This window comes from Sorex araneus, chromosome 1 (genome assembly GCF_027595985.1).
Source record: "Sorex araneus isolate mSorAra2 chromosome 1, mSorAra2.pri, whole genome shotgun sequence".
Lineage (NCBI taxonomy): Eukaryota > Metazoa > Chordata > Mammalia > Eulipotyphla > Soricidae > Sorex > Sorex araneus.
The window spans coordinates 156,167,814-156,239,902 of NC_073302.1; the positions used below are offsets into that span (position 1 = coordinate 156,167,814).

Sequence of the window (72,089 nt, forward strand, 5' to 3'; positions counted from 1 at the left end):
AAGAATAAGGCTGTCAATTTGGCCTCAGTGGCAATATGATTCCAGAGCACCACCAGGAGTGATTCTTGAGTGCAGAGCCAAGGCACTGAGCACTGCAGAGTGCGTCCCCAAAACAACCAAACAGGGGCTGGAGTGATAGCACAGCAGGTAGCGTGTTTGCCTTGCATGCGGCCAACCCGGGTTCAATTCCCAGCATCCCATATGGTCCTCTGAGCACCGCCAGGGGTGATTCCTGAGTGCAGAGCCAGGAGTAACCCCTGAGCATTGCCAGGTGTGACCCAAAAAGCAAAAAAAAAAAAAAAAAACCCAAACAATAACAATAAGAATACAGCATTCCGCTATACCCTGCCCCAAATATTTGCTTGCATTTGATAAATTGTGGGATACTTTCCTAATCTATAAATTAGGAAAATATTTCTTTAATCTATTAAGTGTTGGAATAGCATTTGCTCATTCAAAAGTTTATCCTTCATTGGCTTAACCCTAAATGATTGACAATACTTTGTTTCATGATGGTACAGAGAAAAATCTTCTTCTCTACATACTTATAGAGAATGTATGTCTATGTATGTATGCAATACATCTTCTGTAAAAGGGTACAAACCATTCAAAAAGAAACTTGGTCCTATGTATTGGGACTATATTAAACTAAGAAGCTTCTGCACTGCAAAAGATACAGTGACTGAACTACAAAGACAATCTGCAGGATGGAAAAGAATATTCAGCCAGTACCAATCTGATTAGGAGTTGATATCAAGGATATACAAGGCACTAGTTGGAATCTGCAAGAAGAAAACATCCAACCCCATCAAAAAATGGGGTAATGAAATGAACAGAAACTTTCTCAAAGAAGAAATACAAATGACAAAAAGGCACATGAAAAAAGGCTCTTCATCACTAATCATCAGAGAGATGCAGATCAAAACAACTATGAGATATCACCTCACACTACAAAGACTGGCACATATTCAAAAGAACAAAAGCAATCACTGTTGGCATGGATGTGAGGAGAAAGGGACTCTCCTACACTTCTGGTGGGAATGCCGACTGGTTCAGCCCTATTGGAAAACAGTATGGACGCGTCTCAAAAAATTAGAAATTGAGCTCCCATTTGACCCAGCAATACCATTCCTGGGAATATATCCTGGAGTGACAAAAAAGTATAGTCAAAATGACATCTGCACTCATTGCAGCACTGTTTGTTGCAGCACTGTTTACAATAGCCAGAATCTGGAAGAAAACCCAAGTGCCCGAGAACAGATGACTCGTTAAAGAAACTTTGGTACATCTACACAGTAGAATACTATTCAGCTGTTAGAAAAGGTGAAGTCATGACCTTTGCATATAAGTGGATCAACATGGAAGGCATCATGCTAAGTGAAATGAGTCAAAAAGAGAGAGACAGACAGAAAGATTGTACTCATCTATGGAATATAAAGCAACAGAATGGGAGACTAGCACCCAAGAATAGTAGATATAAGTATCAGGAGGTTGGCTCCACGGCTTGGAAGCTGACCTCACATGATGGATGAAAAGGCAGCTCAGATAGAAAAGGGAACACCAGGTAAAGTGTGGTTCGAGGACCCTCTGGGGATGGGAGATGCGCGCTGAGAGTAGACTATAGATCAAACATGATGGCCACTCAATGCCTCTATTGCAAACCACAACACCCAGAAGGAGAGAGAGAACAAAAGGGAATGCCCTGCCACAGAAGTGGGGTGGGGTGGGGGGGATGAAGTAGAGGGGGAGGGATACTGGGATCATCAGTGGTGAAGAATGGGCACTGGTGGAGGGATGGGTACTCGGGCATTGTATGACTAAAACAAGCACAAAAGGCTATAAGTCTGTAACTGTACGTCACGGTGATTCACTAATAAATCACGAAATCACAAAACCCTGTTGATCATCCAATTTCTCGAGCGGTCTCAGTAACCTCTCCATTCATCCTAGCCCTGAGATTTTAGAAGCTTCTCTCTACCCAACATTGGAGGCTCTTTCAGGGTCAGGGGAATGAGACCCAGCTTGTTACTGGCTTTAGCATATGAATACACCATGGGAAGCTTGCGAGGCTGTCCCATGTGGTCAGGAATCTCTCAGTAGCTTGCTAGTTTCTCCCAGAGAGAAAAGTAGGTTATAAGATATCTTCTGGGAGCTTGCTTTTAAGTCTCTGGATGTTGGCTGTTGATGGGATTACACACACCTGGGTTCCTCTGCCCATACCTTCATGTGTGAGGCTTGTCCGAGCATGTAGAGAGAGGCCTTGAGCATGGCTGTGGCTAGGTTCCGGAGGTCTTCGGCCACCGGGAACTCTGCTCAGGGCAGGGAGGGAAGCTGGAGCCCATCCCCTCCGAAGGGCCCCGGGGAAGACAGCCAAGTGTGCAGGCAAGAAACTCTGCCGATTAACTAATAAAAAATTAAAAAATAAAATAAAATACAGAACATTAAAAAACAAAATTTGGTCCTATTTATTAAAATGTAGAATTAATGTATCCTTGAATTTGCAGTTATTTCTAGGGATTTAACCTAATATTTTTCATACATAAAAAATATGTGGAAACCACCAAAATATATATCAGTATGAATCAAATGCAACATAGTAAATTATGAAAAACCCTATAAGTTAATGAATTAGGATAATCATTCGAAAAAAAATCAAATCTAATCTACTACTAGTCTAGTACTGATCTAATATAGTACTGAATAAATTAATCTAACCTAGTACTGAGGTAGGAGAATCTCCTACACGTATTATCCAAAAGCATGATCCCAGCAGTATTCTCTTCCTGCACAAGAAAAACTAGAGATTGGAAAGATGAGGTAGGAAGACCTCTTTTCCTATGACAAAAGTGTAGGATCCGTACATCCTTGAAGTATTTGTATGGGAGTTGTTACTTTTTTTAATGAAGTACATTATTTTTTAACTTATGTAAATCTCTCTGATATAATTCACATAAATATCTATATAAATATTTCTGCTCTGAGTAGATGTCCTAAGTCTCTTGTTGAAACGCAGGATAAGAAACACATCACTAAAGATGGATGCTAGCCTAAGTGAAATAGAGTCTAATGAAGCCTTTCTATGTAACTTACAATTTAAGGGAAATGAAAGTGATAGAGAAACAAAGTAAAGACCCCAGAGAGGAAACAACCGGGTGATCAAATGTCCTGCAGCACAGTTGATCTGAGACTTCCATGGAACCTTGAAACTGCTCGTCTCGTGCAGCCAAACAGATGCTATTCACAAACCACTATTGTCCATACTTTAAATAAACCAGCTATAAATGATCTTTTGAAAACAAGCCAGGGACGTTTTAATGTGACCTGAATAGAGAATTAAGGGATCACAACCAAGCTTACATAGAAAAATGTTCATTTTTAGAAATGCATGCAATTTTTTAATGCACACTAAAATGTTGTCACCAGGTGTCATTGACTTCAACTATTTTCATCTGTAAATATGAGGGCTGTTGTTTAAAAAAGCAAACTATCTACAAGTTCTGATTTAGTGCAGGGAAAGTTAATCAATAGTATGTGTAAAAGGTTAAGCAACAGCAATGAAAGGAAGGAAAACTGGCTGGAACCAGCTCTGGGCAGCCTCTCTGCCGCTGTTTGCTGTGCTAGGGAGTTATCAGAGGAGATGGCCCTGTGATAAACCCTCTCTGCAGCGTGTAAAGCAGCAACTCAGACCAGCCAATAGCTGGCAGAAAACCCACCCGAAGAGATCGAAGAGATGTGCTGAAACTCAGGAGCGAAGGGCAGCTAGAAAAAACAATTCCCACTTCGCAATGGTCCCAGTCATGATCTGATACCCTAATGCAAAATCGTAAGCAAAGTTAAGCAACTCATTTTGGCTGTACAGATGCTGCGTTGAAGACAGGCACATATTTTGTTTAATCGATAGTAAAAGTGCTGAGAAATGTTTCCGGGAGTGCAATTTTGCCTGACACTAGTGTTATTTTATTGCAGAGTCTTGAGCCAAGTAGCTGGCCCTTGGCTGACTGAGACACCTCTGACACCCTAGCAGTCATGTTTCACTGTATCCCATCCTCTGGCCAGAATAGAAAGGAAGGAGGGTGTGATAAGGGAGAAATAAAGGTTGTATTTTTTACGCTATAGGCCCATATAAGCCTCTTCAAGATAGTTAAATTAGAGAAGTATCTTTCAGGGCCAAAGCAATAGTTCAACAGATAGAGTGCTTGCCTTGCACACAGCCTACTGGGTTCTACCTCTGGCACCCCATATGGTTCCCTCAAACCTTGCCAGGAGTGATCCCTGAGCACAGAGTCAGGAATCAATCCTGACCACTGCTGGGTGTGGTCCCAAAGAGAGAGTGAGAAGCATCTTTTTATTCAATGAAGACAGCTTGAAGGTTTTGTGCTGTCATACCAATTAGCTGCACTTATTCATTCCTTTCTTTAACTCTCTTATCCACTTGTTATTCAAACAGCATTCACTTACTGCTCACTTAACCAAGCATTGCTACCATAGCCCACATATGTGCTTCCATAGAATCCAATTTTTATCATGAATAAATTTAATAATTTAAATTGTAATAGTCCCTTAGTCATTCCTAATGATTTCCTTGTCCTCTGATTGAGAGGGCAGAGAGAGATTCTGTTTGTTATTATGTTCCCAGTACCTAGCACATCTTAGAACTGAAAAAAAAAATGTGTGGAATAAATGAGTGAGTGTGTAACATGAATGCACAAACTCCTCTAGGGGCAAGGGGTACTAACATATTATGCTGCCTTGTTGAATTCTTTTGTCAAAAATATTTTTTGAGGAACTGGTGCATAACATATGGCAGAACAGTTTGGACTGTGCTGGTTCTAAGAAACTGAAGTTGGGGAGATCGGTGGGAGCCAATAGGAAGCAGAATGGCAGGCTGTGTTGGCCAAGTGGCTCAGGGAGTGCCCCCCAAAAAAACCAAGGTTGGAGTTGATGGAGAAGCATCAGGATTAGAGGAGATATTGTGGACTTGGAATCATTAGCAATAAGGAAAGGACACAATTAAGGGTGTATCATAGTAATCATAGTACGGGAATAACAAATTGCCAAAGGCAATAGAACCTGCAAGTTGTTCCTACAGAATAGTTGATCTACTGAATCTGATCTTACTGTAGGGGAAAGGAATGGAGTGGGCATAGGGGGGGGTGGAAATGACTCTGGTGGTGGGTGGGGTATTGGAGCATTATAAGCATGAACCTCTATCACAGTATTATAAATTACTCAGTACTGAAATTGTTCAGTATTGTAGCACTGTAACACTGTTGTTCCATTGCTCATTGATTTGCTCGAGCGGGCACCAGTAATGTCTCCATTGTGAGGCTTGTTACTGTTTTTGGCATATAGAATATGCCATGGGTAGCTTGCCAGGCTCTGCCGTGTGGGCAGGATACTCCCAGTAGCTTGCTGGGCTTTCCGAGAGGGATGGAGGAATAAAACCCAGGTTGGCCGAGTGCAAGGCAAACGCCCTACCTGCTATGCTATCGCTCCAGTCTTACTCAGTATTACTCAATAAAAATGGAAATAAATTAAAATGTGTGTCATTGGGCCCAGAGAGATAGTACAGGGCACAGGACACTTGCCTTGCATGTGGCTGACCCTATTCTATCCCCAGCTTTACATATAGGTCCTCCACTCAACACAAGAATGACCCAACCAACACCCAGTGTGTCCCCAACTCCCCTCAAAAGTATATCACTGTCACTTAAATATGGAAACTATATTACTAAGTATATGAATTAGAGAAGCATGTCCATTTTACCTGCATATTTAAAAGATGAGATATGAGACACACTATCCCAAACCACTTTCAGTAACAACGAATTGATAAATTATAATTTTCTGGTTAGGACACTAAGAAATAATTGTTCCTTTTTGTTTGCTTGTTTTTTTGTTTTGAGGCACACTGGGCAATGCTCAGGGGTTGCCCCTGGCTCTACACTCAGGAATTACTCCTGGCAATGCTTGAGGGACAATATGGGGTGCTGGGGATCTAACCCAGGTGAGCTGTGTGCAAGACAAGTGCCCTACCTGCTGTACTAATGCTCTGGCTCTAGAAATAATGAAAATTCAGCTTTTTTAAATGTAGAAAATGCTTTCCTAATTGCTAAAATTAACATGTATAATATTCCCCAACATGCTGGTAATGGAGTGGGAAGTAATAAATTCCTTTTATATTCCCTCTGAGAGTACTTTTTACTTTTACCTACTTGTTTATTTTGCCCATTCTTCTATTCAACTAATATTTATTAAGTCTGTTATGTGTTGGACAATGTTAATGGTGGAAGAAAGGACCAACTATCCTGGCTTGCCCAAGACAACCCAGTTTTACCAGTGCAAGCTCCACGTCCCAGGAAATCAGTCCTGTCCTGGGTCAAACTGGTCCCCAGGAATTCTAGCAAAGAGGGCAAGGGACATTTTGGACAGTAGATAGAGGGCCCCAGCAGCTCTCACTAAAAAGGGTTTTTCCAAGAGAATACCTAGAGTTAGATAAGGTCAAGAGAGGAAGAGAAGCTGAGAAAACCCAAAGCTTAGGGCTGATAGCTGGCCCCATGTGTTCTGAAGCAGCCAAGAAGCTGGGGTGTTGGAGACACAATGAGAGCATGAACAACAGGGGCTGGGGGGTCAAGAAATCAGTACAATTATGTGGGAACTTGCAAGTCTTAACAAAGATTTGGGCTTTTACTCTGAATGACAGGAATGGATACTGGAGGGCTTTAAAAGGCAAGGGATTGGTCACTTTGGCTATTGTGTTACAAGTCACGAGGTGAGCAAGAATATGGCTTAGAAGGTAGAGCACTTACTGATGTGTGTGAGGTCCTAGGTTTGATTTCCAGCATTATCAAAAAAACGTAAGTCACAGGAGCCAGACTGCTAGTGCAGAGGGAAGGGGACTTGCCTTGCATGATGCTACCTCAGGTTCAATAACTGGCATAGAATATGGTCCCCTGAGCACAAAAGAAATCCCAGAGCACAGAGCCAGGAGTAAGCTCAGACAGTGTTGGAGGGACTTTGGCACTTGGGTGCTAGTAGAGGTGCAGTAACTTTGCACTAATATTAAAGTGCTAATACCAACACTATTATAACCATGTTGCCTCAATAACAAACTTAAAAAAAAAGTAGGTCAGAGAATGCTGAGAGCAGGAACAGACTTAGCATTTAAGATGCCTTTTTGAAAGTGCTAACCCCTCTCAGCCTCCCAAAGAAACTGAGGGAGAGGTTGGGATCCATTTTAGGGCTCATTTTTATCTCTAAAGAAAATAAGGGAGTAGTCTTTTCTCTTTTCTCATTCAATTGTGACTGCTACTTTCCATTTTATTATAAGAGAGAAGCAGTTTTAAACATGAAGAATATAAGTAGGGGCACAAAAGTCGAAATTCTCACAGATAGCTCCTGCCATAAAAGGGGATTAAGGAATGAGAACTCTCTTAAACCTCACCTGTAACTTCACTTGGTCAGGTTCTTTACTCTCCTCATCTGTAGGACTAGGAGCACTTTCTGTCTTTGCATATTGGGCCTGTTCCATGAATTAACACATGTGCGGGAGAGTAAGCACTGGTGAATGTTTCATGTTGTTAAAGCTTTAAATCGCCTACTAATAAAAAAAATAGATGTTTCTCTTTAGCAAAAGAGAAAAACACCCACAAACTTTAGAAACAGGGTTGTGCCTTACCAATCCCCAGATTTGTCAAATGAAAAGATCATCTGGAGAATGAAAAGATCATTGTTATAAGCACATCTTAAAGACTAAAAGAAAAAGTTGAATTTGAAAATATTTAGCTGAGATTGTTATTTTTTGTCTTGAAAAAATAAATAATTGGGATGATGGAGACTGAACATGGACAAAACAAATTCAACTATCAAAATAATACAAGCTGGAGCCTGGAGCCGGAGCAATAGTAGAGCGGGTAGGATGTTTGCCTTGCATGCAGCTGACCCGGGTTTGATCCCTGGCATCTCATATGGTCCCCTGAGCACAGTCAGGAGTGATTCCTAAGCGCAAAACCATGAGTAACCCCTGAGCATCGCCAGGTATGACCCAAAAATAAAAAAAAATGACACCAGCCACCTGTGATATTTCTCTCTTTGTAACTTAAAAGAAATATTTTCTATTTCTTTATTTTCCATATGTACAAATATGTATGTATGAGTAAATGTGACAGATACAAGTACACATTCATCTAATAACACCATTAAATGTGATCCTAGATTATATGTAAAAACTATGCACAAAATTTTAAATAGAGTAATGCTATTAGCATAGTGAAAAAAAAGAAGTAATTGCCATGTTGATCTGTAGGTCCCATACTTTATTGAGTCACTTATTTATTCTAGATTATTTTGTCTATTTGTTAGTTCTTAAGTACAGAATTATTTATGAATGGTGACAGTTTTAATTATACTTTGGTGCCTTTTTTCTTTTGCTGTTTTAATATTATTTTTATGATACAAGCTGATATTTGTAAATGCTATCAGATTAAAAATGACTAATTCTTGAATTGCTAATTTTGCATTTTAAGTAGACAATGTTTTTGTTGAAGATTCTTTTTTTTTCAGTTGAATTACCATGAGATACTTGGTTGCAAAGTTGTTCATGACTGGGTTTTAGTCATATAATGTTCCAATACCCATCCCTTCATCAGTATACATTTCCCACCACCAATGTCCCCAGATCTCTCTAGCCACTTCTCCCCAGCCTGCCTCTAAAAGTGCACACTTTTATTTTCTATTTCCCCCCTCTCTCCCTCTCCCTCCCTCCCTATCTGTCTCTCTGTCTCTGTCTCTGTCTCACTCTCTGTCTCTCTGTCTGTCTGTCTGTCTGTCTCTCTCTCTCTCTTTCTCTCTCTCCCCTTTTGGGCATTATCATTTGCAATACCAGTACTGAAAGGTTACTCCTTTCAGCACTCAGTTTTTGCCCAGAGTGATCATTTTTAACTATCATTGTCATAATTAACTACCCTCCCCCACGCCCGCCCCCATCATGTGTGTCAAACTTCCAACCATGGAGCAGTTCTCCTGGCTTCCGTTTCTACTGTCTTTGTATATTAGTCACATGCTATGCTTTTTTTATATCCTGTGAGCAAATGCAATTATTCTATGTCTATCTCTCTCCCTCTGATTTGTTTCACTCACCATAAAACTCTCCATGTCCATCCAGTTATAGGCAAATTTCATGACTTCATATTTTCTAGAGCTGTGTAATATTCCATTGTGTAGATGTACTATAGTTTCTTTATCCAGTCATCTCTTCTTGGTATTTGAGTTGTTTCCAGATTCTGGCTATTGTGAATAATGTTACAATGAACATAGAAGTGTAGATGGCTCTTCTATGTTGTGTTTTCGGGGCCTCTAGGGCATATTCCCAGGAGTGATGTTGCTGGGTCTTATGGAAGCTGAATTTCTAGTTTATTGAGGAAAGCCCGTATTGTTTTCCAAAAAGGCTGGACCAGTCAGCATTCCCATCAACAAGTAAATCAGAGTCCCTTTCTCCCCACATCCGTGTCAGCACTGGTTGTTCTTGTTCTTTTTGATGTGTGCCAGTTTCTGTGGCATGAGATGATATCTCATTGTTGCTTTGATTTGCATCTCCCTGATGATTAGTGAAGTGGAACATTTTTTTTCATGTGTCATTTGGCTATTTGCATTTCATTGAAGATTCCTTTCATATGTAATGTGGCAAATATAGAATTCTATCAGTGATGAACTATATGGCCAGATACTTCACATTGCTATGATAAGAATCACTTTGTATTAATTTTATAGGATGGGTTTGACACGTAAGTTCAAAAGCAACAGGTTGTAATTTTCTTTCTTAGTATTTTATTTGTGATTTCTAAATGTATTGCTCCTATATTTTCATATTGGTATCAAAATGAGTTAAAATTATCAAAAATTAGAGAATACTTGGGACTCAAGTACATAAGAGGTTGTTTGGGAAATAAACTCTATCAGCAGCAAATTCCAATCTCTCAAATTTAAGCAGGAAAAAGCAAATAGAAGAGGCATTTTAGTAGTCCACACGAATCTCCAGGAGGGCCAGAATCAAGTTAAGCATAATGAACAAAATATGCATAAATCAATGGGTGACCTGGTCCTAACTCTAGATAGGGAACCCCAACTCACCCCGTCATGGGCCACAATTTATGCCGGTAGAGGGGCAATCCTCCACACAGCCTGTATGTCCCACAGGCACTCAGATTTCTGAATCTGACTCTAGGACATAAGTCACAGGCTGGCTCTATCTTAGCTGCCAGGAAAACTGGGAAAGTAAGATTGGAGGCATCTAGCTCGGGAAGGCAAAACTTTGAAATGAGAATTTTCCCAAAGCAAGGGAGGATGCCCAAAAGTTGGTAGGCAGTCAAACAACATGACCATATTAACAAATAGAAATCAATTATTCAATTGATTAGTAAAACCTTAATAATGTAATCACATGTATGATATATGCTGTATTAAATACAATGCTGAGGTCATAAACCGAGGTTGCACTTAGAAATTCTGATTGAAATGAAAACTGAAAAACAAGGGGAAAGTTATGAAAGCTTCCAGAAACTTTAAAGACCTTAAATATCTGGCTTAAAATCCAATACTGACATTTTGTTCTCAACCTGTTCAGTTTATTTTTTCAGACTGTCTTTCAAAATGAAGAGCAAAATAAAAACATTGAAATTTAGAACCTCAAAAGAAATGTTATTTTTATTGTGATGAAAGAAAAGAGAGGCTCAGGAAAGTTGAGTTATTTACTAGAGGCTCAGTGTTGAACGAAATCAGATTGGAAAGGTCAAATTGTTCCATTGTGTTTTCAGGAATCCTTTGAGAACCTCCCACGACGTTCAGGGGGAGCAGGTTTTGGCCAAAAGGGCCTGAATCTTTGCCGTGTGTGTGGGAGGCTCTGGGCTCCATCCAGCCCCAAGTGGCCCCCAGCACCCCGGCAGCAACATCAACCAAGAGCCCAAGTCTTGGCTCCCATCAGCTTTCAGGCAGAAAGGCAACTTCGCTTTGCTGTGTTCTTCCAGAAAGACTTATTCCTGCCTCCTCTGGGGTATGCGATCTCTCAAAGCTTCAGGCATGAAGAATGAGACTAATAAAACTGATTTCCACCGAGGCCATAAAGAAGAAAATACTGCAGCATCCTCCCTGCTAGATCAAAGAACGAAGGGAGACTGTTTTCTCTGCAAATCCTCTCCCTCCATTTGGCATAGTGTCTTTCCTTTGACAAATATTGATTGGAGGCCTGTTTTAGGTCAGGCACTCAACTCAGCCGCGGTTTGCATTTATTTGCACAGTGCTTCAGAGTATTTGTAGAGCATGGAAGCTTGCACCATCTAATGAAAGTATCTAACTTAAATAAAATGTGGTAGAAAAACCCATTCGCCATCACCATGAAGCAGTGAACAGTTGTTAAAATAAATAAATGGCATTTGGGAAACATGCTCTGATTCTTAAAAGCATTTAAAAGAACAAAGCAAAATGTTTTGGACTGAGGGCATTGCGGGTCAGTGGTAGAGCACTTGCCTTGCATGTGCGGGGGTGGGGGGGCGCGTCTGGGTTGGATTCCCGCCACCACTTGGACCCTTGAACACCAAGAGGAATGATTCCTGAGGGGCCAGAGTGATACAATAGGAAGAGTACTTGCCTTGCACATGGTTGACCCACATTCCATCCCTGGCACTACATTGTGGTTCCCCGAGCCCACCAGGAGTGATCTCTGAGCACCAACAAGAAGAAGCCGCTGAGAACCACTGGGAATTACCCCCAAATAAAGAAAATAAAATGACTCGGGGGGTGGGCAGATGCTGGAGCCACACCTCACAGTGTTCAGGGATTACTCCTGGATCTGTCATTTCTGGTGGTGTTCAGGGAACTGTCTTTAGTGCTGGTGATCTAACTAGGGTCAACAACATGCAAGTAAGTATCTTACCTCTGCATTATCTCTCTGGTCCTGGAATAAAATAATTTAAGGAGGATATGATGGAGAACAAATTACTTAATTTGTTAATGAATTAATGTAGGTAAAGGCACCCAGATAAACTCAGTATATAGATGCATCCCCACACAAAGAACAGCTGAGGAACTTAGTAAGGATAGTAGCAGGAAACTGGATCATGCACAGAATCAGTTAAAGTTTCTTTGTGTAGTTTTTTACCTGTATAGGATCTGTTGTTATAGAGCTAACTCCTTTTCCCCTCCTTTGGTTTTGGGGCCACATGCAGCAGTTCTTGAGGGAAACTCCTGGCTCTAAGCTCAGGGGTTGCTCCTGGTGGTTTTTGGTGCCAGGGATCAAAGAGAAAGCTCTTCAGATCTCAAAAGCACTGGTGGAAGGATTTGTTGCAGTAGCTCTGCAACTGCAAAATAACAATTTCAATCACTGTCATCCCGTTGCTCATCAATTTGTTCAAGCGGGCACCAGTAACGTCTCTCATCGAGTAACTTATTGTTACTGTTTTTGGCATATCCAATACGCACGGGTAGCTTTCCAGGCTCTGCCTCGAGGGCTTGATACTCTCGGTAGCTTTCCAAGCTCTCCGACAAGAGAGCGGTGGAGGAATCGAACACTGGTCGGCCGAGTGAAAGGCAACGCCCAATCACTGTGCTATCACTCCAGCCCCAACAATTTCAATGGTGTTGTAAACTATGATACCTCAAAATAAATTATTTTTTAAAGACTGAAAATAAACAAATAGCAACGACAGAAAAACAGGCATATACAAAGCATGTGCTACTCAGTCCAATGGACTATTTCCTGACCCAGGACAAACTACTTTTTCTTTTCTTTTGTATGTTTGTTTGGGGACCACATCCAGTGGTGCTTAGGGCTTATTCCTGTCTCTGTGCTTAGGGAACACTCCTAGCAAGGTTCAAGGGACCATATGTTGCCAGGGATCAATCCTGGCTTGGCCATGTACAAAGCCAGTGTCTTACCCACTCTATTATCTCTCCAGTCCTGACAAATTATATTTATATAGAATGATAGGAAGTTAAACAAGCTACTTAAAAGGTAAATTAGATAAAGACTAAGAGTTATAAGGGAAATTAGGTAAAGAGTATGAGACTCATGTTCAATTCCCAGAACTCCAACAAAGGTATTTGTGATCTTAACCAGTCACTAAACCCTTTAAGTCTCAACATTCAAGAAAAAAACAAACCAAAATAGCATATGAAGAATAGTAAAGAAATATTAGTAAATAACATATCTAATTAGGAGCTAGTGGCCAAAAAATATAAAGAGCTTGTATAACTAGATTTTTTAAGTCCAAATTAAAAATATTTTTTGAGACACAAGGTTGGTACGTAGAGGCAGACCTCGGTGGTGCATAGGGGACTATGTAGTGCCAGGGCTCAGATCTGGGGCTCCACAAAAGCATGTACACCTGCCCTTAGAATTCACTTACCAGGTCCAAAATCCAACTAAAATGTGGGTATGAATAAATATTTCCCCAGTGAAGATATTTGACAATGGTCAACAGGAACATGAAAAGATGTTCAACTATTTCAAAACAAAGATGCTATCTTAAAAAAACAAACAAAACGGAAACTTAGTAATAGGAAAAAATACTTCAATGGCCCCCAGTGCATGCAGGACAAATGTCAAATTCTTAGGGTGAACCTTTCCTGGAAGACCTACCAACCTACTTTGTTCTACTTTTCTCTGAAGTATTTACTGCTTCCTAAACACATATAATTTACTTTTTTTATTTTGTATATTGGTGGTCTCTTCATTCCATCACCTCCAAAACACTCCAGAAAGTAAATACCAAAATAGCAAAAATTTTTATCCCTTTTGTTCGCTAGGGAAAATAGTGTTTGAGATAAATAAAAGCGTTCAAGAAGTTATTTGTGAAAGGAATAAACAAATGCATAGACCAATTACTTTTACCAGACATATATATGACTTCTAACTCTGAAGCTTACATTTTGTTGTTTTAAGTTCAAAATTAAAATGAACAAGTGGAGAAAGAATGAGTGTCTGATAAACAAAGTTAGATTGCTTTTCATATTTAGCAGGCAGTTATTTGTTCAATATGTGTGCAGAAAGTTATCCATTCTGGCTTTATTAGAAGTGGTAAAGCCTGGAAATAATGTTACTGTCCATCAGGAAGCACAGATTAAATAAATCCTAGTATATTACACCATTAAATATTATCAAATTCTTGAAGCTCTCTATGTATTAAAGCCAATTTATTGCAAAGACATATTGTAAAGTAGCACTGTAGCACTGTCGTCCCGTTGTTCATCGATTTGCTTGAGCAGGCACCAGTAACGTCTCCATTGTGAGAATTGTTGTTACTGTTTTTGACCTATTGAATACGCCACAGGGAGCTTGCCAGGCTCTGCTGTGCATATTGTTAAGTATAAAAACAAAAAAAAAAAGATGGAAACTGTGCCTATGGTACATTACTGTTTGGTTAAACTGTGAGAAGAACATGTGTATGAATCCTACATGCTTAAATATTTCTGAATGGATATAACAGAATCGGGATGTTTATTAACTGGAGAAATTGGATGCCTGAAGAACAGGGTACTGTGCTTAACTTGAATTTTTAATCAAGTTTTCTTTCTTACCTATTTCAATTAATGAACTAAGTAATTTAAATAAAATTAATTACCTTTAAAAATGAATAATCTACACATTATGCAATGTAAGTGTAATAGAAATTTAAAAATAAAATGAAGCTGACATCCTGAAATAATGCTTTAATTTTTCCTTTTTTATTGTTTATGTAGATCATTATTGTATAGTCAATCTCATTAAAAATAAATGTCCTTTTAAATTTTTGGAACTTTGTGTATATTAAGTCCTGATTTTTTTCAACATAGATTACTTTTATGATACAGAAACTATTAGAGTTAACACTGACAACTAAATCATTCCTTACCACAAGTGAAATGACTGAATTTAAAATATATGCAGGATTATTTTAGTGCATTTAGTTTATTGGAACTTTCATGACATTCACAAAGGACCAAGAGGTTGTTTCATGTGCTTTTTATCTTTGCTTCTCTTTTTTTATTCATCATCATCATCATCATCATCATCATCATCATCATCATCATCACCATCATCATCATCATCCCATTGATTGTCAAATTTCTCCAGCGGTCTCAGTAACGTCTCCATTCATCCTAGCCCTGAGATTTTAGAAGCCTGTTTTTACTTGTCCTTCCCAATGGTGCTGAATTGTAGGCTCTTTCAGGGTCAAGGGAATGAGACCCATCATTGTTACTGGTTTTGGCATATGAATACGCCATGGGGAGTTTTTGAGGCTCTCCCATGGGGGCAGGAAAACTCTCAGTAGCAAGCTGGCAGGAAAAAACTCCTGAACAGGGGCCTTGAGCAAGGCTGTGGCTACGCTCCCGAGGTCTTCGGCCTCGGGAACTCTGCTGGGGTGGGGAGGGAAACTGGAGCCCAACCCCTCCGAGGGGCCCCCGGGGAAGACAGCCAGGTGCGGGACAAAAGACTCTCTTTTTTTTTTTTATTAAAATATAAAGTACAGGGGCTGGAGTGCCAGCACAGCGGGTAGGGTGTTTGCCTTGCACGCAGCCAACTCGGGTTCGATTCCCAGCATCCCATATAGTCCCCTCAAGCACCGCCAGGAGTAATTCCTAAATGCATGAGCCAGGAGTAACCTCTGTGCATTGCTGGGTATGACCCAAAAAGCAAAATAAAATAAAATAAATGAAATATAAAATACAAAACACGCTAAAATATAGATCTCAATGAATACTCATAATCTAAATTTATAGTAAAAAGATCAAAAAATAAAATAAGTGCAGAGCCGATGGTAGAGAGGTTAAAGTGCTTGTCTTTCACGTGGCTGATCCAGATTTAATCTCCAGCACCACACAGGTGACCCAAGCATCCCCAAGCATCTCCTTGAGTGATCCCTGAGCACAGAAGCAGGAGTAAGCCCTGTGCACAGTTGGATGTGGCCCAATTGCACCCCAAAATGCCTAGAACAGAAGCAGCCCATTCCTTTCTTGTCATCCCCCATTTCCTTTAAATAATAAATATTAATCTTTCTGAGAGCATAAATTCTAAAAAGATTTACTTCTTTTTATATGTTATACAAATACAATCTCAGAGTATTGCCCTTTTGGTTCTATCTTTTACTCAACACTCTGTTTTGTAAGACACAGCCATATGGTTGTATGGAGCTAAAAATCAATCCTTTTCACTGCTATTGCATTCTGTTGTGTAAATAAGTTCCAATCCATTTATCCTTGCTATTGTTACTAAGTATTTGAGTAGCTTCCAGTCTGGGTGGCTTGGGGGTGGAGCTTCTGTAAACGTTCTTTGTACATGTTTTCTGAGGAACATTCACACACATTTCCAACTAGGAATGAAGTTGCATTCTATCTACAAACACATGTCTATCAAACACCGTTATCCATGCACATATTCTCCATCATCCTTTTGATATGATCCTGGGCAGTGGCAACAGAAAATAACTGGTGTTAGTATCAATAGGACAGTATAAGGAACATGAAACTTTCCAAGCTATCTAGGAAAATCTGTACAAAAGACATCTCACATGTAATTGCTAACTCTAAATGCTCCTTCTGTATACAAAAGAAGTTAAAAACTCAAATGCTCCAAAATAAGGTGAAACGTATGAGCAGAATAGCAGAGGACAATGGGGTGTGCAGTTGAACGGCAAATGGGAAGAGAGGGTGTTTCACAGAGAGGAATTCACATTCAATGTTGTCAAAACAATGGCTTTGCCAAAGAAAACACAGAGGTTGGCTCTATTTCCATGTCTCCAGTTTGCAAACAACTGTTCTTCATGGTGTTAAAATATAAGACATTTTCAGTGGTTTAAAGGTTAAATGAAACATATTTAGACTAACAAGATCTATGAACAGCAACTTTCATTTTTAAAAAGACACCAATTGAATGGAAAATGAGAAGTATTGACATTTTCTTATCAATTCTTAGATAGGACATTATAGCTCTTAAATGACATAAAGCCCATATTCACCTGGTTGTGGGGGATGGGCGGTTTCTTTGTCTCCTGCAATAAGAATGTTGTTTGAGGGGCTGGAGTGATAGCACAGCGGGTAGGGCACTTGCCTTGCATGCGGCCGACCTGGGTTCGATTCCCAGCATCCCATATGGTCCCCTGAGCACCGCCAGGAGTAATTCCTGAGTGCAGAGCCAGGAGTAACCCCTGTGCATTGCTGGGTGTGACCCAAAAAAAATGGTATTTAAAACCCTGTGTCACTAGCATTTATTGTTTTTAGAGTGAATAAATGAGATTATCCATATAATAGTGCATAAGAAATGACATAATTATCTCTTTGAGATTATAAAACTTAAAGAGTGGATCTCCAGGTCTAATCTTCCTCTTCTCCTACTGGATTTATTTTTAACCCCAAACATTTTTGCAGGAGGCCAAAGACTGCAGTGTTATGACCTCCCTCCTCTTGTTGCTAGAGCAGAGAACAGAGAACACGGGCAGCCTCCCAAGAACAGGCCTGACAGAACGCACTTCCCAGGTGGAAGCCAAGCAGACTTTGTCCCTCAGAGATGAAGCAAAGGCAAGTCAGCATTCATGCTGGAAACTCTTCTCACTTCCTGGCTTCATGGTTGTTGAATACAAAGAGAGCAAGAGTTGTGAGGAACATACATGACTCTACGTAAAGGGCTTAATGTGATGTCTGGCACATAGGAAGCACTCAGTGAGTTACGGGTATTATCTAGGAGAAAACAGTAAGTGAATAAAAAATATTAATGGACCTGATGTAGGGGCTGAGGACAGGAAGGACAATTAACTTGAGCCAGTGAGGGAGGGAGAACCAAACTATGGCAATGGCTGCCTATAAATTAGTGAAAGGTAAAGACCTATTAAATACCAGCTTTTATATTTCATATTCAATATCCAGCTGAATATAGCTGGGTCTCATTCTCCTGACCCTGAAAGAGCCTCCAATGCAGCATCGTTGGGAAGGACGAGTAAAGAGAGGCTTCTAAACTCTCAGTGCTAGGACGAATGGAGACGTCACTGAGACCGCTTGAGAAATTTAATGATCAATGGGATGATGATGATGATGATGATTCAATACCAGTTCTACGTACAAAGGTACACACTTAGATGAGTATTGAGCTCCCCTGCAAGTCTAATTAGCAGCTAATCGAGCTTACTCCCAACATCCTGACCTGATGTTGGAACAGCAGCTGGGGGCAAGGCAATGGCTTTACATTTTTTTCTTTGTGTCTATAAAAATTAAAAAGAAAAGCCTGGAACAGGGGGTGGGAGAAGAGGTAGTATGATAGTACTGGATTTCTTTGCAGTACTTTTTGCAGCGCTGCATGGTCCCCCAAGCATTGCTGGCTGCAGCCCCAGAGGACCCTAGCATTGTCCGGATGCTCCTGGCATCCGCAGCACCTCAGGGGATCTACACCGATCTTTGAACTGCAGAGAATCACCATTTGGACCCTAGAATTCTCTCGAGAACCCCCCACACACACTTCTCCCGCTGCAAATTAAAGGCAGAGATAGAACTCAAGACCGCATTGCTCTCAAGCAAATTCCGGGTGTGCACCCACCCAATTAAAAATTGTCTATTGAAAGTCAAAAATTTATTTTTGAAATTAAATGCTGCTCATTTTTAATCTTCCTTCGTTTTGTGGACCTTGGAGCAACATGAAATTGAAATCCACTTACTGCTTTCAATGGTCGGGACCCAGATCGCGCCCTCTAGCCGCTGGTACGTGCACTGCAACTGCAACCAGCAGCCTGGCGGGACGCTGAGGACTTACTCTCCCCTGCACTCACACCAGGTTAATGTTCAGAGTAGGTAAAGCATTGCCCAACTAATCCGTTACCCATTTTGATACTGTGGTGCATGAGCTTAACTTTCATCATGTTTTGTTTGGTATGGGACCACACCCAGTGATGTACAGGGGCTACTCACGCCTCTCTGCTTGGGGGTTACTCCTGGCACTGATCAGAGGTCTGAGCCGTGCTGGGGATCAAACCCAGGCCTCATGCCACTTTCTTGTGGGCAAATGAAATCTGAAACTCTTTGGATGTGCGTCAATCCTTCCGTTTTTAAACCTGATACTTATCCAAAGCAAAAGAATCTTCCCACTTTCTCAATGGTATTCAAAGCACACGTCACTTTCTTACGTGAATTTATATGAACTCATCACTTGTCAGAGTAAATTCCTTCTTTGCTTATGTGGAAATGGAGGTTATTGTTCCACATGCACAATTTCCTGTGGACTTTGGAGGGGGGAATGATATGACTATGGCTTTAAAATGTTCCCTTGGTCTCTAGGCTTTTTCACATGATGTGCAGTCCTAAAGCAATGCTTTCATTATTTTAAAATCGAGGTGTTTTCTTACTAAAATACTTTTTTTTTAGAAAAAGACACTAGACAGTAGTGTCTAAAAGCAAAACTACAGTTCCACCATCAGCAGATGAGTACTGTTAACATTTCTAATTATTTCCTCCCAGTACTTTTTTGTTTGTTTTTTCTGGGCCACACCTGGCTGTATTCAGAGCTCACTCCTGGTGGACTTGGGGGACAATATGGGATGGGGGGTGGACATAGAACCCAGGTCAGCAATATATAAGGCAAACCTCTTCCTGTTCTTTTAATGCCTGTTTTTTTAAAGATATCGGGCTAAATTTTGAAGCTACTTTTTTGAAGCTACTACCTTTTAAGCCTCATATAAAAAAGTTAAAATTCCGAGTTTGTTAAATATTGTAAAACTCTCCTAAACAGAGTCTACTGTGTTAGGTGTTGCAAGTCATAATGGCAGAAAGATCTTTGAGCATACCCACTTATTTGGGGTTAGTGCCAGCTTCTGGAAATGCTTGTTTTCATTGACATATGTCACAAGGGATAACTACTTCTGAAGTCTGAAGTTCATATTGCCTCCTCGCTCAATAAGCTTATCGTTGACCCTTATCATTGACAAATATTTAGGCACCGAAAGGAAATTTTAGGGAACTCGTCCAGCGATGCAAGTCTGTTCATGGTGCTTGGTCCCAGGCAAGAACCAAACCAGTCCACCAGGGGCAAAGAAGGACGTTGCGCAGATGAAATGCTTGAAATCAAGTGACGACCAGTTCCCCCTCCTAACCCCTCCTTGTTTTACTTTTGGATGATTTCACCCATTTGGGAGAACACTCTCGGTCATCACCTTTGAATGGCAGGTTCCCAACGATCCGGTCCTCGGAAGAGCCCAGCGAAAGGTTGGTGGGCGTGTTCGGCGCCCGGGGCCCGCGTTGGACCGTGCAGAGGCTGGGGAAACCCACCCCGCGCCCAGAGGCGGGTATAAAGCGCCGAGGCCCGGCGGCTGGGCCAGCTCGGGCTTCGCAGGGAGGAGGAAGGCTCGCCTCGCCAGTCCGCGCCCGCGCTAAGTACCCGCCGCCGCACCCCGAAGATGGCACCCGTGGGGGGCAAGAAGGCCAAGAAGGTGAGTGTGAGGGGATCCCGAGGACGTTTTCTACCCCGGCCCCATCTCCCAGCCTCTGGGGAGAGCAGAGAGACCTTGGAGCTCGGCTGTAGCCAGACGGTGCCCCCGGAATTTCTGTTGCAGGACCCCCGGCGCCTCTGAGCCCCCAACCTTATCCATTCCCAGAGAGCACCCTAGATCTATGAGGGTTCCAAGTTGAGGGCGCGCGCTTCTAAGTCACTGAGAGTGGCGAGAACGCGGTTTTCCTCCCTCGGGCGGTGGGCCCCGAGAGTGTCTCGCGCGCTCCCAAGCGCCCCCAAGAATGTGCGCACCACGCGCGCGCTCTGCGCGCAAGGAGCCCCACGGCCTGCAGGGGGCGGCGTTGCGCAGAACCGGCCGGACCGTTTCTCCCCAAACCCGCGCGACGCTCCCGGTGTCTCCTCATGGGTTCGCGTTGTGCCGGTGTGCTCGCCCCGCTGGAGACCCCCGGGCCCAGGCGTTGGTTGGGCGATGGTAAGTTTCAGACACGGCTTGGTTTCAGCGATCACTGAAAACTCACCACGTGGGCGTTGATAGAAATCACGTAAGGAAATAACGGGCAGAGTGACTGACCACAAGGTACCGGGGACAGACGAAAGGTGTAAAAGAATGATGATGCTCCGGCACCTGTGAGCTAGCGCACCTCTCCTTTCGGGCCACCCTGTGGGTCCTTGGCTAGTTTGAGCGATGGATAGATGGGCTGATTGTGACGGGGTGGTTGGAGATAAGGACAAGGGAGGAGGAGGGACCAGTCCCAAGCCAGGAGGACTAAATTTTTTCCCAGGGAGAGGCAGGAGGCCAGGGAGTCAGATCACCATGTGCCCCCTTAGCTGAAAGGGTAGATCCAGCTCTCATCCTCCATGTAAAAACGAACTTGCCAAGTTTCTAAAGCGATGACCCCCATATTTAAATAGACCTATAGCACTGTAGCACTGCCATACCCTTGTTCATCAATTTTGCTAGAACGGGCACCAGTAACGTCTCCATCGTGAGACTTGTTGTTACTGGTTTGGCATATCGAATACGCCACGGGTAACTTGCCAGGCTCTGTCATGACGGCAGGATACTCTAGGTAGCTCGCTGGGCTCTCCAAAAAGGACAGAGCAATCCAACCCGCGTCAGCCGTGTGCAAGGCAAATGCCCTACCTGATGTGCTATGGCTCCAGTCCAAATCGACCTGTTCAAATGGAAAAACGTATCCTTAATTTTTTTTAATGAAGCAAACGCATTGATGCTTGCTGATGGCTTGAGTATGATATTGAGATAGCCAACAATTATAGGCTATTAACAACTGAAAGAATGAAAGTTTTTACCAGTCCTTAAATCTTCTAATGATCCTTCCAGGGAACAGGAAAAGATGATTTCTAGAGACATAAGCTCTCTTTCTGGTTTACCTTATTAGCAAAATCATGGATTCTAATCCGTTGTCTGACTTAAAAGCAGAAATGAAACACTTAGCAATACATAGACATAGAATGGGGAGGGGGATAAGTTTCTTGGCAGCTTTATTTCCGTGTGAATGTCACCATTGAAACATGGGTTATCCTGTGTCTGTACTTTTCAGTATAAAACTAGAATGTTGGGCCAGAGAGTTCAGGGGTGAAGGTGCTTGCCTTACATAGGCTGACCCAGGTTCCAGTGCAGCACCATATATGGTACCCCTTACCTCTGTGTGTGTGGTCCAGAGACAACAATAGTAATAATCAAAATTAGAATGCTATGAAGGAACACAAGCTCATTTTAAACAACTAGGAAAAGTCCTAGAACAGTGTGTGCTACATTTTGAATTTTTTAAGTTTCTTGTTGTGACAAATACGATTTTTCAAACAAAAAATAACTCATGCATTTTTGTATAGCACATTCCACTTTTTAAAAAGAGAAGTAAAGAGCTTGGGAACAGAAAAAGTTAAGGAATAGAAAAGTCTGAAGTCAGATTACTAAAAACTTCAGTAGAATCTGAGTATTTTCCCAGATATAATTGTAAAGCACATTAATGGGCTTAATTACTTCTAGTCACTCTGCTACCAAATAGCAGATTCTTAACTGAGCTGAGAATTAAAGTACATGAAAATGTGGTGATTATTTAAAAACATTCACAAAAGTTAAATGAGGGTTGTTGACTGAATAAAATATGAATTAGTTCATCTGATGACAACAGCAAGTCAACTCATTTACTGGGCTTGTTCACGTTTTAATGTAACTGCCTTAATAATGAATCATTCTGATTGAGTAATAATGAACAAAGTTGTACATTTAAATAGCATTATATAGATATTTGGATTTCATAAGCACATGTCATCAATTGTATATTTTTGTAGCTGTTTATTACCTTAAGGTCTTGTGATGTGGAAAATTTTCTAACCATACAGGACATCCAAGAACATAAGGCACAATTCTCCACTTCTCAAGCTCTAAATAAAGAAGTCTCTAGTTGGTCCCAAGCCATGCTTTGTTGGTAGAGATTTTGTATCATATATCATGTATCATATATCATGTACCATATATCATGTATCATGTATCATGGTGAGGCTCCTAGTTCAATCCCCAGCCCCTTATACCCTCCCTCACCCCAGCACATCAGGTATAGCCTCTAAAACAAACAAAAATTAATTTTAAATGCCAGGTGTTTTATTTCTCTACACATCAGATGACCAAAGGCTTAAGAAGCATTAGTGGAAGGGAAGAGGATTTATAAGGGAGGTTCCAAGAAGGTGTCAAGGATTTCAGATAAAAATCCTCTCTGAATGTCCTCTCACACTGATGATTCCTGTAACCCTTTGTAATCACAATCAGTGTCTGTTTGGTCAACCATTGTTGGTGATAAATTGAGCACAGTTATTAAATGTATTTCAAATTAGGTCTTTACATGGTCTTGTCAAGGCTTCCCCATCACCCTCCAACCCTACTTAAGATCAACTCTGAGTGCCATGTAAAATAAAAGAATAATAAGATCCGACAGGGGCTAGAGAAATAGTACAGCGGGTAGGGTGTTTGCATTGCATGCGGCTGACCCAGGTTTGATTCCCAGCATCCTATATGGTCCCCCAAGCACTGCCAGGAGTAATTCCTGAGTGCAAAGCCAGGAGTGACCCCTGTGAATCTCTGGGTATGACCCAAAAAGAAAAAAAGAAAACGAAGACCCTGCATTCCCTCACACAAAGCACTCTAACTCTGGGCCTTAATTCTTCATTTGTAGAATCAGAGAGTGTGACCCAAATTGAATGGAAGATACTTTTTTAAATTGCTATAATTCTCTAAGCAAAAAAGAAAAAAACTATAAAATTACTTTCTGATTTCACAAAGCTATCTTGAAGTGTGAAATTCAAGCATTTCCTTAATGTGGTTTACAACGTGGTTTAAAGTTATGCTCTAGGATTACAATGTTGTTGTATTGCACTCATCACTAAGGTGCTAGTGTCCCTAGGTTCCTTCTTGTCCACTCCATCCTACTTGGTAAACTCAGTTTTTTTGGCCAAGTCTGAGTTTGCTTATATTGGCCGTAGTCTATTTCCTTGCTCTGTTTCTTTATATTTCATATATGAGTGCACTATATAATATTTGTCTTTCTCCTTCAGACTTCACTTCACTTGAAATACTCTAGTTTCATCCAAGTTATAGCAAAAAAGACTTGTTTTCTCCCCATAACTGAGTAGTATTCCTTTGTGTGTGTATATACCACTGTTTCTTTTTTAATTTTCTTTTGTTTTTTCCTTTATCCTTTTTTGGGTCAGGTGTTACTCCTGACTCTGTACTCAGGCATTAATCCTGGTTGGTGCTCAGGGGACCATATGGGAGCTTGGGATTAAACCCAGGTCAGCTGTGTGCAAGGCAAATGCCCTACCCGCTGTCCTATCACTCCTGCCCCACTGTTCTTTATCCACTGCTCTGTTGTTTGCCTATTGGGTTGTTTCCAGATCTTGGCTATAGTGAGTAGCACTGTAGGGAACAGAGGTATGCATATGTATTTCATAAATTTAGACAATCTCTTGAAGATGATCACCAATATAATTACTGCACAAGACTATAAGTAGTGTTGGTATAAAGATTGGACTCGGAATCAGTTTGCAGATATTTTGTTTACTTGTCTCTTCTCCATTCCTTTCTTTTCAGTTTACATTTATAGAGAACAGAATATGCCTATGCAGATCATAACATACTTGTTGTTGTGAAAACTGAATTTGACACCAAAGATAGAAATCCTCAAGTGAGGCTACCATCTTTGGGGTAGTACTTGTCTCCCGTCCATCTTTATCATGTTGGCTGTGACTAGTCAGTGTTCACAGTGCCTGAACAGCGTTATTGGCCACCTGAACTCCTGCGACTGTAATCCTCTCCTTTCCACTGACCAAGAAGACAGGCTCATGTCTCTGCAAATGCCCCATCTCCCCACAATATTCCTCAAAGTCTCTTTGATAAACTTCTGTCAGCATGGCCCACCCCTGCTTATGTGTACATGGATTTTCACTGTGTGACCAGTCTGGTTGCTTGTCTTGGAGACTGTCACAAAAATACACTTGGAAGGGCAGGGAGAGAGCGCATAGGACTGGAGTACATGCCTTGCATGTTCAGTCCCGACACTGCATGGTCTCCTGAGCACTGTCTGATGTAGTTCTGGTGGTGCCTGGCATTGCTGGGCCTGAGCAGGCCTGAGCACTAAACTGGCAGGTATATATGTACAGCAGTGGAGTTTCACCTGGAGGGACCCACTGGCCTGCCTGGAAACTCCTCAAATAAAAAGATATATAGAATTATATATTTGTATGTATGACATATATACACATATGTTTATGTATTTTGAGAGTCTAATGAAGCCATACTTTGTTTCATTTTGATCTTTTTTACCGGGGAGGGGGGGAACACCTGTCAGTGCTCAGGGATCTGAGCTCCCAGCTCTGTGCTCAGGGATCACTCCTATGGGCTCAGGAGACCCTATATGGTGCTTGGGGATTGAAACAAGGTTGGTGGTATCCATGGTGCTGTCGTCCCTGCTCTGAAATATTTTTCAAGTTCAACTAACTTCCTTTTCTTCCCTCCTTTGTAACTTTAGGGCATCCTGGAACGCTTAAACGCAGGAGAGGTTGTGATTGGAGATGGAGGGTTTGTCTTTGCCCTGGAGAAGAGGGGCTATGTGAAAGCAGGACCCTGGACTCCGGAAGCATCTGTGGAACACCCCGAAGCAGGTGGGTGCAAAGCTGGGGTCCGCATGCTCTGGAAGGAGAACTAGGCCATGCAGAGGGCAGATTCTGCCATGAGCAGACACATCTCTCCCTGGCCCTCTTCGAACCTGTAACTTGGAATCTATAACTAGCAGAGTCACTGGGCCTCCTTGCTGTCTCCTGTGTCTGCCTCTTGGTCCCTGCCCCACATTCTGGGGGAGCCTGGCTAGATCAACAGCCTGCCTTTCTCTGCCCACCCTTCCTCAACCCTCCATTTCAGTTAATTCAAAGTTCTTCCTGTTAGTGTCTTCATCTCTAGGAAACTTGCCCTGCCCTGCACCTCCAGCTACCCACTCCTCAGACTTGCCATCAGCAGAGCTGTTACCTCTGAGCTCTCAGTCCTGGTAACCTACTGTCTCTTCTACTCACTCTGCATCTAGTGCTCCCCTGCCTCAACTCCATAAGACTGTGCGTCCTTTGTCCCTGGCCATTCTTTCCGTCCCCTCTAGCCTTCCCTCCTTGCCACTCAATGTGCCATTGCTGCCTACATAGAAGACTTCCTGCATATTGGCTAATTCTACACCCAGTTAAATTCATATTTGGGTTCCTGGGCTGGAGCATAAGCACAGCAGGTAGGGCATTTGCCTTGCACACAGCTGACCCGGGTTCGATTCCTCCGCCCCTCTTGGAGAGCCAGACAAGCTAATGAGAGTACCCTGCCCACATGGCAGAGCCTGGCAAGCTACCCGTGGAGTATTCGATATGCCAAAAACAGTAACAACAAGTCTAACAATGGAGACGTTACTGGTGCCTGCTTGAGCAAATCGATAAGCAAGAGGATGGACAGTGACAGTGACAGAGGGAGTCCGGGAATCGACATATTATTCATTGTTTCCAAGTGATTTCAAGGTCAACCCCACATTGAGAAACGTGGCCTAAAGGGCTTTAAGGAACACAGTGGAATGATTGTTATTCATTCTTTCTCATCCTAGAGTGAGGAATATTTCTATGGCTTATTTCATAAGGCTCACATGATGCATTAAATTCAGAATGAAATATTTGTTATTTGAGTGTTCAGGAGCTAATCCTGCCTACATGCTCAGAGGATCATTGGTGGGTCCAAAGAATAAACTGGGGTAACAGGATGCAAGGCAAATGCCTTAACTCCTGTATTATTTCTCCAGCCCGGAATAAAATATTGTTTAAATCACCTTTGAGGTCAGGAGATGGTGGGAGGGAAAGGGTTGGGCCACACTTGGTGCTCAGGGTTAGTTCTGACTCTGCTCTGTCATTCCTGGAAGTGCTTGGTAGCCATAGGTGATACCGGGCATAGAGCTAGGCCTCCTGCATATAAGACACAAGCCCGTCTGCTGACTAGCTCTCTGGATTGCAAAGAATTTTTGTAGGACTTGTTCCTAGACTGATGTTTCAGTGATGGAAACTGTGAGGGAAAAAAAAAAACTTCTGCTACAGTCTACAATGTCTCACGTTTTGTTTTTGTTTGGGGTTTTCCCCCAGCACTGCTCAGGTGTTACCTCGTCTCTGCACTCAGGAATTCCTCCTGATGATGCTCAGGGGACCATATGGGAGCCAGGGATTGGAACCAGGTTGGCTGTGTGCAAGGCAAATGCCTTACCCACTGTATTATCTCTCCAGTCCCACATCCACAATCTCTTATCCCAAGCTAGTTGGGGCCAAATGTGTCTTGGAATCCAGCATTTGGGGGAATTTTAGAAAGTTAATACAGTACATATGCTGTGTTTTATGTAACACCTCAGGGTCTAAAGCTCTCCCATATCCCTGTGCTAACGCTTTTATGCATAAAAATATATGGTGACCAGCAGTAACTGGGACACAGTTATAAATATCTTCATGTTTAGGTTAGGTCACTTTTAACCCTCAAATGATTTTCTATAAATTTATTATCCCACTGAAGAAAACCACAAAATTTCACTGACCTTTTACCGTTCACTGTGGAATTCCAAAGACTTGTGTGGCGCAAGGAAATTTACAGGGTACTGACTCACTATGCTCTGTGTATATATAACAGGGCAAAGATAGAAATTCTCTTAGGGCTGGAGTGATAGCACAGCGGGGAGGGCGTTTGCCTTGCACACGGCCAACCCGGGTTCAATTCCCAACATCCCACATGGTCCCCCGGGCACCACCAGGAGTTATTCCTGAGTGCAGAGCCAGGAGTTAACTCCTGTTCATCCCTGGGTATGACCCAAAAAGCAAAAAAAAAAAAAAGAATTCTCGTTGAAAATTTGAAATAAGAAATTATAAGCAATCTTATGTCCTCCCCTAAAATCTATTTTTTTTTGCTTTTTGGGTCACACCCGGTGATGCACAGGGGTCACTCCTGGCTCATGCACTCAGGAATCACCCCTGGCGGCGCTCAGGGGACCATATGGGATGCTGGGATTCGAACCCGGGTCGGCCGCGTGCAAGGCAAACGCCCTACCCGCTGTGCTATCGCTCCAGCCCCTAAAATCTATTTTTTCAAAAAAAGAAATTCAAAGGTCTATAAAAATCCAAAGGTCTGTGAGCAACTCCGTTAAAGGCAAGGAAATCACTAGGACATCAGAATTCCAAGCCCATCAGCAGCTCCAGCTCTACACAAGTCTGCCCTCCAGGTCACCCTGATCCATGGTGGAGCCCGAAGAACACTGGAAGCTGCTTTTCTTTCACAGTGAATATATGAGTATTGCATTTGAGAGACAGTACAGCGGGTAGGGTATTTACCCCACTAGGAGCAATCCCTGAATGCTGAGACAGGAGTTAAGACCTGAGTACTGTTGAGTGTGGCCCCCAAAACACAAACAAACAAACAAAACAATAAATATATACGCATATATATAAACAAGAATAATTTTGATAAGTTGTAACATTTGGCTTCTATGCTGTTAAAAGTAGTATCATTAAGAGTTTTTTAAGTCATAAGATAAATGTAATTAGAATAGCTTCTGTCAGTATAGTAGGAGCCTGCCCCACTCTCTTAGTGGAGAATTAGAACCCTAGGAGCATGAGACAGAAGAGAAGAGAAAACACACATATAAAGGAGAGCTAGGCGCTGCCAGACTAATGCTCCTGTCAAATCTGATGCGGGGCATTGTGATGCTGACACACAGTGGAACCAACATGCATTTGGCAATGACCTCGAGCCAGCAGCAGCTTGGGGAACCTGAAGGTACAATGATTGGCCCCTGGCAAGATTCACCAAATTGGGTCCCCCTCTGTACAGCAGGGCCTTTTAAAAGTCAGCTCTATTTAGAGCGAGGAGTTGTCTTCAACTTTTTTGGATCATAGTCCTCTGGGAAAATGCAAGAAAAAGTAATAATGCTCTGATCTATGAAGTGTGTATGTAGACAATTCATTTTCATGCCATTCTAAGGTGGTTACAGTCTCTGAAAATCCAACAAAGGACCAACTTTCTGATTATAAGTCATTTCCCCCTGGCACTCAGGAACCTGGTAGAGACCCAGCAGCTCTGCCCTTCCCTGACAGACAGCAGGGACCCCAGAGAAGGTATTTCCAACTGGCTCTAACTGTCACCAATTAACACAGGTTGGACACCATTTCATTTAGATATGTTTTTGTTTTGAAAACTACAGTTCCATAACTTTTTTTTTTTTGCGTTTTGGGTCACATCCAGCAATGCACAGGGGTTTCTCCTGGCTCTGCACTCAGGAATTACTTCTGGTGGTGTTCAGGGTACCATACGGGATGCTGGGAATTGAACCCGGGTCTGCCACGTGCAAGGCAAATGCCCTAATCGCTGTACAATTGCTCCAGCTCCTCCATGATTTTTTAAAGATTTGTCTTCAAGTTTAGAAAATTATTTTTTTCTAAACTGCAAATCTTTCCTTGCCTTTTTTAAAAAAAAGATGTTGTTGTTCATTTAAAAACACAAGTCTCGACAGCAGATCTAGCTAAACAGGTAAGGTCAGTCTTTACCCAGGCCCAAGTTTGATCCCTGACACTGCATATGGTCCTCTAAGCAGAGCCAAGAATAGTCCCCCACCATCCTCCCCCCACCCCACTGGCAGTGCTGGGTAGGGTCCATAATCTACAGAACTGAAAATAAATAATTTTTAAAATAAAATAGAAGCTGGACTGGAGAGATAGTAAAGTAGGCAGGGCACTTACCTTTCTTGTAGCTAACCTACATGCAATCCCTGACACTTCAGATGGGTCCCCTGAACATTGCCAGGAGTGATCCTTGAGCACAGAGCCAAAAGTAAGCCCTGAGTACCACCAGTTGTGGCCCCAAAACCAAAAACAAATGTTTTTAAGTAAAATAGAAGCATGAAACTGGTCTATGGAAATGACTCAAAGGACTGGAGCTAACACTTTAATGTACAAGCCCCTGCTTCCACCCTGGCACTGAGTCCTAAGAAATGGACGTTTTCTAAAAAGACAACAACAACAGGACACACACGAAACTCTATTTCCTGTGTTCTGGGCACTCCATTAGGCCTGGGCCAGCCTCTTTCTCTGTTACTCTGAGCCCTGGGAAAGCTCAAGAATCCCAGGGTCTTGATTTTCTCATTTATTGATATTGCTCTTCTCAAACCTAGGAGGCTATGGGCCTCTAATTTTTTTTTAACTTATAGGACTATTTATTCCTTTCTGCTCAGAAACCCTAGCTTAGGATTACTTATTTTGCCCCATTAAGTCCCCTGATAAAAGCAGACACCATCTAAGTCCCATTTTTACTTTCTAAAATGAGCATTTTTCAGGGACCAGAGAGATAGCACAATGAGTAAGGCACTTGTCTTGCATGGGCTGACTCTGCTTTGATCCCCGCACCCCATATGGTCCCCTGAGTACCATCAGGGCTTACTCCTGGCTCTGTGCTCAGGAGTGAATGCTGAGCTTAATGCCAAGAATAAACCCAAAGCGCTGCCAGGTATAGCCCCCAAAACAATAAATAAAATGGGTGGATTTATTTTTCTTCTCCCTTAGAATGGAGGTTCTCAACAAGGCTGAAAATAAGAAAATGATAGAGAAACTTAAAAATAGCAATGGTGGGTGGGGCAAAGAGATGGCAGGTGTGAAGGGCTGAACATATGTTTTGCATGCAGGAGGCCTGGTCTAAGTCCTTGGCACTGCATGGTCCCCTGATTAACACCAGGACCAGCCGTCAAGCATACAGTGGGAGAAGCTTCTAGGTTCTACAAAGTGTGGCCCCTAAGAACAAAACAAAAAATCCACAGGGCCAGAGACATAACTCAACAGGTTGACTACATGCGTTTTAGGAAGGATAAAGTTCAGTCCCCAAAGCCACAAGTTCCCCTAACCACCACTGGGAAGTGGTCAGGAGCACTAAACTAGGAGTAGCCCCTGATGACCACCAGGTGTGGCCCCCAAAATTAAAAAGAACAACAATGCCTATGTCTCCCACTTAAGCCAATTAAATTAGAGTGCCTGTGGACTCCATCCCAACATCCACAATTTCTCACTTAGCTTTTTTTTTTTTGCTTTTTGGGTCACACCCGGGGGTGCACAGGGGTCACTCCTGCCTCTGCACTCAGGAATTACCCCTGGCTGAGCTCAGGGGACCATATGGGATGCTGGGAATCGAACCCGGGTCGGCAGCTTGCAAGGCAGACGCCCTACCCGCTGAGCTATCACTCCTGCCCCTCACTTAGCTTTTAGAGTAATGTTCATGCAGGGTTTAGGAGTACAGCCGTACAGCAAAGAATATGTCTTCAATTCGAAGCATGTAACTATAGGGGGAACCTGATTTCCTCCAACCAGTGAAGACTTCATTGATTTCCTTATTGCTCTGAACCCGACTTTCCAAAAATACTGAGCTAGCCACAGCACTCAGCTGCTTACAAACTGTTGATGCTTCCCTGCTACTGTGGGGTGATGGGCTACTTCAGTTGTATTCTCTCTGCCAGCCCCACTTTACACCTCCCTCTTCTCACCTTCACCACTACACCCCAATTCTAGTCACTCAGACTCCTGGTAATCCCCACATGCTAAGCCAGCTCCCCAACTCTCTTTCCCTCTGTTCCGCTGGTCCTTCTAAATGGAATGAGCTTCCCCCTTCTCACTGCCTGGCAAAAATACTGAAATGATTCTTTGGAACCTCCTTCTGTTCTTCACCCTACTATCCCTGATAAAAAGAGTATCTCTTTCCCAGCAAAAGACCCCAGATGTTCTTCTCTTTGCCCCCCCCCCCCGATTGCCTGAATGCCGAGCAAACTAAAATTAAGCAGAGCTATTCATATGTGTTCATCCTTGACTAATCAATGGGTAGATAACCTTTCTACTCTCAACTCTCCCAGTTCGCCAGCTTCATCGTGAGTTCCTCCGAGCTGGAGCCAATGTCATGCAGACCTTCACTTTTTATGCCAGTGAAGACAAGCTGGAGAACAGAGGGAACTATGTTGCAGAAAAAATATCTGTGAGTAAAAAAAAAAAGTCTGTGAGTAAAGTTGTGCGTGGAGTTCTTAGCAGGGCAGAGTATTTATCATCACCAAAGTTCACAGAGAGAAGCACGAAGGGTCCCGTCAGAGTTTTGTACAGAAGTGATGTAGATGTGAGTAACAACTCAGGTTTTAGCTGGAGTTTCCGGAGGGTACAGGAAAGCCTTTTGGGAAGCAGATCAAATTCAAGGTGTTTAGTAATGAATGGGTTTCCCAGGCCCAAGCAGTTGACTACCCAACAGTCTCTCACAGCCTTGTGGACTTATTGTTGCTTTGTGTGGCACAGTGAAAGGAAAAGGTGGGGCAGAGGCTCAGCTGTCGTAAGCCAGGAGCTCATTCCCCTCTCCTACATTCAGCTGCATGGTCTGGGGCAGACCATTTCCCTTCCACCAAGGCAGCTTTTCTTCCTCTTCTAAATAGAGAAAGAGCTGTAAAGTTGTACAAGTCTATGTGGCCTGTGGTACTGAGGATTTGTTTGTAGGGGTCTTGTTTGTTTGAGCTTTTTTAGAACAAATGTCAGTTTGGAGGTTGAAGCAATAGTACAACGGGTTGGGTATTTGCCTTGCACATGGCTGACCTGGATTCAATCCCTGACATCCCAGCATGCAGAGCCAGGAGTAATTCCTGAGTGCAGAGCCATGAGTATCCCCTGAGCATCGCTGATATGACCCAAAAATAAACCATCAAAGGCAAATGTTACTTTTTAATAATTAAGAAGACCTTTGTCTAGAGAGAGAATTCAGGGGATAAAACACTGACCTTGCATGTGGAATAATTCCTATTTAACTCCTGGCATCACATATGGTATCTTGAGCACCACTAGGGATCATTCCCAAGCACAGAGCCAGGAATAGCATCTGAGCACAGAGGGATGAATAGTGTATCTTCAATCCCCTCACCAAACGTATAATAATGATAACGAAGAAGACCTAACTTGAGATACATTTACTTGTTAATAAAACTACATAACAAAAGCCGTGAGTTCTGTGATCATTTTCATTGAATTTTATTGTCATTAATCATGAAACCAAATCAACATCATTGTAATTATCATTATTTATTAGTTTTCCAAATCAATAAAGACCTTGGAAGATGTCAGATCCTTTTATGAGAAAATTTTTATCCTTTCACAGCTCTTTGGCTTAATATAGTATACTAGAGATCACCATTATATATATTTTTTTCTGCCATTATTTTTAGTGGTGGTGGTCTGCAAATTACTTAGGTTGGTAAGGCACTGGTGGACATATTTCTTCCCTCTCATTTTTCAGAACAGAATCAGTTTTAGAAACACACAACTGAGAAACAGACAACTGAGATAATAATGGGCATTTGGATGATAATTTTTGTTTCAGTTTCACATGACAATGTGAATGTTTCCTATCTGAACCTATTTAGGGGCAGAAAGTCAATGAAGCTGCTTGTGACATTGCCAGGCAAGTGGCTGACGAGGGTGACGCCTTGGTGGCAGGAGGTGTGAGTCAGACACCTTCATACCTTAGCTGCAAGAGTGAGACCGAGGTGAAGAAAGTCTTCCAGCAGCAATTGGAGGTCTTTATGAAGAAGAATGTGGACTTCCTGATTGCAGAGGTAATCATCGATGTGATCAGAAATAAGACAAATACCTTTAGTGCATCTCCCCTGCATTTGCCTCTCCTGGCGACTATGCAGATACAGGCACCAATCAAGAAGAGCAATGTTTAGTTTTGGAATCTTTTTCCAACCTAAACCTTCTACTAAATTCAATTTAGATATTCTTCAAACATCTTGATTGCAATTCCTACTGAGAAATCAAACGTCTCTTCTTTTCAGAAATGCTAGATTGAAAAAGGCTCATCCGCTGATTGTTCAGTGATTAAGAAACTGAGACTGCATTGATGACTTATTTAGGGAGAAACAAAATGAAAAGTGCCCTGAGCTGCTCTTTCTTTCCAGTACTTTGAGCATGTGGAAGAAGCCGTGTGGGCAGTGGAAGCCCTGAAAGCGTCTGGGAAGCCGGTGGCCGCCTCCATGTGCATCGGTCCGGAGGGGGATCTGCACGGCGTGTCGCCCGGAGAGTGTGCCGTGCGCCTGGTGAAAGCAGGTAATGAGGGGTTCTGCAAAGGCAATTAACTCGTGTTTAATTGGTTTGTTTATTTACTTACGCTTTGCCCTCCCCTGTTCCCCCACCTCCCCCTGCACCGAAGTATTTTCATATTTGCATTTGAACCCTAGTGATCAGGGGCTACTTCCACTCAGAGGCTTCTCCCTGGGGTGCTCTGGGGATCACGACATGCCTGGGATTGAACCCAGGCCTCCTGCATGCAAAGTGCATGCTCCAGCCCTTTGCACTGTCTCCTTGGCCCATGCTTAATTCATGTTTGAAAATAATCTACAAATGCTTAGCTATATATTTATTAGTAAGAAAGCCATCACTTAACTTTTTGGAGGGAAGGGTGGTATTTGTGGTGCACTCCCCAGTGCTGGGGTCTGCTCTTAGCTCCACATTAGAAACTGCTCTTCGTGGGGCACTGGGGACAGTGAATGCAGGGCTCCTACATGCAAAGCATGTGCTTCAGCCCTCTGGTCTTAATTGACTTCTAGAGAAATATTAATAATATCAATATTGAATCTCTAATACAAAATTTTTAAGAAATATATATATGTATTTATACAGGGGCCAAAGAGATAGTACAATGGGCAGGGCCCTTGGCTAGCACATTGTTGACCCAGGTTCCGTCCTCAGTATAACATATGAAACCATGAGCCCCACCAGGAGTGATCCCTGAGCACTGAACCAGGAGAAAGCCTTGAGCACCTCCAAGTGTGCCCTCAAAACAACAGAAAACAAACAAGAGAGAGAGAGAGTCTATCAAAAGAGGCAACTAGAGGATTAACTTTGGAAATGGAAAGATTTTAGTAGATAAAAAAAGCATTAAGAAAAAAGTTTTATTTTAAACTCTTCTCATGAAGAGGCCTTTAATCCTTAGTAACTTTTGAGTCAGGTTCGCCTCTTTGCCAAAGTTTCTCCACACTCATAAATTACAAGTATACTTTGCTTTTTTGTAATAGGTATAATAAATCAAAAAATCCTTTGATATGAAATTCTGACCACCTAATTTATCTTTTTATGTAATTCCTGTTCTCTCATTCTTTATAATGGGTTTCATTGCAATTAAAAAAAAACTTGTGGACTTTTTTCAAAGCTGCTTTGCTTTAAAACCAAATAATAACTGGGTTCAGAGCAGGATTCTGACTTGCTCTGTGAGCAGAGAAATTTTGACTATTTGTCTAATTTCTAACTTTTATTCAACTGTTGTTACGTGAAAAGTCACTTTGTGTTCATCATTAACAATAAGTAATAAATAGGTGGGGACTGTAGTGATAATCTAGGGGTTTAAGTCTCTTGTCTAACATGCAACTAACCCAGTTTGCATCCCAGAACTGCCTCGGGTCTGGATATGGATAAATAAAGAAATAGATAAATAAAGTGTGACCATCCATTTAAAGGAATGTAACTCAGCCTTAAAAAGGAATGAAGTTCTGATACATGCTCCAGACAGATGAACCTTGAAAATATTACACTAAATAAAATAACATCAGTCACACACAACATATATATATATATAGTATGATTTCATTTCTACAAAATATCTAGAATGGGCAAATCCACAGAAACCAAAACTAGAGTACAACAGTTCAGGGATAAGGGAATGGAGAGTCTCTATTTAAGAAATACAGAGTTTCTCTCTGGGATAAGAAAAAGTTCTGGAAAGACACAGTAAGTAATTGTCGAACAAAATCCAACTAAACAGTACACAAGTGGCTAATTTTGTGATATATTTTTTACCACAATATAAAAAGAAGAAAAGAAAGATCCAGGGCTGGAGTGATAGCACAGCGGGTAGGGCGTTTGCCTTGCACTCGGCCGACCCGGGTTCGAATCCCAGCATCCCATATGGTCCCCTGAGCACCGCCAGGAGTAATTCCTGAGTGCAGAGCCAGGAGTAACCCCTGTGCATCGCCAGGTGTGACCCAAAAAGCAAAAAAAAAAAAAAAAAAAAAAAGAAAAAGAAAAGAAAGATCCATCCTATTTGGGAACTCTTGTTTTGAGAGGATGGAGTAAAAGAATTTTAGTTCTTCTAAAGGAATTGCACTGTCAGGGCCAAAGTGAAATATAGGGGGGGGGGGGGTTTGCCTTGCATGGGACTGACCCAGGTATGATCCCCGGAATCCCATGTGATCCCCTGAGCATTGCCAGGAGTAATTCCTGAATGCAGAGCCAGGAGTAACCCCTGATCATCACCAGGTGTGACTCAAAAAGACAAAAAAAAAATTGTATTGTCTCCACAAGTCTTCCAGAGAAGGAAACATTCAAAATCAGTTCAGTGACTCCCATAATCAATCAAGTTTGGTCCAGATATAATGAGAAAAATAATGCATAATGACCCTGAAGAAAGTTCTGAAACGTATTCTTCTCACTAAATCAAATAAAAGCTTACAGGGAAACTTCCCAACAATCCTATAGAGTTGTATGAGGAATGTAAGTGTGTTATGTGTTGAAATGTAAATGTGAAGTCTGTCCAAGGAAGAATCAACTCTTGACTACTTTTAGTGGCCAAAGTGAAAGGACTTTGAAGATTGTTTTCCAATTACTAATCCTAGTCACAAAATTCCTCCAGAAAACATGCTTCAGAAATTTTTTTCCCTAAATTAGATTCTGCTGTCGTGCCTAAGAAAGTTAGAGTTATTAATAAATCGACCTGATGGAAAGGAACATTGATTTATTCCTCAAATGAATAGTCTCGTAACCACAGGTGCAATCTAGCAGCTGGGAGTGCTGAAAAATCACTGTGCTGCAATAGAATGTCACGGGTTGAAAAATTGACTACCAAAATTTGAAGTTTAAAAAAAAAAACTCTCTCATAATGATTTTTTTTAATAAAAAAGATGGACAACCAAGTGCGTATAAATGACACTTCAATTATAGCAGATGCTTCTAAGCACCTTTCACGGAAAACACGGGCTGCCTGTTAGTAATCATTCTCACCCACAGGTAAGGCGTGCTTGCAGGGGCCAAGGCCTTCACCCTCCGTTCACAGTTCCAAATAAAAACATCCTGACTGTCTAGAGAGATGGTACAGGGAAACGGCTCTTGCCTCGCATGGGGCCACCCCTGCTTTGATTCCCCAGCACCACAGGATTTCTGAGCAGCAGTACAACCACTCGAGCACAGAGCCAGGAATGGGCCCTGGGCAGTACCAAGTGTGGCACAGACCTCCAAAGACTTAAAAATAAATAAATAAGTAAAAATAAAAATAAAAAGCAAGCAGTCCACTGATTCAGAGAGGAGGAGAGCTCGGCCTCCTCACACCTGGTGTACCCCTGAGCTAACAGACTCTCTCCTGCAGGAGCCGCCATCGTGGGTGTGAATTGCCACTTCGACCCTGAAATCAGTTTGCAGACCGTGAAGCTCATGAAGGAAGGCCTGGAGGCTGCCCGCCTGAAAGCCCACCTGATGGCTCAGCCTCTGGCCTACCACACCCCGGACTGCGGCAAACAGGGCTTTATTGACCTCCCAGAATTCCCATTTGGTAAGACTGGAAATGGGCGCAGTGTCTCTGTCTGACAAATGTCCACAGGAGCAGGATACGATTGATCATAATAAGGAAAAGTAACTGCCTCTCTCTTGCCCCCAACTTCTCTCTGCCTGTATCCCCAACTTCCTTGATATTAGACAGTAGGAGAAAGAAAAGGTGGGATCCTCAACCAACCAAGAGCTCCGACTTAACGTAAAATCAAGACAATAGGCAGTTAATGGGGAAAAGGTACGGGGGGGGGGGGGGCTGAAGACATAGTACAGTAGGCCAGGCCCTCATCTTACACATGGCAGACCCTGATTCGGTCCTGCATCACACAGGGTCCTCCAGCACTGCCAGGGGCGACCCCTAAGCACTGCCAGATACAGTCTACACCTACCCTGCCAAAAATAAAATAAAATAAGGGATGCCCCTGAATCAAATGAGTGAAGAGTTTAATGATTCCAGTTCTATGGCTAAAACTGTGTTACATTAATGAAATAATTTAGTTAATTTAGATTTTAAAAATTCCCAAATTTATTTGGCTTTAGTTCCCCCCACCCTTTTTCAAAGGCCACACCTGGCAGTGCTCAGGGCTTATTCCTGACTCTGTGCTCAGGAGTAACTACTCTAAACTTCTGGCAGACTCAGGAGATCTTATATGAACTGCTGATCAATCTCGTGGGCCCTAATTCATTTCTTTGAAAATTATATACTTGAAATAATTTTCACTGTATCACTGTATCACTGTCATCCTGTTGCTCATCGATTTGCTCAAGCGGGCACTAGTAACGTCTCCATTGTGAGACTTCGGGTAGGGTGTTTGCCTTGCATGCAGCCAACCCAGGTTCAATTCCTCCATCCCTCTCAGAGAGCCCAGCAAGCTACCAAGAGTATCTCGCCCGCACAGCAGAGCCTGGCAAGCTACACGTGGCATATTCAATATGAAATAACTTTATTTTGAATATTTAAAAAAAAAGATAATTCTGTTATCATTTATTTTCCAGGCCTGGAGCCCAGAGTTGCCACCAGGTGGGATATTCAGAAATACGCCCGAGACGCCTACAACCTGGGGGTCCGGTTCATCGGCGGGTGCTGTGGCTTCGAGCCCTACCACATCAGGGCCATCGCAGAGGAGCTGGCCCCAGAAAGGGGCTTCTTGCCACCCGCTTCAGAAAAACACGGCAGCTGGGGAAGTGGTTTGAACATGCACACCAAGCCGTGGGTTAGAGCCAGGTAAGAACCCTTCAGACAGTATTTTCCAGATAAAACTCATTTAGATTATGAGTATGCCCAAGCAAGGTCATTGTAAAGAATATAGCTGATTGGCTCAGGGCTGATTTAAAAAAAATCAGTTATTCCTCTTAAATCTTCTCTTTAAGAAGATTCTTCTTCAGTCTTCACTTAGAATGTTTACCAGACAACCTCAGGCAGTCATTTCTGGAGAAAACTTTAAAAATACAGGATCGGTGCTGGAGCAATAGTACAACAAGTAGGGCATTTGCCTTGCACACAGCCAGCCTGGGGTTCAATCCCCAGCATCACATATGGTCCCCAAGCACCACCAAGAGTAATTTCTAAGTGCAGAGCTAGGAGTAACCCCTAAGCATTGCCAGGTATGATCAAAAAAGGGGGGGGGGGGAAGCATCCAGGATATAACTGGGCCAGAGTACAGCAGGTGACTTTGCATGCAGCAGACCCGAGTTCAGTCCCCAGCACCAAATATGGTCCTCAGAGCACTACCACATGTGATCCATGAGCCAGGAGTAAGCCCTGAGCTCAGCTCTGTGTCACCCAAAAGGAAGAGAAGAGCCATCATGATAGCACAGCAGGTAGGCCATTTGCCTTGCATGCGGCCAACCCAGGTTCTATCCCTGGCATCCCAGGCAATGCCAGGAGTAATTCCTAAGTGTAGAGTCAGGAGAAACCCTGGAACCCAAAAAGAAAAAAAACCAATAAATAAAGAAGGAGAGGAAAAAAAAAAAGATTGAGAATCACTGTTTAAATTGGCCTCCTAACATACTCTCCAGAGTCCAGCGAAGGCTCCCGAGAAGAATTCTAACTCAATGGCATAACAATATTGACACTCAGGAAAGAGTCTGACACTGTGTGGTTTGTTTACTCAGGGCCAGGAAAGAATACTGGCAGCATCTTCGGATAGCCTCAGGCAGGCCATACAACCCGTCCCTATCAAAGCCGGATGCCTGGGGAGTGACCAAAGGAACCACCGAGCTGATGCAGCAGAAAGAAGCCACAACCGATCAGCAGCTGAGACAGCTCTTTGAGAAACAGAAATTCAAATCTGGGCAGTAACCTCCGCGGCGCCCACTTCTAGCAGATCCTTCTATGTTTGGGCCACAGTTCCAGAAAGCAAGGAAAAAAATGGCTAAGAAGCAAATGCTCGGTTTAATGCCAGCCTACACATGAAATTGGTATCCACTGAAGGAAATAGAATCACAAATAGCACTTGACAATTTAAGGCGTATGTTTTAAAATTTACTTAGAAGCAAAATGAGAAGTCAATCTTAAAGCGCTTTACCCAGCACTCAACTCTGTAGAAGGTGATAAGGAAATCACTGTGCCCACAGAAAAGTAATTTCAACATTAATCCCACTGCAAGACATTTGCAGGCTAGTAAGGAGGTGAGATGTGAACTCCTAATGCCGCAGACAGATAAAATTCTCTAGGGAAACACCTTTCAAGCTCCTTTGAACATGATCCTTGGTGATAAACTCAAATTATATAATGACCAAATAAAGTCCAATCTCCCAACCACTGAAATAAATCACTCTCCTGGTATTTTTTTATTCCTGATATATTAATAAAACATGATGTTTGTGACCCTGCAAATGGATTTCTGAAATATTAATAAAACATGATGGTTGTGACCCTGCAAAAAGATTTTTTGCCCCATTTGTGAGCTTCTGCCCAAAGTTTCATAAACACCAGTAGGGTACATGTCACATATGGGGATTTCATTATTTAAGGTTTTTAGTTTAGAAAATCAGTCACATGGGACCTGGGAGAGAAGTCTCCAAAGGCCAGAATCCTGCTTTCAAATTTCCAGAGCTGCTATCTCTATTCTGCTCCCGTTTCTCCTGTGAAGAAACATATAAGTCAGTAGAGAGAACTGCTAGACCCTGTGCCTCCTGATCAAAATGGAATACACTTACATTCTTCCCGTTATTAGGCTGAGGAGCAATAAGCTTTGGTAGCTTGAAAAGGAAGGAGGCTGGGGACGTTGGCATAGGGGTTAAGCCAATAGCCTTACATCCTGCTGACCTGGCACCACATATGATTCCCCAAACACTACCAGGAGGCACTCCTGAGCACAGAGCCAGAAATCAACCCTGAGCTCTGACAGATTTCCCCTTCTCCAGCCAAAAAAAATATATATACATATGTGAAGAAATATATACTTCAAACTCTCTTCAGTTTTCCTAGTTTGAGAACTGTAATTTTTTTTAACTAGTCATATCAACTGTCCCATTAAACAGCTCCTGCCTGAAAAGATAAAAAATACAGTAAATAAGCTAATATTCATAGCATACTGGAAGAGAGAGTTCATCCTACATTCTAAACATCCTTGGGTTAGTTTAGCTCCTTTGAACTTTTCTTTTCTTCAGCTACTAAAGAATACCAAGGCTATCTTGGTTGTATTTTCTTCTGATTCTTATTCTATAATTTGCTAAGTACTAGATGAAATCTTTATACCTCAGTTTATCCATCTGTTTAAAACAATACACTCTGGCCAGAGAGATAATGCTATGTGTCTTGCATGTGCACACCCCAGGTTCAATCTCGGCACCACAAGTGACCCCTAAACACAAAGCCAGGAGTAAACTCTGAGCAATGCTAAGTGTGATCCAAAAACAACTAAAACAACAACAAAGACCCCTTTTGCATGCTTCAAAATTATGCTGTAGTTTTGAAAGTGAAGGTAGGAAGGGCTGGAGCGATAGCACAGCGGGTAGGGCGTTTGCCTTGCATGAGGCCAACCCAGGTTCAATCCCCGGCATCCCATATGGTCCCCCAAGCACCGCCAGGAGTAATTCCTGAGTGCAAAGCCAGGAGTAACCCCTGAGCATCGCTGGGTGTGACCCAAAAAGCAAAAAAAAATAGTGAAGGTAGGAGACAGACTATAGTTCCCAAGTAGAGATAAGTCCTTGAATTTGTGTGGATGAAGCTATGAATTCCATCTCTATCATCAATACATAACAAGATAGTGGTATTTAAAAAGAAAAAAATTCAGAATGAACTCTGCTCTTTTTTTAATGTTAACATTCAAATCAAGTTCAATATTTAATATTTTTCTCAGACGGTAGACATTTTATTGGCCTCACTGTTACATTACTGTATAAGATTCTCACACTAAATCATCTCTTCAGAAATTTATTATCACAAAAAACACATTATAACCTTTTATCATTCGTAAATCATTTGACTTAAAATATTTCACAAGGAAATACATTAGTTATTCTTGAATTAAACTACATCAACAGTGCCTTCTAGTGGCCAATGTCTTATTTGGAGGGGGAGGATTTAACTCATCTACCAAAAATATTTCCAGAAATAATCATCATTAAAATACACTTACTTAATACCTAAGAGTTTCTGTTAAATGGTTATTTTTTTATGGCAAGTGTATTTTATCTTTATTTCAGCACCTTAGAGATTCACTGGCAAGTGTATTTTTATCTTTATTTCATGCCTTAGAGATCAAGAGCTCCCTTTTGGGGTTAAGGTTATTAAAGCAGGAGGGCTGCTTGCTAATAATCTAAGCTTACCAAGGAAAGTCAGCTTTCAATTGTATTCTTGTAGGGGAGTGGAACCCAGACAGATGGTTCACAGAACGAAGGAGGTTACCCTCCGACCAGAAAGTAAAATAAATATCCTTGTGCTGCCTGAAGTTCAAACAAGCCTTTTGCAGTTTACTGGCTAACACTACAGTGCAGCAAAGTCCTTGTTAGCATGTCAAGGCCGGAACGGGACAACAATGGAGCAAAAGCGTCAGTTCCCAATAGCTCCAGCAGAGGGCAGCAGGCCACCAGCAGAGAATCTTGCTCTCAAGCTGTTTCATCAAGATAAACGTGTTTAAAATGACAGCAGTATCTGTAGCCCCCTTTTTGCTTTCGGCCCTTGTTTATTTTCCTAAGACATAGGACAACTCACCCAGCAGGAAAAACCTTACATCTCCACCTCCGTTTTCCTGATATCTTGGTTTTCCCCAGCTTTGGGCTCATTTGCCGGCATCACATGTACTGTTTTCCTAGCCACCCTCCCGGTTCGTCTTAACATCCTCTCAGCCTGTCTGGAACCTTCCATGTGTTATCTGCCAGGTAAATGTTATGGATTCTTCCAGAACAAAGAAGGAGTCCATTGGAAGAAAGAGAGGAGCCCATGAAATGCCTCGGGAATGGTAAGCCTGAAGAACAGTAAACAGAGTTGGAGATGGTACAAGGTAAGGCACTTGCCTTGCATAGGGCTGACCCTGGCTTCATCCATGTGGTCCCTCTGAACACCACAGGATGTTCAAGTGTTCAAGGGATGCTTCTGAGCACAGGGCCAGGAACAGCCCCTAAGGCCCACTGGGTATGACCCCAAACCCTCTTCCACTCAGAAATAAAAATATTAAGGCTGGAGTGATAGCTCGGTGGGTAAGGCATTTGCTTTGCACACAGCTTAATTAGGGTCTGATCTTAGGTATCCCATAAGTGCCCCTGAGCACTGCCAGGATACTCAGATCAATCTTGAGTACAGAACCAGGATAAAAACCTTGAGTATGCTGGATGTAGCCCCAAAGCAAAGCAAAGCAAACAAACAACAACAACAACAACAACAACAAAAAATCACAATTCACAATCAATAGATATTTATAAAAGAAATATCACGAAGCCAGAGAGATAGCACAGCAGGTAGGGCACTTGCCTTGCATGTGGTCAACCTGGGTTCAGTCTCCAGCACCCTAGTGGTGGGTTCCCTGAGTTCCAACAGGAGTGATCCCTGAGCACAGGGCAAGAAGTAAATCTGAGCACCGCTGGGTACAGCCTTAAACACCAACGCCCTCCCTGACACCTACCCTCCTTTAAAAAAATTTTTTTCCAGTAACAAACGAATGTTTAGCATTTGGATGGAAAAGTACTATGTTGAGGCATCGGAGTACAAAGACCTCTCACTGAGAGGCAGGGAAGGGCTGGGTCACTTGGTAAGAATTGGTGGGAGTGTGGCAAAGGAAGGGAAGAGCCCAAAAGTGCTTCCAGTTTTTCAAGCAGCTGGAGGCATTTTGTTGGCCTTGGATAAATGAAAAATTCAGGGGATAGGAAGTAAGAGACAGATGTCATCATCGGTGCTCTCATAAGTGATAGAAATAAAGCCACAGAACAGCAAGCAGGACCGTTCAAAGGCCCCGACATCGAACGCAAGAACTTAAGCTCAGGTACTGACATACCTGTCAAAAGTCTTGTGTGGATTCGTGCATGCGATGAGAGTTCAAGGGACACATCTCGCCTTTCGCCAAACCTTGATTTTCCCAAATGCTTAAGATTTTCAGCCGCCATTAACGCCAGGCAGACAGTTGCTGTGCCGTTTACAAATTATTGCTGTTTGTTCCTAAAAGCAGGTTTGCAGGGTTCTCTTTTTGGCCCGTGTTGTGGTTATTTGTTCCAACTTACTTCATGGCCTTGAGAGAAAAAAGCGTTATATCTATGAAAAGAGTTCAGACTTTCCCCGATCCAGGCTGGCCATTCTTCCTTTCTCATTTTGACTTAATGAGATTTTACTGTTCTTTGGAAAGGTTAATGCCTCAGCGTATGACTTGGCTTCATGGGAGTTAGCCATGTTTCCAAACCATGAGTGCGGCATTGTAGGAAAAGCAATAAATAAGTTTAGAATTTGGAGTTTGGGGCATAAAGCCTAGCTTTGCCCCTCACTCACTCAGCGAGGCCGCACAAGCCCTGCCTTCCTCTGCCTTGTCCCACCCACCGGTGAGATGACAAATCTTATGGCCTTGCTGAAAAAAAAAAAATCCACATTTTGCTTCTAATTTGACAGTGGAGACAAGCAAGAGTCTCATCATTGTCAACAAATATTTACCGAGTGCCACTTAGGGGTATGTTCTAGCAGACTTAATTGTGAGTGAACCATTCCCCTGGCTAAACAGACAGCAGACTGAGACAAATAACCTCTTCAGAGGGCAAGGAAATGTTATTAGCCTGGCACTGAGAAATGAAAATGTCATTCCCTCCCCCAGGTGCTGCTTCCTAGGGAGCTAGCTGCTGATCTGTGGATTTTCATATTATGAACAGTTTCCTTTTTTTTTTTCTTGGTGGGGGGGCACCTTTTGGAGGCTGCACCCAGTTGTGCTCTGGGGCTACTCGTGGCTCTGAGTTCAGGCATCGTTTTGAGGTCCCAGAGCTCAGGGACCATGTGGTACCTGGGATCAAACCCAACCTCCTGCCTGCAAAGCACATGACCCAGCCTCTGCGCCATTTCTCTGGCCCACTGCTGTTTTCCGGACATAGAAGTTATGGGTGATCTGGAAAGTGTCAGGGGTGCGATTCTCTTTTAGAATTCTCCCTCCTCCTAGGAAGAAGCACAGCAGACGATAATGTCTTTTATATATGATAATGAGCTGGTGGAGCTTGGCAGCTTTTCCTTTCAGAAAGCCATCCTCAGCAGCTGTGGCCCTGCCAGAGTCCCATCTCCAGCCTGGCTCCCTCCCAAAAACATGAACATGACCTTTAGATCCAAACAAGTCCCTGTTCCACATCTTTGGCCTCTGGCCCGATGCCCCTTCTTGACCCTTACCTCGTCCTGTTCTCATATGTGTTCCATTCACCAGACACCTTCCTCTCATTTTCCTTTCTTCCTAAAATTTTATTTATGTCTTTATTTTGGTTTGGAGGCCATCCCTGGTGATGCTCGGGGCTTATTCCAGGCTCTGCACTCAGGGATTACTCCTGGCGGGCTTGAGAGACCATATGGGATGTCAGGCATTGAACCCTCCCACCCACCCAGCCCTTACCCCTAGAGAAGAACAGAACTGTGCTGGGATGGAGAGACAGTAAGGCGCGTGCTCAAATCCCTGATACTTCATACAGTGCTCTGAGCGGTCACTCCTTAGTAAAGAGCCTGCAAAGTGTGCCCACCCCCTACTCCACTGAACAGTTAAAAAAACAAGAGAAAAGAAAGAAAACTTATGGGGCCAGAGAGATAGCACAGCAAGCATGTGAGATACTTGCTTTGCACACGTCTAACCCAGGTTCGGTCCCTGGAGGACTAGTACAGGACCTGCTGGAGAGCTGAGCCAGGTATGGCCCTTGTCTGGGAGATGGCATTTTCCTTTCTTCCCTCTGCCCGTGCTAGGGGCTACATCATACAAGAGGGTGGATTCTCTGCGGGGTAGGGGTCGGGGGTTGAGGGTGCAAGAGGGCAGGACAGAAGAGCCTTCCCAGCAGTGCTCAGGCGGCCTGGGGATTCCACGGGCAATTCGTGGTCCACTTGACCGGACGGTCAGTGCAAGGGACGGAGGGTGCAATGCTCAGTCCTTTAGTGCTGGGGATATCTGGGTCACCCCAAAGCCACTTGGAGGTGGGCTCAGTGGACATGTGGTACCTACAGAGGAACCCAAGTGAGGTGCTGCAAGTCGTGCACCCGCACCTTGGTGCCATCTCCCGGCCCCAGGCGGAATGTCCTTATGAGGACAGTGCACTGGACACCCCAGCTAATGCCTGCATCGCAAATGCAGAGGATCATGCACAACCGGGGTCTTTACCTCCTGTGTGCATGAAGAAGGGGACAGTATAAGCCCCGCTGGAGGCCAGGGCTGCTGCACCGCAGAGCCAGCTTCCTGGATACAATGAGACCTGATCTTGATCCCCAGCACCCAAAATAAATAAACAAGTGAATGAAAGAAAACCCGAGGTTTTACAATGAATCGGGATTTGTGCTGAAAGGCCCCGTTTGAAATCGAGGTTCTCCCCTAGGCCACGTGACCATGCGTCATGCCATAGAACTGGTGGCTGCCCCAACGCCAGCTGGGAGGGATGGGGCCAGGTTCAAAGATAGCAGGGGATAAAGAGTGTGTCCAAACAGGCAAAAAAGACAATGCAGTATAGGAGTTAAGATGCTGACCTTGCAACATACTTGACCCAGGTTCAATCCCCAGCACCCAGCACATGGTCCTCTGAGCTGTTCCAGGAGCGATCCCTGAGCTCAGAGCCAGGAATAAGCTCTGAGCAACACAGCACCGGGGGTGGCACAAAACAAACAAAATTAACAGTGTAGCCACACTCAGAAAGGTAGCCCATTCTGGGTGTCTTTGTTCCTAACTGAAAAGTAGGAAATGCAGAATATTGAGCTTCCGGGAGAGGCCGGGGATGCTAAAGGGGGAGGTGGGGGGCGGGGCAAACAAAGCAGCAGAGAAAGGAAAGCCCAAAACCATAACGCCTCTTGCCAAATGCAGTCAGCCTGCCCTCAGCCTCCCCCAGCTGATTCCTCTGAGACTCAAATTTGCTCCCTGTAACTGCCATGTTTTGTCACTGCCGGTTTCATGGTTACTGTATGGATACAGCCCTGCAAAAATCATCTTTGACTCATGCATTGAGAGAACAACACATTCCCTTATGACAAACTGCAGGGGCCATAAACTATTTGGAGGGATACAGGAAAGGTTCTCAACTCCCCAACTGATTGCTAATACACACGTTAAAAAAGAAAGAAAGAAAAGAAATGAAAGGTGAATTAAAAGTACAACTCTCTTCAGGGAAGGGGACAAGAAACAGGGTCCTCTCTGTCACATCAGTGACCTGGAATGTGAGGGTGATGCATGGCGCCACCATGAAATTACAGAGAAGTGGCTCCAGGTGCCTGCCTACAGGTATCCACCTGTCGGAACGAGGATGGTCAGGATGAATCAGAGCTGTGTAAATTAGCCAGTGGGTACATTGTAGGCAGCGAGACGTTTTAGCGAGAAAGACTGTAGCGTTGGGCTTGTGGGCAGCAGTAGGCGTGCAGAGAATGAACAACAGAGCTGGGAACGAGAACAAAACAAATTCCCAATTCTTCTGAAGGGCTCCGAGGATTCCGTAGCTGGGCTTCAGTTTTTCAATCAGGATGGGCATGGAAAGCCCCAACATCCCCTGAAGATCTAACATCAGCAGCAGAATGGGCACGTTGTGGTTCTCTGTGTGCAAAAAGAGCAAAGATAAGTAGGAAGAATGACATTTATTTTGAAGAAAACTTTCAAATCTAGTTTTCCTAGGCAGGCTCAGCACGGGATTAACGGAACCGGGTAGATTCATTGACAAACGTGCTCTTCAGTTACAAGGTTTTAACTTAAGTTTCCAACTTTCAACTACCCAATACCCTAGTCAATGATTAAGAAAAAGGAATTGGATCCAGGTCAAGGAAGGTATAGGTTAAATTAACCAAAGCTGATGCAGTGCATGTCCGTGGCACGTGGCGTTCAGCAATGCTGTTGTGCAATGAGGTACACATCTCCACTTCTCTTCCTTCCAACATTCCCACCAACTTCTAGGATGTACATTTGTCCCTGGTGGAAGAATTAAGGCAGTAACTGGAGATTCAGGAGAGAGGGACCAAGAGAAAAGATCATTTCTAGCAAACTAGAAAATACCCAGGATACTGAGAACTTACTCACCCTGGAGAGGGGAAGAATGTTCCCCCTTACCAAACTGGTAGAGAAAAACCCTCAACAATAACACAACCTCAGTGGCTGTTTCAACAGGACACTGTTATTGGTTTCCCACTTCCATCTGGGGATTCTCAGATGTGAATGTTTTATTCCCCCACCAGATCCACGTTTCTCAGAAACAATCAGATTTACTGGAACTAGTTTGTATAATTAAAAAAGAGCATACAACAAATCTCTCACTGTAGAATCCGCTAAATAAACAAAATTGACCGGAGTCGCAGGGGACGAGATTGGGGACAGGGGAGGAGGGGAAGATACAGAAAGTGAGACTGAGGACCTCACTGAAGGGAGGAGCATTTTAAAACAGAGTTAGCATGAGAATGAGCCAAATCCAGTAAATGAAGCTGCCCTTTGGAGAGTCATCTCTTCTGCCCACAGTTCAAAGCCTTTGTTTACAGAGGAAGTGACACATTAAACCATTTGTATTTGTTATTTGTCCCCTGTCTGTTGGTTCAATGACAAGGATTGACTGTATAAGTGGAGACATCATGCCAGGTGCTAGGTGTGGGAGGGGAGGAATAAAAATCCTGATGGTAACTAACATTTCCTGAGTGTTTGCTACACGGCTATCCCCTGGAGCCCCACAATAATATCAGGAGCTACACATTATTATTCCATTTGCCTAAAAGGGAAATTGAGGACTGCTGAGCCATCTAAATCAAAAGGATGGAGCAAGAGTTAAGTCAGCGGTGGCCTAGCTGCTCTTAATCACCACGTGCAAGCCTTTTTGCAGTAAGCTAACTAGGTTAGAAGTAATTCACACATCTCCATCAGTAGTGTATCTTTTGCACTTGGTGAGCTCTTAATAAATATTTGCCAAGTGAATTGAAATTGAGTCACCAAATTTGTATTTTAATTTCAGCTTATTTTTACAAGAGTATGTTACCTGCTTATTCTGTTTGGTGGATTTATTTGTAAGTAATCATGCTCTTACCACTTGCTTGTAAATACGTTGTTGATCATCCTGGATTCTCTTGCTGCCATTGTATGAAGCTCCAGGATAAACATCTCAGAAATAAGCCACAGATTTTAAATGTTCATGGGGCATAATTCCAGAATTGAACACTCCTTTCCCTTTAGAGATTATATTTTTGTCTTGACTGAAGTATCTGGTTTACCAGCCAATTTAAACTGAACATTATATTATTTTTTTTTTAAGGAAAGAAGGAGGAACAGAGCGATAGTACAGTAGGTAAGATGTCTTGCACATGACCCACCCATGTTCAATTCTTAGCACCCCATATGGTACCCAAGTCCACCAGGATGCAGAGCCTGGAGTAAGCCCTGAGCTTGCTGGGTGTAGGCCCCTCCCCCCAAAAACAAAACAGGAGGAAAAAGGAAGGAAGGAAGGAAGGAAGGAAGGAAGGAAGGAAGGAAGGAAGGAAGGAAGGAAGGAAGGAAGGAAGGAAGGAAGGAAGGAAAGAAGGAAGGAAGGAAGGAAGGAAGGAAGGAAGGAAGGAAGGAAGGAAGGAAGGAAGGAAGGAAGGAAAGAAGGAAGGAAGGAAGGAAGGAAGGAAGGAAGGAAGGAAGGAAGGAAGGAAGGAAGGAAGGAAGGAAGGAAGGAAGGAAGGGAGGAAGGAAGGGAGGAAGGAATGGAGGGAGGGAGGGAGGGAGGGAGGGAGGGAGGGAGGGAGGGAGGGAAGGAGGGAGGGAGGGAGGGAGGGAGGGAAGGAGGGAGGGAGGGAAATGATGTGCAGTCCAGGCTCCTCTTCATCCCACCCCAAATTGGCTCTGGTATAGTGAGTGGCAGGGCCAGGATTACTGGTTCTGAAATAGGACTGGAGTGTTCTTTCACCCACCGTATTTGCCTTCCCTCTGCAGAGGTCATTTAAAGGAAATGCACTTGAAATCTTCAGCCTGCAGTTGAAAAGATTGTTTCCTACAATTAATCTTCTTGAAACATAGCTATGAGCCAGGTGTTTGTGACTACACCTCTCCCTTAGGCATCACTTCCCATCATCAAAAAATTTTAAGTACTCCCATCACTCTTCTCAAATCTATGATATGTCATTGTAAAATCTAACACTGTCCTGAGTTGTAAGAACCTCTGAAATCTCAAACATCGGAAACATCGGGAGATTACTAAATTCCAGTGTTGAGAGAGGGAAGGACTTTAATCATTGATTAAACAGTCTCTTTGCAAGTCAAGTATTCCCTAATTCTTTCCTATCAATATGATTAAAGTAGTACAAGTGAGCTGATAAGACATTAATAGTAATTCTTGATGATATATCATTATATAATGTCTAATGTGAAACCTGGAAGGAGTTCAGAGAATTGAGTGATACTTCTGTAACAGACTATTCTCACCCATCTGCTTATTTATGTGAATAAAACTCTCAGAAGTTACATTTACTAATACTAAAACAATTAAAAGGCATAAAAAGATGCTAAAATCTGCCTCATCATAGCAATAAGCAAAATTAAAACATGGATCATGGGCTGGAGAGATAGTACAGAGGGTAAAGCACTAGCTTTGCAAGCAACCAACCCTGATTCTATCCCTAGCACCACATATGGCTGCTCAGGCACCACTAGGCGTGCTCATCCTTGAGCACAAAACCAGAAATACCCTTGAGTACTATTGGGTGTAGCCCCAACCTCCCCCAAAACAACAAAACATGAATATATAAACTTAATTTAAAAACATGTTTCAGGAAACTGGAGCAATAGCACAGCAGGTAGGGCGTTTGCCTTGCACGTGGTCTACCCTGGTTCGATTCCCAGCATCCCCTATGGTCCCCTGAGCACCACCAGGGGTAATTCCTGAGTGCAGAGCCAGGAGTAGCCCCTGTGCATCGCCAGGTGGGACCCCAAAAACAAAACAAAACAAAAAAATGTTTCACCAGGGACGTGAGATGTGGCTCAGTGGTAGAATGAATATCTGACATGTATGAAGTCCAGAGGTTAATCTCTGGCACCATAAAAAACAAGCAAGATAACAAAACAAAACAAAAGGCTTTTGCCCATCTAATTAAATATTTGGGGGACTGGAGAGATAGTACAGAGGTTAAGGTACTTGTATTGCACAAAGTGGACCCTGTTTTAATTCCCATGGCCACCAATATCCTTAAGCACCACCAGTGACCCCTGAGCACAAAGCCATGTATAAGCCCTCAGAACTGCCAGGTGTGGCTACAAAACAAACAAAAACAAAATATTTTTTCAAATAAAGTTTTATTTCTTTTTTTTTTGGTTGGGTTTTTTTTTTTTTTTTTTTTTTTTTTGCTTTTTGAATGCCTTTTTAAGGCATTCAAACTGGGAAAGAAATCAAATTATCAGTATTTCCAGGTGACCTGGTAAAATACAGAGAACAATCTAAAGACTCCACCGGAAACCTTTCATTCATTTGTCTCTTGGACACACCCAGTGGTGCCAGGGATTATTCTGGCTCTGTGTTTGAGTTCTCCTGTCCGTGCTGCAGCGGGAGGACCCTAGTGATGCCAGGGATCAAACTAGAGTCAGCAACGTGCAAGGCAAGTGCTTTAACCTCTGTACTATTAATCCAAGCCTTTCAAAACCTTTAGAAAAGGGGGGGAAATGATACCCTAATGCCAATAGGCATATGAAAAACTGTCAAAATCATTTATTCTTGGGAAATGTGAACCCAAATGGCAGTGAGATATAACCTCCCTTCACTGACAATGTTCTGTATCTAAATCCAAAAGCCATCAGTGCGGTTAGGGACAGAGTGAAAATCTGTACCTTAGTCACTGTTGGAGGGACTGTCACCTGGTTTGTTCTCTATGGAAAGCAGTATGGAGACTTTGCCAACATTAATTTGAAAATTGTATGCACACCTGTGGTCATTGCAGTGCTATTTGAAAGAGTCAACATCTGTAAATAATGCAAATTTTCAGCAACAGGTGAGTGGATAAAGAATAGGGCCCTATACAGTTATGAGAAAAGATAAAATCCTGTTTATTGCTACACATTAGATAGAACTGAAGGATATTGTGTTAAGAAAATTAAGTCAGAGGGAGAAGGACAAATGCAGGATGACCTTGCTCCTATATGGACATAAAGAAACACGGGGAGGTAATGGACATTGTCCAGTGAAAGGAAACCTCTCTGCTCCGGCAATAGAACAGACTAAGAATAGTGACCTAAGGATGGTGGCAGTTGACTTGGACCATATTAGTGGCAGTGAAGGTGCAAAATTCTGTACTTCAAAAGCATAAACATTGACCCTCTTGTAAAAAGAATAATAAATATATATGATGCTTCAAAAATAGGAAGAGTGGCAATAAACAGATTTAAGAGGGGGAAAATGAACTCTATATAATATTTTCCACTGCTATAAAGGAGTCATTAGCACACATATTTTCCCCTTTCCTTTTGTTGTTTTTGCAGTGATCATGTTCCAGTTGGCTGCAGTACTCACACATTTCAGTTGCATTGCTGAGGATCACAAATAAGTCAATATTATGGCATTTCACTAGATACGTGGGTAGTATCTCAAATCAAACCCCCAGCCTCCTGCATGGCAGGCAGGCACTCTACCATGGAGCCATAACTGAGCCATATCCCCAGGGCTCCTCAAAATACTTTGAGAGGCATAAAGGTCAGATTGATTTTGCATTTTGCTCTCAATTAATAGTGGCTTCTTCTTATTATTTTTTTTAATACCAGAGATCAAACCTAGGGTCTTAGAAAAGCAAGACATGTGCTGTTTCACTGAGCCATATCCTGGCCCAACACTGATTTATTATTTGTTTTTAAATTTGTTATGTTTTATTCGGGGGGTTAAACCCTTGCGTATGGTGCTTAAGCGATACTGCCACTTGGTGTTGGAGTCACTCCTGGCAGTGATTTGGGTCCTTATGGCATGCCAGGGATTGAACAGGGGCCAGCTGTGTACAAAGCAAGTACTCTAACTCCTGTGCTGTCTTTAGTCCCAAACATTGACTTTTTAAAATATTGATATGTACAACATTAGAAAGTATAACTTTTGAAAACTTTCAAACTTAATGATGTTTTTATAGAAAGTGATAATCTTAAAATATACAAAGATATTGACTGTTTGCTTTTAAATAATGTGAGGGAAGAGACTAACAAAACACAGAAAGTTTGAAGCTGCTGTACCAAAGACCTCAAGTTCACGCAATTATTTCAATACTTCAAAGAAATTTCACAGTTATGCTATGAAATCATTTTTTTAAAAAACAAAAACCTGTCATTCTGTACCTATAGATTCATCGCAGCACTATATTGTAAACTATTGTTCACAATAGCCAAAATCTGGAAACAACCCAAGTACCCTAGAACAGATGACTGGTTAAAGAAACTTTGGTACATCTACACAATGGAATACTACGCAGCCATTAGGAGAGATGAAGTCATGAAATTTGCTTATAAATGGATAGACTTGGAGAGTATCATGCTAAGTGAAATGAGTCAGAAAGAGAGGGACAGACATAGAAGGATTGTACTCATTTGTGGAGTATAGAATAACATCACATGAGTCTGACACCCAAGGACAATAGATACAAGGGCCAGAAGGATTGCCCCATAGCTGGAATACTGCTTCATGAGCAGAGGGGAGAAGGCATATGGAATAGAGAAGGGATCACTAAGAAAATGATGGCTGGAGGAACCAGTCGGGATGGGAGATGCATGCTGAAAGTAGATAATGGACCAAACATGATGACCTCTCAGTGTCTGTGTTGCAAGCCATAATGCCCAAGAGTATAGAGAGAGTATGGGGAATATTGTCTGCCATGGAGGTAGGGGGAGGGTGGGGAAGGGTGGGTATATCCGGGATATCGGTGGTGGGGAATGTGCACTGGTGGAGGGATGGGTGTTTGATCATTGTGAGATTGTAACCCAAACATGGAAGCTTGTAACTATCTCACGGTGATTCAATAAAATTAAAAAAAAAAACTGTCATTAAAAAAAAAGTTCAGTTAGCCCATTTAGCATTCTTGGCACTTTAATACAATGAAATTTAATTAAATTGGCTCTTGTGAAAAAAAATCATCATTCATAAATTCTAAAAGCAAATTTTGAAGATTGTCATTAAGTCCCATTTAGCATTCATTTAGGGGCTGCAGAAAGTACAGCAGGCAGGGCACTTACCTTGCATGCAGCTGACCCATTCAATACCTGGCACCACACCTGGACCCCTGAGCACCACTAAGTGTGATTTCTGAGCACAGAGCCAGGAGTAAGCCCTGAACACTGCCAGTGTGGCTCCAGCACCACCACCACCCCTCAAAAAATTTTATTCACCAAATTATTGAATTCCTTTCCCAGGGTTGAACTTCACGGGAAGTCCCGGAAGTGTCTGAACCAGTTCAAGTTCCTTGTCGGCTTACCAGAAGCAGGAGTAAGGCAGTCTGCAAACAGGCCACATGTAACTCAGATCATTTCAGATTGTGTTCCACACTAAAGAAAATGAAAACCTTAGCAAGTGACAGTAAGTCAGTGTAGGTAGAGATAGAGGGACGTCAGCTGGAAGCTTAGCTTTCAGAATCCACATGTGGCTCAGTGGTAAAAGACATGCCTTGCAGTGTGGGATCCTGGATTTGATCATGGCACCCCCCACACACACACATAAGCACTACCAGATTTAAGTTCTAAGCACAGAACCAGGAAGAACCACCGTGTGACCCAAAACCCACATACATGCCCCAAAAGCATTCCTTTCCTGGCTTTTCTGATGGTTGGGGTGTTTGTTGTAAAATTTTGTCCTTTGTTATGATTTTGCTGTTTGGGACTTTTTGAATTTTCTTTTCCTGGCAGTGCTCAGAAATTACTCCTTGCTCTTTGCTTAAGGATCACTCCTAACAGTGCTTGGGAGCCCTGTGCAGTGACAGGTCAAACTGCAATTGGTTGTGTACAAGGCAAGTGTCTATCCTTTGTAATCTCTCTCTGAACATATTATGATTTTAATTCTAAATATTCACTTTTGCATGACAATTTAAATTCATAATTTTTAAATTGTGTTTCTCAAATGGCATAAGCTTCAAGCCTCACCAAGGCTGTCCAGCCTTTAAGTGGGGCTGCTAGAAGGGTCTGGAAAGCCTTTCCCATGTGGCTGACATTGGCACTGAGACGTGAATGAGATTGACATTCCAGGAAGGGACGACACGTGACAAGGCTTTGAAGGGAGATGACCTTGGCTTGAGATGGTCCAGATGGCAGGAACAGAAAGGTTGGAAACAGCCAGTGTCCTCAGCGTAGGAAGTTCGGACCTCACCCCAAATACAGCTGTCTGTATAAAGAAAAAAGGAGAGGAGGAGGAGGAGGAGGAGGAGGAGGAGGAGGAGGAGGAGGAGGAGGAGGAGGAGGAGGAGGAGGAGGAGGAGGAGATCAAAAGTAGCCTAAGTCCTTACATGAATATATTGAAATGTCTTTCCACTCATAAAAGACAGAAATCATCACTTTCAATGTGAAAAGCTACTGCCCCTCAGTGGTAAAAGAAGAAATATTGAGAATCACAAGAGTTCTAAAGTGAAACACAACAAACCCATCAGCAGTGAGCTTTTTATTTTTATCCAAATAAGCCAAAACCTGATTTTTAGAAAGGATATGATCAAAGACTACCAAGTAGACAATATGTTTCAAGTAAATCTGAGAATATTAAGCCCACAGACTAATCACTCATGAAGAAACAACAAAGAGAGCTTTTGACAATGGGTTTGATTTCTAGGTTTCTTCCCTTCTTTCTCCCTTCTCTGCTACTGCCCATGCTTTCACCCTCCCACTTTCATTCCTTCCATCTTTCTTTTCTTTGTTCTACTAATTCATAAGCTCCTGCTTTGTTCGAGGCACTTATATAAAAATAACCAACGCAGACAGCAGCTTTCTGCTTAATAAGAAAAGCAGACATTGAATCAACAATTTATTGATTGCAACTGTGGAATTTGCTATTTAAAAAGAAGTTCAGGAAGCTGTAGACAAAGTGTAGGGGTCAAAGCACTTGCATGGAGCCAACCCGAGTTTGATCCCCAGTATTGTGTATCGTCTGCCAGCACTTCCAGCAATGCTTCCTGAGCACAGAGCCAGGAATAAGCCTTGAGCATCGCTGGATGTGACCCGAAAACAAAAGAGGAGGAGAAAGAGTAGGAGGAGGAGGAGTGGGAGGAAGAGGAAGAGGAAGTGGAGGCGGAGGGGTTTAGGACCACAGGGAGCACCTATCAGAGGATTACACCTAGATTGGGAAGGCAGCAAAGGTCACATCCATAAAATGACCTGGAAGTTGATTCAGCAGGCTTGGGTGGAGGAGATGAGCATTTTAGGCAGAGGAGGAGTGACAGCAAATGTCCAATATAGGATATTGAATAGTCTTTAAAGAGCTCAATGACCTAGCATAGATGAAGGTCTAGAAATAAGGTAAATGACAGAGGCAGACACCCTGTGATTGACACCTGAAGGCCAAGTGAAGAATTTTGGGGTTTTGTTGGTTGGTTGGCTGGTTATTGTTATTTGCTTTTCTTGGTTGTTGTTCAGTGCAGACTGAACCGAGGCCTCATGCAAGCTAAGCATACAATTAATCACTGAGCCCATCCTTCACCCTTGAGTATGATTTTGGACTTAGTCTTCAGATCAATAGGAACATGATAAAGGGTTGAGAGATGGCTCAAAGAGGACTTTTTCTGTTATGAATGACAGAAACCATAGTTCCCTGCTACCCACTTTCAGATCCACTTCCAGATCCACATTCATTTACCAGAGACAGTCAACAGGGCCAGAATTCCTTTCAAAGGTATGTCTGCATGTACATGCAAATTAGTAATTTCTCTAGTCTTCACTGATGCCATACTTGGTAACCATCCATACACAAGGGTTTGAATCTTTTTTAAATTTTAAATAGCGTGAACATCATTGCTTAGGAAGAAGCGCCTTTGTTTTCTTGGGACTGTTATAAAGACGCGTCCATTTTTTACCTAACTCGTTGCCAGTGGTGGGCATTTGGGTCATTTCTAGGCTTTGGAAAAAAGGTCTGCAGTGACTAAACTTCTCCATGTCATTGTCACCCATGGGAGAACACCTGGACAAACTCCTAGAAGTGGACTCTGGGAACAGAGAGCATTCCTATGGAATTGCTATGGGTATTACCGACATATCTTCCCTAGAAGTGATATTAGTTTATTTGATCGCCAGTAAGATGAAAAAGTGATATCTCCTCAGAGCTTTGATTTGTCCTTCTTTCATTAAAAGTGGGCCTGAGCATCTTTTGATTCAATTAAGGGTTAGTACTCATTATGAATTTTAAATGGCCTAATTAGGCGGAGAGCCCAGCAAAGGCCTAGAGCTCAACTTGATGTTTCATTTACTTAACAAATAGTTTTTAAAAAACAACTCTGCAATAGACACATTCATCGTCACGGAGGAATCTAAGACTGCTGAGCCCTGGGGTTGCCCCAGATGAGCTCAGGTGTAATAAAGGAGATGGATGTGGAAATACGCAATTAAATAAAAGATGCTATTTAAAAAATAAGAGGAAGAAGCATAGAAATATGGACACAGCTAAAGGCGCCACTAACGCTCCCAGGCAAGCTGCTCACATGTATTTTCTTAGGCTACTCAATTTTCAGAAGGCTAGGGGTGGGAAGTAGGCAATTCATTTTTTTCTCATTTTTTAAGGCCTATGTGGGTTTCTTTTCAAACTTGGTTCTCTGCATCAAAAATATCTATCATTGTTCTAATAGAACATAAACTTTTAAAGCATTTAAAAACATGGAAGAAGTTATGATTAAGATCCCCTTAATGGATAGACAGTATGGGCAATGTGAAGTTAGATCTCTTTGTTTGAAAGGGGGCAATGTCCCTTCATTTAAAATTCTGAGGTCACATTCAGTTTTACATTGAGGTCCCCACTAGTCCCAAGACCTCTTAGGCTCAACAAACCTATGTTCTAGCACTTTGTCTTCAAGGAACTCTAGGAAGAAAACAACATTCTGTCATCCATTTTCTCCATTTGGACACTTAAGTATACATATTTTTAATCTTTGAAAAATCTGTTTCTCCCTTCTGGTCTTTTTGCTTAGTAGTTTTTGGATCCATAGACAGATATACTTAGTGCAATGCCGAGTTGGAGACCAAACAGCCACAGAGCTACTGAATGGCAGAGCTGGGAGATCAAAGAAGGCAGGAAAAAGCCTGCATCTGATATTTTCACCCACCTCTTTGCCTCTCTCTGTTCTAGAGAGCAGGGGCTGAGAGGTGAAAGGCATTAGAGTTAGAGGGCACATGTCAGGACTCAATGCTGCAGCCCCCAGGTGCCCATAGTTCTTCAGGGTTCTGGGTAGAGGGACCCAGGACAAGGGTGGGTGCTGAGCCATGCTCTGACCATCCTGAACCAGCTAGCACCTGTGCTCCAGCAGCCCTGAGCATCCACTTCTCTAAGCTGCGGGCTTTGTAGATTCATGCCTAGAGAACAGAGTGAGAAAGGGACAGTGCCTCCTTATGAGGCCTTCCTCCCAGGATTAACCAAAACTTGCAACAACAACAATAATAATAGCAACAACAAAAACAGTATTTCATCATAAAAACATTTGCTATTTTTTTCCCTTGAAGTTTGTCATAACCCTCCTTCTACCAGGTCCTTCTTTCCAAATAATCTTACAATTTCTAGAAAACTATGCGAAAAGATCTTCTTCCTTGTAGAAGCCCTTTCCCCCTGGTTTGATTTGGTTTATTTGGTTATATTTGCTTTGAACTTATATTTTCCAAAGAGTGTCTATCTAGTGAGCTCAACTATCTCTACAGACCCTGTGGGCTTGGTACTCGTATCTCCTCCATTTAAGGACAGGGGACCAACATATCTTTTGAATCTTTTTGAACCTTCCCAGTCTTCCATCATATAAAGAAACAGAAGCATGGGGCAGGAAAATCTCCTGAGTCTGCCATTTCATTTGTTCATTCATCTATCAAATCATATATAGGTATTTGTCAGGCACTACTCTACATACCGAAGCTTTAGAGGTGAAAGTTGATTATCCTTACTACCTTAAGAAGTTACTGTCTAAGAAATGACCACAAACATAAAGTAAATTTTCAATAAAACATCAGTCTTGCCGGGGGAGCAATAGAATCCAAAGGAAGAAACAATCTATTCCCTGCCCATGTAGGAGGGAAGGTTTCATAGAAGAATGAACTCTAACTGGTCTGTTTGGTTCAGGTTTGGGTTGGGATTTTAGGCCACACTAGCTGTGCTCAGGAACCGTTTTCAGTTCTGTGTTCTGATAGTGCTCCTGGGGATGCTCTGGGGACCAGGTGGGGCCAGGATCCAACCAGGGCCTCCTGCATACAAGCCTTGCATTCAGCTCTCTGAGTCTCTCTCCAGCTGTTTTACTTTTCTTTTTTTAAATTTTTTTTTTTAATTTTATTGAATCACCATGAGATAGTTATAAGATTTCATGTTTGGGTTACAATCTCACAATGATCAAACACCCATCCCTCCACCAGTGCACATTCCCCACCACCAATATCCCGGGTATACGTCCCTTTCCCACCCTCCCCCTACCTCCATGGCAGACAATATTCCCCATACTCTCTCTCTGCTTTTGGGCATTATGGCTTGCAACACAGACACTGAGAGGTCATCATGTTTAGTCCATTATCTACTTTTGGCACACATCTCCCATCCCGACTGGTTCCTCCAGCCATCATTTTCTTAGTGATCCCTTCTCTATTCCATCTGCCTTCTCCCCTCTACTCATGAAGCAGGCTTCCATCCAGCTGTTTTTCTTAAGGTTTCTTAATCATTCATTTACAACATAGAATTTCAGAGAAATGGCTTAACACCTCTACATGAGTATAGAATTTAGTGTAGTCAATTACCAAAGTTCTAGTGCCTTCAACCACCAAAAATACCCTCTACCTATGCCTTCCCCCCATCCCATTTTCTCTAGTGAGCACTGCCATTTTCACTAGAATGTCAACCATACTAAAAGATAAAGAGTGAGATTGGGATAAGAGGGTATTTTAATAAGAGAAAGCAAGGGACAAAGCAATCAAAATAAACAAGTGGCCATTGACAATACAGAGGTTGAGGCAGTTATTGACCCCAGCTTTATCCCCACCACTTCACAGTCAGTGCCCGGAGCACTGTCAAAAGTGATCCCTGAGCTAGGAGTGAGCCTTGAGCACAGCCAGAAACAGCCCAAGTAATAATAATTAAACTTTTCAAAAATACACTTATTTTTGAATACACTTATTTTACAGATAAAACGTGCAAATCACCTCTGTTAGACAAATTTTGGAAAGATAAAGTAGTTATTTATTTATCTGCAAGCATTTTCTCGGTTCTTATGATATGCCCAAACCCTATTCTACGAGCTGAGAATAAAAAGGTGAGCAAAGCCAGTCACTTGGCCTTTCAAACTTAGAGAAGCAGAAACTACAAAGGCTACGGCTTCACAGACTGACTGGAGTGTGCGATGGTGAACAGAAGCCAGAGCAGAGGGTAAATGGGGATCCTCTGAAGAGGTGCCACTATAAAAAAGACCTGTGCCCTGGCGTGTGCGGAGCTGAGCAAGTGGCATTCCCAGCTTTAGGAGCAGTGAGTACAAAGGCCCTGGAGCAGAAAGCAACTTGGCAAGTTTTGTCTGTGAAGTTTTCTTTTTTGTGGTCAAAACTTAACTCTGTGCTTTGGAGTTGCTCCCAGAGGTGCTCAGAAGCCTGTGTGGTACTGAGGATCCGACCCAGGCCTTCTACATGCAAAGCCCATCCTCAGCCCTTTGAGTCACCACTCTGTCCCCCAACAGTGAGTTTGAAAAACAAGGAAACTGGTGGGGGTGGGGGTGTTAAGGAGGGGAGGACGGGACAAAAATCAGCAACTGAAGGATGAGGCTTATAGAGCCAGGTGAGTGAGGATCTCAGCTTTCATTCTGGAAAGTAGCTAGAAAGATTTTAGCAGGGATGAATTTGATTAACTTGGGTTTTAATTGTTTAAGTTAGCTTGGCTTCCAACCCCCCCTTTTTTTTGGTAGGGGCCCTTCTTAAAGGTGCTCAGGGCCCCCTTCCACTGTTCCTTGACCCTGCTGTGTGTCTGACCATCCAGCACTCAAGCCTGGTGGACGGGGCTACTCTACCTCAGTGGTGATGGGCCCAGGGTGCTCAGGGCCCAGCAGAGCCTGCCCTGAGGATGCTGAGGACCAGACTCAGGGCCTCTACTGTGCAAGGAATGTCCTCTAGCCATGGGAGCTCTCTCCCTGACTCCTTCATATTCCACTTTAGCTGTTTCCCTCTTTCCTCCCCTTTGTCAATGTTGTTGCAATGACCAGAGGTCAAACACACAAGCAAGGCGTGGTTCTCACATACATTCCACTTGTAGAACTTATCATAGGTCACACACCTCAGTTTTGGCGGCTCACACATGTGCTCATCTGGGAGTGGGGTCACACACCCAGCCATGGTGCTCAAATGTCATTTTTAGCTGTAGTGCTCACCAGAGCTCACACTGCTTAGTCACAGTGCTCTTGCACACCTGCTCTGACCAGGACCTGTGGATGATGCCAGGGATCATAGACAACAGGGGGCTGGGCACAGGCACGGAGAGCTGAGTGGCCAAGACTGTACACAGCACGTGCAGGGGCTGCCAGGGTTGGACTCCTCATTTCACAGCTTGCAAGGCAAGGCAGGCATGCTAGGCAAGGAGCTATTGCCAAGCTTTCTGATTGGGTTTCTGAAAATGACTGAGCTAGGAGGCCGGAGAGAATAATACAGAGGTTAAGGAGTTTGCCATACTCCTGACTGACCTCAATTGGATCCCCACATGTTCCCCTGAGCACTGCCTAGAGTGATCCCTGAGCACAGAGTCAGGAGTGTGCCCCGAGCACCACCAAGTGTGACTCCAAAACCATAATAATAAGTTTAATTGTAGTAACTTGGCTGCTTTACATCCCTAGAAATTTGTGGTTGAGTAACACAAAGTCGCTACACTTCTATTACCATCACTATCCTTATGGCACTTCTAATTCACCCCTTCCTGGCCACTCCCATCTCCCACCCACTCCTTTGTAAGTTTAGTTCTATTGTCAGAGTCCAAGGGTGGACACTGTCCATTCCCTTGTATTGTTTCTTTACATACCACGCATGAGTGAGATCATGCAGCATTATCTCTGCTTTCTCTGGTCCCTCCTTTGTCTTCATTTCACTTAACATGACACCCTCTAGTTGTAGCAAAAGGCAGAATTTCGTCTTTTCTTAGAGTTGAGTTTTATTCCTTTATTTATTTATAGCACACTTTCTGTATACTTCTCTATCATTGGAAATTTGGGATTATTTCCAGGTCTCAGCTATTAAAATTAGTGTTGTCATGAACATAGTTGTAGATGTATCTTTATGTAATAAAGTTTTTGTGTTCCTGGGGTAGATGGAAAGGAGTAGAAATCACGGGGACATGTGCAAGTTCTATTTTTCAGTTTTTGAAAAGTTTTCCATAAAGGCTGAACCACACATCTCTCCACTGGTAAATGAGGGTTTCTTTTTCACTACATACCTACCACTTCTGGTCATTTCCAGGCCTTTTAACACAGACCTTTTAATACATTCTTGCTGGTGTGTGGTTATGTCTCATTGTCAGGTTGATCTGTAGTTTTCTGAAAAATCACCATCAGCGAAGACGAACACATGTATATACCTGTTGACCACCTGTATCCCATCTTTGAGGATGTGCCTGTTCATTTGTTCTACCCATTTTGATGATCTTGTTTGGTTTTTGTTGTTGACTTTTTTGACTGCTTTCTGTATCTTGGCAGTCAGTCCTTTTCAGATATATGCATTCCAATATTTCCCCCATTCTGTAGGGTGCCTACTTTAGCCAGAATTTTTTTAATTTGATGTCATCCCCCTTGATCTTTCTTTCTTTCTGTCTTTCTTTCTGTCTTTCTTTCTTTCTTTCTTCTTCCTTCCTTCCTTCCTTCCTTTCTTTCTTTCTTTCTTTCTTTCTTTCTTTCTTTCTTTCTTTCTTTCTTTCTTCCTTCCTTCCTTTCTTTCTTTCTTTCTTCCTTCCTTCCTTTCTTCCTTCCTTCCTTTCTTTCTTTCTTTCTTTCTTTCTTTCTCTCTCTCTCTCTCTTTCTTTCTTTCTTTCTTTATTTCTTTATTTCTTTCTTTCTTTCTCACTTACGGGTTTACTTCTGGGCTCTTGATTCTATGTCATCAATCTGAATCATCTGCTTTTATTTGACTACCACAAATTTTGATTACTAGAACATTTTGATTACTAAATTACACTATTACTTCATAGTATAGTTAGCACTGTGTCTTTAGCCATCTGCTAATGATAGCTTCACGCATACATCATCCCAACATCACACCCACCACCAGAGTGACCACTTCCCTCCACAATTGTCCAGGACTCCTCTCAAAATTCCATCCTGCTTCCAGGTAAGGTCAGTCTTACAGATCAACTTTCCAATTAATGTATTTTCTCTTTATTATTTATTTATTTTTAATTTCATTGTTTTTATTTAGCTTTTAGTCTCACCTGGCAGTACTCAAGGCCTACTTCTGGCTCTGAGCTCAAGGATCACTCCTAGCAGTGCCTGGAGGACCATATGTGGTGCCATTATACCAGGGACTGTATTTGACCTGAAAACAAACAAAAAATAATAGTAACAATCTAAAGAAAATAAATAAACATCATGTTAACCTCAAAAGAAAAATACCTAGAAGACACTAATAACTGGCAAGTGGAAACATCCAGCTACATTAAATGCCAGTATCAAGTGCAAGGGGAGAAAATAAGAAAAAGCCAAAGAAACAAAGCCAAACTATAAAAACACCCAAAATCTTCTTGAGAAGTACAATAAATTCCTTTATTTTCAACAATTCCTCTAAATGTCAATGAACTTAACTCCCCAATGAAAAGACACAGAGCAGCTGGATGGATCAGAAACAAAATTGAACCTTCTGCTGCTCAGAAGAAATGCACTTGAACTCTCATGATTAGCACATACACAGAGTGAAAGGCTGGGAAACAATTGTAAAGGCAAATGGTAGAATATAAAATGCAGGATGGTCATACTTCTATCATTCCAAATAGCTTTCAAACTAAGTAAGATAATAAAAGGTAGGGATGGACATGGACTGGAGCGATAGCACAGCGGGTATGGTATTTGCCTTGCACGCGGCTGATCCAGATTCGATTCCTCCATCCCTCTTGGAGAGCCCAGGAATCTTCCGAGAGCATCCCGCCCGCACAGCAGAGCCTGGCAAGCTACCGTGGAATATTTGATATGCCAAAAATAGTAACAACAAGTCCCACAATGAAGACATTACTGGTGCCCACTTGAGGAAATCGATGAACAACGGGATGACAGTGCTACAGTGCTACAGGGATGGACATTATATATTGGTTAAGAGATCACTACCACCAAGAGGGCTTAACTCTTCTCAACATATAGGTACCAAATGAAAAGGCAGCAAAGTTCTTAAAGAAACTACTAGTAGACCTGAGGAGAACCATCTATGGCAAAACAATAGTAGTTTGAGACTTAAACATCTCACTTAATATAGCTCTGAGGATCCCCAAGAATTGTTGGACATAGGCCTTACCCCTTACCACTGGGATGACCCTGGTGAATCCCAGCATTGCAAGGCCTGAGCAGCACTGCATCATCAGGGCCTAGTGTCCAGTTCTCTTGCTTGATTGACCACAAATAACCCTCACCTCCAGTTCCTGAGCTTTCCTTGGGTGGTCTCCCTCCCCAAAACTTAGCAATTATAAACCAATAAAGTTGTAGACCTGCAGACTACAAAGTCAACACACGGAAACTTCATTTCTTTATGCAAACAATAAAGTAGAAGAGAAAGAAATAGAACAAAAAAAGACACCTCACCAATAACGACATTTAAAATTATGCCCCAAAACATCAATTTTCTAGATAGCAATTTAACATAGAAAGTGGAAGACAGATTCAACAGTGTCTTAATGCCATAAAACACTGTTAAAGGCAACAGAAGACACAAGAAATGGAAAAATATTTCATGCTTGTAGCTTAGAAGAATCAACATTGCTTAAATGATTATCGTATTCAAAGCATTATACAGATTCAGTGTAATCCCTATCAAAATTCCAATGTCATTCTTCAAACACATAGGACAAATAGTACTAAAATTTCTTCTGAAGCCATAAAAATCTCCTAACAGCCAACCCAATTCTGAGACAAAGGAAGATGGGAGACATTGCATTCCCCTTATGTATGAATGTATGTATTGGATTTTGAGTTAAACTTGGTAGTATTCAAGAGATACTCCCAGCTCTGTGTTTGGGTGTGGTGCTGGGATGCATTCCCTGTTTGTGGGCTACAGTTGGTTGCGAAACAGAAACAAAATCAATATTGTAAATTATGATACCTCAATAAAAGTGGAAAAAATATATAAGTAAAAGAGTAAAAAAAAAGGAGGGGGGCACTGGCTATATAGTACAATGAGAAGGGTCTTGCATGTGACCAATCTGAGTTCAATCCCTGGCACCCATAAGGACCCCTGAGCACTGCCAGAACTGATCCCTGAATGCATAGTCAAGAATAAACCCTGAAGGGAGAGGGAGGGAGGGTGTCTGGGGTTCTTGGTGGTAGATCATGTGCACTGGTGAAGGGATGGGTGTTTGATCATTGTATAACTGAGACTTGATCCTGAAAGCCTTGTAACTGTTCTCACGGTGTCTCAATTAAAAAGCATAAAATAAAAAATATAAAAAATAAAAAAGAATAAACCCTGAGCACAGCTGGGTGTGGCCCCTGAACCAAACATAATTAATTTTAAAAGATAAAAAAAGGCTGGAGTGATAGTACAGCAGGTCAGGTGTTTGCTTTGTAAGTCAGCCAACCTGGGTTTGATCTCCAGATTCCATATGGTCCCCTGAACCCCACCAGGATTGACCCCTGAGCACAGAACCAGAAGTAAACCCTGAGCACCTCCAACTGTGACTCCCCAGACCAAATAAGTAATTCAAATGTACACAATCTGTGGGGCTACTCTCAGACTAACCAAAACCAACAGTGTTGTCTCCAAGAACTTATAACACGAATGATCACTGAGGAATATTTGGGTTCGGGCCTTTTGGTTTGAAGATGGGGGCTGGTTTTTGTTTGTAGGCCACACCTGGTAGTGGTCAAGACTTACTTCTGCCTCAGGGATCACTCCTAGCAGGGATTGGAGGACCATCTAGGGTGTCAGTGTCATTGAACTCCAGGTTGGCTACATGCAAAGCAAGAGCCATACCCACTGTATGATCTTTCTAGCCACAAATGAATAATTATCAGTTTAAAAATTGGTGGAGGGACCCTTAAAAAATAATTTTTGTTTCCTCTTTTTATTCACGATGTCTTTGTATTTTCTTCTCAAGTCACTGATTTAAGTTCATTTCTTTCACTCCAAGCCCTGCTGTACTCTTTATAGCTCATTTGTTTCTGTTTGGAGTTGTTTTATACTTTCTTTTTGGTGTTGGAACATTGTATGCCTAAAACTCAACCTCGGATAACTATGTAAATCATAGTGCCTTAATATTTAATAAAAATACTTGTAAAAAACCTTTCTCTGAACTTAGTGGTGGTCTCTTTTTCTGATTCTTCATTTTATTGATCAAGAGGATTGTTGCATGAAAGTATTCCCTATGCAGTTAGGAAGATTCTGGTGTTCTGGTGAAGGGGAGCTGTAGAGGGACTACAGGGGTTAAGGCATTTACCTTATATGTAGTTGACCCTGGTTTGATCCCCAGAACCTCATATGGTCCCCTAAGCACTGTACGAGTGATTCCTGAGCACAGAGCCAGGAGTAAGCTCAGAACACAGCTGGATACGGCCCAAAATTCCTCTCCTGAAAAAAAAAGGTGTTGTGAAGACCTTGGGGGTAATTCATCCTCATATATATTGATGTGCTTTGATTTTTCCATTTATTTTTTCATTATGCTCAGAGCTACACATAGGTTTGGGGTGAAGATCTAACTATATGCTGGCCTAAGCAATTATCAGCTGCTCAGGGTCACAAAATCAAGCCCATGTCTGTGGCTTTGACTTCCCCCCCTGAATGGCAGCCAGAGCTCTGTGGTGGCAAGCACCCTACAGTCGCTACAGTGCCAAGGCCTAGACACCTGGGCTCTGAACCAGGGTTCACAGTTGCTGGTGTGGAGTCAAAGTCCAGCCAGGCCTAGAGCCACTGGGGATTGGGATCACGTGCATCCCGTGTCAGCTGCTCTGTACGCTGCCTTTGCTGTGACTGAGGCAGATGTGTGAGCTGGCTGCAAATGCAAAGCCAAAGTTCAGCCGACATGGCTAACAATCTGTTGTCTGGCTGTGCCTTGGCACCAAATTAGAGTGGACTTTTGCTGCTGCCAGGTTAATTCACATACATCTCCCCTATACCCGAATGATGCATTTAAGCAGGTCTGAATGCAGCTACCTGGTGATAGGGCTGTGTGGAATTTGAACAGGGTTGTTGAGCTGCCAGGTGGACTAGTTTTCTAGCAGCCAGAGATGCCTTTTCACTAGCTTCAGAGAACCAGAGAAGGCAAGCCAAGGACCGGGTATCCTGGTGGGAGGCCAAGAATCGCTGTTGGCTAGAGTCCTTTAGTGTTGAGTCTAGGTTTCAGGTCAGAAATGCCCCACAGTGCCTGAGCACCTGCAGACAAGGTACTCCAAATCGCCTGAGTCTGGCTGACTGATGTCTGCCTTGCTGGGTTGCCCAGGTCCTGGTCACAGGCTGTTTGTTTTCTTGCTTGCTTGCCTGCCTGCCTGCTTGCTTGCTTGCTTGCTTGCTTGCTTGCTTGCTTGCTTGCTTGCTTCAAGAGGTTTGCTCTGCTGGCTGGCCAGGTAAGTAGACTCGGCTTAGCAAGGGCTGAGATCTTGCTCAGCTGAGACCTGCTAGCTTGCCTTCAGTATGGCAGCTCCCACCCCAGGCACCAAAGACTGCCACACTGTCTCCTGCCCACTCCCAGTCTTCTACTTCCCCTTGCAGCAAGAGCCAAGCTGGGCTTCTGGGAAACCAGAGCATCCCCCCACCTTCTCCTGGTTTCTCAAAATCTTAGAAGGCCATGGTTGAGGTCTGTTCCCAGCTCACCCGCGGGCCACACTAAGCAGTGCTCCTCCAGGGCACCTTATAAGCTTCCTCTCCCACCAGTTCACAGACCAGCCCCTTCCCCACTGTGCTCTCACACTGCAGAGCCTGTCTCCTAAGTGCAGTCCCGAATCAGGTGGTTTTCTCTGCTGGAATCCAGGCTGGGCTCTGCAATCAACCTCCTCCGTGTAGATTTTGTTCCTGTCACTACTTGAGCAATGCAGGCCTTTTTTTAATTTTTGTGGGGGAGAAAGGGAGGTTACAGTCCGTGGTGCTCAGGGTCTACTTCCAGATCTGAGCTTGGGTGCTTGGGAATCAAATGCAACCAGAGATCAAATCTGGGTCTTCTACATGCAAAGCATGCACTTAGCCCTTGAGCTCTCTCTGGCTCCCTTGATGTTTCTTGATTGTTTTTCTGCTTTGTTGTTTACTCTGGAGTCACAACCAACTGTGCTCAAGGCTTACCCCTGGCTCTGTGCTCAGGTATCACTCCTGGCAGTGCTCTGGGGACCTTATGGAGTTACCAAGTGCCTTAACTCTTGCTTTCTCTCTCTCTCTCTCTCCCCTCTCCCCCCCTCTCTCCCTCTCTCTCCCTCCCCCACCTTTGATGTTTCTTTTAGAACTAGAGATATAGTACAAGGGTTAGAGCACTTGCTTTATATTGGCTGCCCTGGTTTTGAATCCCCAGCACCACATATGGCTGTCTGAGCACAAAGCTAGAATTAACCTCTGTGGAATTAGAGCAATAGCACAGCAGGTAGGGCATTTGCCTTGAATGCAGCCAACCCAGGTTCTATTCCTTCATTCCTCTCAGAGAGCCTGACAAGCTACCGAGAGTATCCTGCCTGCACGGCAGAGCCTGGCAAACTATCCATGGTGTATTCGATATGCCCAAACCACTAACAACAAGTCTCTCAATGGAGACATTATTGATGCCTGCTAAATCAATGAACAATGTGACAACAGTGCTACAGTGCAGTATTGTGGGTGTAGTCCCCAAACCAAAATCAAGACTGTCAAGACTGTAATCCCATTGCTCATAGATTTGTTTGAGTGGGCACCAGTAACGTCTCTCACTGTGAGACTTATCCTTACTGTTTTTGGCATATCCAATATGCCACGGGTAGCTTGCCAGGCTTTGCCGTGAGGGCGCGATACTCTCGGTAGCTTGCCAGGCTCTCCGAGAGGAATGGAGGAATCGAACATGGGTCGGCTGCGTAAAAGGCGAACACCCTACCACTGTGTTATCGCTCCAGCCCCAAACCAAAATAATAACAATAATTAAAAGGGTTCCTAGAACTTAGCACATTACCTGACATATTGTAGTAGGTGCTCTAAAAATTTAGTTGAATTGTCTAGAAGATCAAAGGTCAAGAAAACAAAATTCAACTAAAAAAGAAGCTGAGTATGCTGACAAATAAGCAAGGGAGAAAAGAAAACCTGTCTTTGTGCACTTTCTCAAGGTTTGAGTAGGTAGAATTAAATATGACATTGCGTAGGTTTAAAGAACATAATGTGATTATTTGCTATCCCTACTATTGAGAAATGTTAACAACAATAAGGTTGGTTAATATATCCTTCACCTCACATAATTACCATTTTGATTTTGCTATGGTGAGAACATACAAGATGTACTCTATCACAACTTTCAAGAGAAATATTCAAGAATGTGTTTGAAATGAAAGAATACAAGGAAATTGTTTTCTTTTTGTTTGGGCAACATCTGGCAGTGCTCAGGGATTACTCCTGGCTCTGCACTCAGGAATTACTTCTTGTGGGCTGAAGGGACCATAATGAGATGCTGGGGATCTAACTCAGGTCTGCCACATGCAAGGCTAACACCCTGCCTGCTGTACTACCATTCCAGGCCATAGCAAACGATTTTCTAACTAGAGCTAAAGAAGTAGGTTTTGACTAAGGAAGAAAGTGCTTGAGTCTCCGGCTAAATGAAATTTTTTCTCCAGGACAGTTTGAGGCATTTCTGAGGATAGGCACAAGGGGAGACATTGAGCCCTTCACTGACATTAAGGATCTCATTGTCTTCCTTTTGAATGTTAGATAAGTCATCTGAAAATTACACTAATAAAATGTTTTGCATGAACCAAAAAATGACTCAGCTGAGCACACTCAAGGTCTCTGTGGTTGTTTTACACTCTGACTTTAATTAGGCCTGTATGCAAAACTGGTGAAGGAGTTTACTGTTGTGCAATAAATACAGCAAAGCACTGAGCTGTGTTCTCTCAAGTGATGTCAAGTGCAGCATAGAAATTTATTAAGGCTTAGAAAAGATATTACCAAAAGCTTAGAAAATAATTCTAATTACTATCACAATAAAAAGATTAAAGAATCCAATTATCAATAATTGAATTTTAAAGGACACAATTCATGGTGTTAAAAATAGGGGAAAATGAGGAAAGGGAAGACAAGGGCTATACATGGAAAATGTATATGGACAACCTCAGTGTGGCTCAGCAGTGGAGCACTTTCCTCACTGAGAAATGATGGGTTCATTTCCCATCACCATCCAAAAAAGAAAAAGAAAAAAGAAGGAAAAGAAATATTCAGCTCCTCCTTCCCTCAAACTGCTCTTCAAAAGTTAGTTACTGAGAACTCAAGGCTGCTTCTCCCAGAAGGGAGCATAAAATGAGGCCCCCATAACCATGCCACCAGACTCCACGCCAGGCTGTTTTCACTCGGGGCTCCCTAGAGGGGGCGGGTGAGAGCCCTCCCTGGCCCAAGGGACCAGTCCTGGCAGCCGACCTCCACTACCTAACTGCTGTCACACTCCAGGCTGCTTTCCACACGCTCAGGCCAAGCTTCTCATATGAGTGAACATATACTGGACTGCGCAACACATCGTAAGACACTCCCTACTCATTTTCCATAATTACCACACCATATTTGATGGGGTTCAGACAGTAGGCAACAAGTCATAGAGGTAAACACACACACGTATATATACATATATATACCCATATGTGTATTTTTAGACATATACCAAAGCTCACATCACCCAAATTTTAACAACATGTCAGTGATATCCTATACAATGTGTTAACAGCTCTGGCCAAAATAGAACAATCTCCACACTGTTTTCTATATGAACACTCTTTTGTAAGCATGTTCAGCAGCTCTTCATAACAAACAATACAAAATATATTCTTTCGTTTGTATTTTGGGACAAGGATTGGGGCTTGAGATAGAAACATCCCGAATTTGGTGGTGGGAAGGTATAATGGTGGTGGGATTGGTGCTTGAATATCAATTATAATCAAATATTGTGAAGTAACTTATAAAATAAATAAAGTTAGTTACTGGTACAGGAGTTAAGGCACTGTGAGCTCTTGTGAGCAGCTCACTTATGTCCCTAGAGGCCTCCATCTCAGGCTGGTCCATGGAATCCACATCACCACAGCATATCTCTAAGCCCTCATGGCCTGCTTTGCTGAGTATTAATAGGAGGATTCTCCCCTCCCTCTGGCCAGAGCCACTTGGGTACCCCCACACACACATGCACATGGGGAAAAGTTATTAATTTTAATTATCATGAACATTAATAGGTAAAGATGAAAAATTATTCAAATAAAAATGTGATAGATATCTTGAAAGTTGTTGATTTAAAATGATGCAAGGTGGGGCTGGAGTAATAGCACAGTGGGTAGGGCTTTGCCTTGCATGCGGCCTACCTGGGTTCAATTCCCAGTATCCTATATGGTCCCCCGAGCACTGCCAGGAGTAATTCCTAAGTGCATGAGCCA

The 72,089-nt window shown here is 42.7% G+C and overlaps 1 protein-coding gene across 1 annotated transcript; it reads left to right on the plus strand.

Moving 5' to 3' along the window:
* Positions 1-20,305: 20,305 nt before the first annotated feature.
* On the plus strand, positions 20,306-40,490 carry BHMT (betaine--homocysteine S-methyltransferase). The gene is made up of 8 exons (XM_055123708.1): positions 20,306-20,435; positions 25,501-25,633; positions 31,909-32,027; positions 33,448-33,639; positions 33,985-34,132; positions 37,440-37,622; positions 38,615-38,843; positions 39,734-40,490. Exons 1-8 carry the CDS (start codon positions 20,403-20,405, stop codon positions 39,918-39,920), a joined length of 1,224 nt encoding a protein of 407 aa, XP_054979683.1. The 5' UTR covers positions 20,306-20,402; the 3' UTR covers positions 39,921-40,490.
* Positions 40,491-72,089: the final 31,599 nt, after the last annotated feature.

Bases quoted from the DNA above. Each gene is read 5' to 3' on its own strand.
- BHMT (XM_055123708.1), top strand. From the start codon at position 20,403: ATGGCACCCGTGGGGGGCAAGAAGGCCAAGAAG. The intron at 37,623-38,614 runs GTAAGACTGGAA...TTTATTTTCCAG, and splicing joins CCTCCCAGAATTCCCATTTG to GCCTGGAGCCCAGAGTTGCC. The intron at 38,844-39,733 runs GTAAGAACCCTT...TTGTTTACTCAG, and splicing joins AAGCCGTGGGTTAGAGCCAG to GGCCAGGAAAGAATACTGGC.